Below are 72089 nucleotides of genomic sequence, written 5' to 3' on the forward strand. Positions count from 1 at the left end.
ATCAAATAATGCCTGAATGTGGTTAACAAAGATAGGCTTTTTCTGCGGTTTGTTTTGACAAGGTTGTTTGAGAAAATTAGATAGCAACTTACCTTGTAAAGATCAAGTGTAGCTACAAGCAGAATACCAAACCAAATATCTCTTGTCTGAAGGTCTCTGGTGCTTCGCACATGCGCTGATGTTTATTGATCATCTTGCTGCTTAAGAACACTTCAGTCTTCAGTTTGTGCTTTGAACAAAATATTTCTTCTGTCTTTCACGTCAGCTTTTAATTGATGCAATTCTGTTTTATCGAAGTGTCCCATAGTTTTCCTTGTCTTCCTTCATTGTCCTCCTTTTGTCGGCTTGAGCTTCCCTCTTGGATGCAGACAATGGTAGCGAAAACTGAATAAAATATTAATGACAACTTGTAAGAAAAGTGCCCACGATTTTATCTGCGTCATGGGACTTCACTGATGTCAACTAATCATCCAAAGAAATCAAATACAATTACAAGATTTCGAAAGCAATTATTGAGGACACTGTTAAAATAGTAAAGAAGACAGTATTGAAGGATAACTGATGCATGTAATAGTTATATGACCAATGTACAGGCTACCAATAACCGTGTACTACATAAGTATATATGTCAAACGGTATAGCCTTTTTAATATTCACTGAAGGCAGTGACCATTCAGCGGTCCCTGTGCAGCGTGCAAGGAAAAGTCACGTGTCATGGCGACTACTTCCCGTCTACACTGCAGGTCACGTGTGCGGCTGATGGGAAGTGGAGTGATGCACGATGTTTAAAGAGAGTTTGGAGATACCAATAGGTATATCTGAATACAGAAACCATCAGAAACGAATAACTCAAAAGGAATAAAGAATGAGAATTGCCCGCAAAGAACTAAATAAAGGGAAGGAGTAAAGAACAGTGAAGATGGCTGTTGTACATAATCAGCAAATATTTGAACTGACTGTAACTGAGGGCGAAATTTCTTTCGCTTTCCGAAGACACTTCCTATGATAGTATACTGCCGTGTGAATCCACAGTCTGTTTCCCATCTGTCTTCAGACAATGGAGCGTGTCGACCGTCAGATTTTTAAGATACCGGGAACTGTGACTGTGGGCCGGTCACTATGCATCCAAGGAAAGCCAATGGCAAACCTACTGTAAATACTTTTAATCTCGCAATTTTTTCAGTCTCCCATGTCTTTCCACCCTCTTTCTCTGTGTGTGACATCTTTTTACAGGGCTGACTGCTTTGTCGTTTCCTGACTAATCAATTCCTTCACCCTACCCACCATTCTTGCTTATTTATTCTCATTCAAAATTCATCTTTCCCCCCTCACTCATTCTCTCACGATCTCTCTCTCTCTCAGTTTTTTCACAAGTCAATGCATTTTAGTCTTAGTATATGGTTTTGATAATGTTCGATTACACTTTTAATTTTACATTTAAGGGAAAGATTCATGCGATAAGAGATAGACTGAGAGTGGGATGCAGGGAGGGAGGACGAAGGAAAGACGAAAAAAGTAACAAGAGAAAAGAAAAAAGAAACGATAACAACAACGACGACAACAACAACACTAGAAGAACAAGAAAAATAAAATGTTGCGTGGCAGACTCAGACATCGGTACACTGATATTCTATCGTCTTTTGCGTTTCTACAGGTTTGCGTTGGAAATTCGTGACAAGTCGGACAGGGTCATCCTAGTCCACACCAGCTGGAGGCTAAAGTTCGCCGAACCCACCCCTCATCTGGCACTTAACACTTTCGATGGAGTGTGGGGGTTAGAGAAGCGGGTGCGGTCACCTCCCTTGCTCCTGAAGGTCGGCCAGCCGTTTGACTTCAAACTGACAGTGAAAACGTCACGAACCGTTTATGTAAGTAAAGTTCTGCTGATTGTGTTGTTTGCATTAATTAAGGAAGCTATTTATCCCATTTCGTCTCCCAGTGTTAAACTGGGCAGGCACAACTTGTTTGGGGAAACTCGTTTTCTTTTGAGAAATCGCTCAGTATCCTTAGCTCAAGCAAGTTATGTCTCTATTATACACTCCTTGTCCTTGTCTGGGCAACGAAATTTTCATAGTACCACCAAAAAATTCATAGAAATTCATTACTTTCAATTAACTCTTTTCAAGATTATTTTTCAGTTCCATCATCCACTTGTGTTCACTCTCTCGGAAGTTCGAGAGTGAGCTCCCCTGATGCTTCTCGCGAATTATGCTTTTCTTCTTTCGTACATACTGGTACGCACTCACAGACAGGCAACTAAAACCATTCCCGACATTGTTATTGAATTATATTTTCACCGAGACAATTTGAAATGGTGGATGCTCTTACTCTTACTACCTCGTGTGTGTGTGTGAACCCTGGTGATCGCTAGAAAGTGAATCACTTCCTGATTCACCGAGTGAAAGTGAGAAAGTGGTGGTGGTAGCCGTCAACAATGAACTTACAAAGTGTTTTATTACAAGAGTTGTCACCGTGTGTTATGTTTCAGGTCTACATGGACAAGCAGTCGTACAGTGACTGGACACTGAGTGCGCCTCTCTCGTCACTTTACTACATCAGCGCCGATGAGTATGTCAACCTGACGAGAGTGGAAACCTGGCGCAGCGGCTAACAAACGCTAGATATGAAGAAATTTTTTAAATTAATTATTAAAGGAAGAGATCCATTTTAATTTAAAGCATACCACAGAAGGACAAAGCTCGTTATGAAAATGTTTGTCCATGAAAATGTGAATAGGTTTAATATTCCGACGGTGACAGATGATGTCGGAAATTTCTGCTACTTACTGTCGTACCATTGTTACCTTGCTCAGGATTTTTTTCTTCGTTGATTCCTTGTGTTTATCGTTTGACTCTAAAATTTACGAAGCGAAAAAGTCTTATTAGTTGCTGGTATTTTACAATACTGAATTTGAAAAAAATTTAAGAACATAAATGTATTATTTTGTATTTTGTATTGCTTTGAGATACTGTGTCCTCTCTTCATGTTAGAGATACCTTCTGAGTAGTTAGCATTTTACTATCATAGTACTGAACAAAATGAGATACACTCTATATTATACATTTCAATTTATGGTTACTAATCAGGCAGGAATTATTCTTAAGGATTGGATCACGATGTTAAGAAAACGTTTTCCCACTATGCTTTGCGTTGTAATATTCTGGTATGCTTGTTCAACATTCAGTAGACTGCAGATCAGACCTGGGCAAAAGGCCGGCTGCGGGCCGGATCCGGCCCGCCTCCTGTCTCTTGACCGGCCCGCCCGCTGGTCCGCCCGCCAGTATATATACTATACATACAGTATTGGGTAAAACTGAGTTAACTATATTAGTCCGGCCCTCTAAAACCATCCCAATTTCTCAAGCGGCCCCTTAAGAAAATTAATTACCCACCCCTGTGTAGATCATGGCCCTCAAAAATAAACCGATCAAACAGTCATACAAGTCTCTAAAAAGCATTCAAAACATTTTTTTGTGTTTTAGCTAATTTACGAAATGAGTTTGTCATATCAACTCTGTTGACTGCCTACATTACTTTTATTTGGGTTGCAACACACTAAATTTCTCTGCAAACGCTTTCAAGATATAAAAAGTCAGTCGAAAAGTGAAAGATAGAAAATGAAATATCTAGAACTGAATTGAAATAAAATATGTGTTGATGTGATTACCAATATAAACGATCAGTGTAGTAACGTGGGTGAAAACGTTTCCTGTCTTAAGCTAAAGAATGCCTGGTATTTTAATTAAGCATTTATTAAGTTTTTTTTAACAGAACATTAAAATTTAGTCCCAGTTTAAATTTTTTTAAATTTACTTTTTGCACACAAAAGTGGTTTACAAAAGATGCATCTTAAAATCACCGAGGACACACTTAACATTATGACAAACACGCTAAATGAATTCCAAAATTCACCATAGAAATGTTAATATTCTTTTAGCAAAAAATATTATGTTTGACACATTTTCAGTAATAGCTATAGCCATTAGAAGAAGTAATAGTTTGACTGACATTTCTTAAAAAAAATTGTTTATAAAAGAATTGTATTGGATTGCCTTTTAAGGAACTGTATTAATAAATTTTATAACGTTTTAGCTTTGGATCTTTTTTAAAACATATTATATTACTTAAATGAATGACAATAGTTTTTATGTCACTGTGCTGTGGTGCTTTTTTTTAAAGATATTCCATTAATATTAGGCGTTTGTAAGGCAATACAATAAAAAAAACTAAGAAGAGAGAAAGCTAATTGGCATAATATGAAAAATCTCTCAGTGGCTTGATTCAAAGTCCAAGGCTTAAAAGTAAACCTTAAAACGCCAACTATATGGCTAGATAGCAAAAAATATTTTTGAAATTATGTTTTGATTATTAATTCTCAGCTCATTATCACGTGCCCGCTTGTCGGAAATGCAGTTTAGATTCGTTTGCTAGCGTATGTCGTTACAAGTAAAAGGCGTGAAGTAGAAGTAAACATTAGTTAAGGGGAGCTCACTCTAGCGAAATAAAAGACGCAGACGACACTGGCTGACATGACAACAGAAGGAAGCTGACGTGTGTAGAGAGAATTCAGAAGTCAGCGAGTAAGAATTGCTTGCCTAGTCAAACTATTCGTTATTTATTTTATTCCACCCTTATGTCTTATTTTTGGATTTTTAACGATTTAATGTGCCGAGAAATCTGTGAATCGTGCGACATAGTTGACTCAGTTAACTGTGAGTAAGATTGAGGCAGTTGAGTCAAAGACAGTAAATATTTAATATCTTCGGTTGAATGTAGCGCGAACGAGAAGGAAATAGTGTGTATATAGAATTAATACATATGAATTTCTTAGGAATTATTTAGGGGGAGAAATAAGGAGCTGCTGCAACCCAGATGTGCGGGATGTTGTGTAGTAATAGCGACAAAGTAAGGTGCCACAAAACACTCACACAGATACACACACATATCCTGTTATGCGCACTCGTGTAATCAATGAAGTCACGTGTTTATATTGTAATGAACTATTTTATACTGAATGGTGATTGGTACAAGTTGCAATATCCTGCTTTATTTAAACTAGAACTGACAAACCTGTTTCTAAGTAGGAAAAGCTAACAAGCCAAAAACAGTGATACAGAAACTGATGATGAGGAGCAGGAGGAGGAAAGTACGCACTACCACTATACTACAGTAATGAACAAAATGAACAGTCAAATCTGTGCACGGTACAAAAACAGTAAAAATTGTTAGTGCTTTCTAACAATCAATCAACCATGAATTTTCGAGATGTTTCTAAAAACAATGTGCCTTATGACATATATTAATCATTCTAGTGTATTTGATGTTGACATACAACATGAACAACAATGTAACAAGTAGATACTAAAATTATCTTATTTGTGTTAGAGGGTTTGTACACGGTACTACAAACATGGATATCTGTAATTGTCTCTATAATTCAAAAAATGTAAAAATCTGAAAAAGATGTATATATATATATATACATTTGTTGGGATTAATGTATTGCAAAAAAATTAATATAATGACTATACTTTTTTGATGAGTATAATTATAAAATTTAAAAATTTTTTGACAACAGCTAAACGGACTTCATGCAAAATGATGTTGTGAAATGGATTGTTCTATATTTTCAACTGCGTACCTAACACTCAATATCAGTTCTCTCACATTACAAGAAGTCGGTGTTAGCAATTTCTTTCTCATATTTCTTTTTATAAAACACTTGGCATTGACACTGTGCTTTCCTCTTCCAAAACATGTTTTTCTGCTATTAAATGTTAGTCTTAGGCATGAACAAGCCAGTTGTTGATCTTAGATCGTGTAATGAGTGTTGGTGCGTGTGTAGCTGTGAGGGAAGGTGTGTGAAAAGAAGTGTGCATGTGTATGTGTGTGTGTGTGTGTGCATGTGTAAATGTTTGTGTTAAACAATTTGTGTAAGATTATAGAGCGTTGTAATATTACATGTATTTCTTTTTGTTGTAATATTTCACAACATAGATTCGTGAGCTTAAACTATTGTTTTTAATTTTAATCACTTCTGATTTCCTTACGCATCTTATGCAGGACACTAGTGTTTATTTTATGGGCATGGTCTTGTATCCAATACATATTCCACTTTTGTCCAGTAAGAGTTTTTATGTGTTTATAGTGTTATTGTCTGTTGCTGGGAAAGATGATATAATAGACACATGTAAGACTAAACATGTTTACAAAGTTCAAGAATAAAATTTCTTTATTAATTAAATGAATATTGTTGACAAAATGAACTACTCTAAGTGTTCAAATCTGTTGGCATTGTCTGAAGAATATGTGTAAATTCGAGACCCAATCTATACAAGACTATCTAAACATAAGAAGCAAATGTAAAACTGCTATGACCAAAGGTTACCGACCAATGCTTAAATAAAAACCAGTGTATTAAATTCATCTTAAGTTAAAAGTTAAAGGGCAAAAATAAGCCAAGAAATCTCCTTGCTGATCTGTGTAGCTTGGGGATATCACTTCCTTCGCAAAGACAGATACATTGTAAACGTGCTAGTTGATCAAATGTGAAAAGTTAAGTAAGTACAAAATAGATATAAAACTTCAAAGTACATGGCATTAAGCAACTGCCTGTAGTCCATCATTGACATAAGAGGAGATCATCGAGAGATTTTGGTAAACAATAATGGGAACTGTAGACTTGGAGAAAGTTGAAGGTGACAACCCAATGTCTGTCGGCTACACAGTAGTTCCAGCGGACAAAGGATGAAGGCTGAGAGATGACAGAGACCAATGACCCGTCACTTGTATAACCAAAACAGTAAACTTTTTGTGAATACATTTTAAACTCTCAACATTTTGAATGCTACAAACCTATTCTTTAGTTCTTGTTGCTACTCGATCCAACTCTGAAGCTTTCTGAGTAAATAGATGCCCAGCAAGAAGCAATCCAACAATGGTATGGAAACAGACATTCGACAAGGACGATGTAAATGAATCCTTAAAAGTATCAGTGGTGTTTACATGCTGGACACAAAAGTTTTGTTCATTACCCCATTAGATTTCACAAAAAGGTTTAAGTATCAAATTTTAACATGATAAAATAAGCAATAGAACCGCCTGCTTGCCCGAATTGTTCTTTGCACAGTCTGTCTAGAAGGCAGTGAGAATGGGATTCCAGTGCCCGTATGGCTTACAGATGGAAATAATGGCTCATGGTCAGCTAGAGTGGAATCACAGAAATAGTGAGAACTGCTTCAGTGACATTCTAGTCTTACAAAACATTGTAAACCTCCAGCTCTAATATATCATCACAGGAATAATGCAAGAAAGTTTATATTTTTGTCAAAAAAAAAAAACAACAAAAAAACACAACGGCTCATCGTAGGAGTGAGATAACAGAAAAAGGCTGAAAAATCACTCAGATCCTTCCTCATCTTCTAAAACCTTGACAGGGACCTGTGTGATTTGTCTTGTTACCAAAGATGAAAGAAGGTCGACAAGGCCACCTCTTTGATGATGATGATGATGGGGTCTTATAACGCGCAAAATCCGTATCATGGAGAAACGCTCTTTGACAGTAACAACTATCCACACACCTGCCAGTGAGTCTGAAAACCTCGGAGGTTGACGATTTCAATGTTACCGACGATGACAGAAATATCGGGATCGTTGAATACGTTTACAAAAAATCATATTTTGAATGTGATAATATTGAACTGAGCATTTCTTGACAAATGAAATAAAATATTTATCTTTGTTTTCCTCATACACTTCGCATGCTAGAGAGGATTCGTGCGCGCGTGCACAGACATATCTATATATTGTGCATCTCTGATATTAGCAGATAGCAGAGAAATATTTTATTTCTGAGCTTGTGTGTACACGAGCTATCAATCAAATTTTCTTCTACCTCAAAAGATCTTGACATAAAAATGTACTCTGAAATGTAAGAATGTATACAATATCACTTTTCTACACATTAAAATTTACAATTTAAAAGACGCAAAGTAATTGTGCAGATGAGTGTTTGCTGAAGCCTGAATATAATAGCATGCTATTTTTTGTGAAAAGATACTATCAACTAATCGTAGAAGAATTTCGTCTACTAAACATAGTGTACAGCTGTACACAGAGCTGTCCTCAGTCACTCTTTGCACCACGTCTCGACTTTCGTCACGTTGACGTCTCCGTAGATGTTGATGTGAGAGAACGACGAGGGAGGGAATTTCAGATAGTGTCTGTTGAAGAAGACGTTGTCCATGTAGATCTGAAAGAAAACCAAATTGTTCACAGGACAATGCTGCAGATAGATGGTAAATTCAAAGGAAGCTAATATAAAGGACAGACTATTCTGTCTGCTCGTAGCCGTTCTAACTGCAGACACTGTGGTCCTTGGACCTGGTGAGGTCGTGTAGCTGTCAACAGCTAACTTGTTTTAATATGGTTGACATAAAAAACCAATTTCTTTCAATTAGCAGCTAAATTGTTTAAAGATAATAAACTACAACACCGTTTTAAAAAAAATAATCTAAAGTGTCTCACATCAACAAATGTGGAGTTTCTCACTGTCAGCCTTAAGAAAAACGGTTTTCCGACCAGCAAGGGGAATGACGGGTTCGTCACATGCGTCTCTGGTCCCCATGAGAGTTTGACCATGTCATTGACTGCCAGAAACCCAAATCGCCAGCTTGTGTGGACTGCAAGGTTACTGTTGGAGCCGCTATAAATCTCGATTATTGTTCTGTTTAAAGGAGACAAGCCAGTCAATTTGAGATGATATTTTTCACTTCTGATTTTGGAAACAACGGCTATTTTTTTAAATACTCACCCAAACACACGAACATTTTTTTTAAATAGGAATTCAATCACGCGTTGCAAACAACGAGAAATAAACCATATGAGAAAAACATCAGTGATTCCGAGTATTTGTGTATTTCACAAAGTTTTAAAAAGGTGAGACCTATTTTACAGCTCACCTGGTGTTGTTAGTAGGAACTCCATTCACACACACAGACCACCCCTCGATCACTGTCCCAGGTATGGGAAAAATGAAAGAGTCTGGACTTAGTCGACCTGTCTGTTGAGAAATAGAACATTTTAGTATTCTGTGGTTAAAAATTTTCCATCCTTTTTTTTTTTTTTTTGCATGAAGTCTAAAGCAGAACAGTTTTCAATTGGAGACACTATGCTGTCACTGTAATGTCTGTCTGTAAGCCATAAATTCAGTCACACTTGTCAGTGTATTATGCTATTTTAAGTACATTTTGGTTTAGTTAATCACACTTATCTATGTGTTAAAGTTTTTGTATATTTCATTATATTAATTAGCAAGAACCTCTAGGTCTGCGATTCTCAACCTTTTAATTGTGACGCCCCCCTGATGAACAAAGGTACGTCCGCGCGCCCCCCTTAGCCAGCAATGTAAGCTAATTTCACTGATACCGGTATAAGAAACTTTAAAAAATGACCACCTTCACGCCCCCTTTGTAAGCTGCTCTAGGTCTTAAAATCATCGACTCTGTGGTTAAGAGAGATTCACAAAATATCTCAGCTGCTACTTTACAAAGATAGTGCAGTGCATCGTTGAACACACGCAGCACTTTGTGTATGGCTGATATATCTTTATTTACTGGGACAGTTTGTCAAAAAATTTAGTGGAATTTTCTTAGAGAGTTACTGTATAGTTTCTCAGCCACATCAATTAATAACAAATCACAGATATCAATAGGAAAATACAACAATGTCATCACATTATGACCAATGTGTATGTCTTCCCTTTGTTACGAGAGTCAGAAATTCGTTCCTTTGTATTTTTTTCATGTAAAATTGACTCTCTTACCTCGGGGTACCTCCAGACCCTCTTCACGCACTGGGCATTGATCGACGTCCAGTTTCCATCATCCAAGCACGTGAACGCTGACGTCACAGTTTGAAGGAGCAAGTAGTCGTCGTCACAGGTGACATTTCCTTCCACTGACCACACAGACCGTTGTATGGTCACTGACCCGTGACTTATGTTAAGTGAGTCGTTCGGACAACGGCGATCTGTGCAGATGATGAAAAGATAAGAAATTTGCTTGAGGACAGTAACACGCAAAAAGGTTTCAACTTTCAGATTTTACGGAGGCGAGGAACACATGAACACCAGCCAACTACACGGTCGGACATGTGAACAGTACTCACTAGCAAAGGGACACAACTCACCAGCGTCTTTGTACACCGACAGTGGGTTGTCTGTACTGATGTTAGCAGCACCTGTCGTTGCCGACATGGATGAGCGGAGTAAACACAATGAAAGCTGATGGTCGTAAGCAAACACTGTGCAGTGTGAGTATTGCCTACACTTGAAGGCGCAATGGATGACGGACTGTGTTGATAACGTCATTTTCGGTTCAGTCAACGACTGCTCGCTAGCTTTCTCGTAAGTTTTAACGACGATCATCGCGACGACTGCATGTGACGTCATGGTAGCAAACGAAAGCAAAACAAAAGCAGCAATCATGGCTGTCATGTGACTCGTGATCTGAAAACAGCAATAGAAACTCGAAACAGCAAAATTCGGTTACATCTAGGCCAGGCCAGGTTCTACCTATTAGGCGAACTAGGCGAATTGCCTAGGGCGCAGCGACCGAGGGAAGTGGGGGGCGGAAAAAAATGGCCTGCTGGTTTTTTTTTAAGATGAATAATTTTAGGGAAAAATATCATTTTCACAAAATGATATTAGCAGGACACCTTTCCTCTGCTTGTCGACTGACCACCACGCTAGTTTCTCAGTACATGTATTACAGGAAAAGCCCATTATCCCAGGGCGCACTCGGAATGACCACAGCTAACCAGCAGGGAAGTAGAGGCTGGATGGGGCGGGGAAGGGCGGTGAGAGGGGAGGCGTTGGTGTATGGGCCTGGTCAGTGCGGACCCCTACGATGGAGTGGACCACATTCCACTAATACCAAGCTCACCTTTCTTTCTTCTATCCTACTTTGGAAGAGGTTCCACACTTATGCATTCAAAACACTGCAGCTGAGATCAGGGACAACAACATTGACTTGAGTTTGCTATGCGAGTTTCTCTTTGGCTATGACAACTGTTTTATGCTCAATATTTTTTACACTTACGAACTTTCAACACGAAGGAACTTAGCTAATGTCACGAACGCGTTCTTAGTTAATAAGAGTATTAAAGTCTTTAGCAGACAAACATCAAGGTAAAGCCATTTGAAGTTTATAGCATATCTATTTTCATTGTCAAATTTCAGATCCATTTATTTAATTCACTGTCACAAACCTGTTTTCTCCTTAGTGCTGTGTACAGCGGTGACACTGATGGCCTATAGTCTTCTTCTTACTGTTGTGACTCATGGTCGTGAATATTTAACTTTCTTATTAATTATTAAGTTTCTGTTTGATTGGTGTATTACGCTTGATTTAGTTGTCAAATTGTAATGTTTATTTTTATTATCTAAGAGTGCATCTGTTTGTCTACAGTTTGAATGGCGAGCTTGTTGTTATGATCCATTGACAAAATATTTGAAATCGGTTATTAAGAGATAATGCGAACTAAGACCTACAGTCTATATACTTCTCTTGTTTTCAACAAACCCTGTGCTGGACACCACGCAGTGTTGATCTGTTGACTGTGTTTGGGGAGCTGCCCTGACACCATGATTTACAACTTTACATTGTTAGCTACTAGAAGACTCTCTCTTGACAGACCTTGCTCCTCCCGCCCACCTGTGAGGTGTGACTGTGGTGTGACTTTGGATGGGAACAAAGTAGCTGCTATCAGGGTGGTCTAAATGCTCGAAGCTGTGATAGCTTGAGTTTTAGACCACACACCAAACTAAGACCAGAGCAAGGTGCTACAAATTTCTTGTCTCCATCAGTGTGCACTCCATAAAACCTATTACAGGAGTGTTTGGAATCCCCTACTCATAAGTGTAGGTCTGATTTGGGAGGCAGGCAAGCGTCCATGTGTGTATGATGCACGCCTGCAATTGAAAACCAGACGTACTTTTTCTTGACAAAAAGTAGTTCTTACTTATAAGTTAGTCATTAATCAAGTCTGATAGCAAATTCGCGAAAAAAATTTCATTTTAATAAGCTATTCTTTGACACTTCTGGGTTCTAACGCCTCTGGTCGTATTGAGTTCTTGTAGAAAACCTCTTTTCTACTATTTTTAAGCAGCAAACGCGTTTTGATAATTATGTGCGGAAAAATGTGCTACGAAAACCATAGATAAACAACTGTTTAGAGCATGTAAAGTTTATGTTTAGAATTAGAAAGTTCCAAGAGGAGACAGAGTATACGGTAACTATTTTTTGTTTGATCGTTATGAACTGAAAGTTCATTAAAATGGTAAAAACAACAACAACAAAGACGACTATTACCTAAAACACATACCTCCTGATGTAGAAGTTCGTGGTATTTACAAACTGTCAAGGAGAAGTATTCGTTTCTGTCCTGCCAGATACTCGTATCTGTTGTGTCTATCCCTTAATGAACACTCCTCGATTTCCCACAAAATTTGTTGTTATTATTATTATTATCACTTAATATACAATAATGTTATGAGAAAAGCTGAAAGATTTTCTGAAATCTGCTTTTGCTTCGCGATTTCTTTCAGGTAATGCCGGAATGTGGTTAACAAAGATAGGCTTTTTCTGCAGTTTGTTTTGACAAGGTTGTTTGATAAAATTAGATAGCAACTTACCTTGTGGAGATCAACTGTAGCTATAAGCAGGATACCGAACCAAATATCTCTTGACTGACGGTCTCTGGTGCTTCTGCACATGCGCTGATGTTTATTGATCATCTTGCTGCTAAACAACACCGAGTCTTTAGTTTGTGCTTTGAACAACATATTTCTTCTGCTTCAATGAAGTGTCCCATAGTTTTCTTTGTCTTCACTGCAATGTCCTCCTTTTGTCGGCTTGAGCTTCCCTCTTGGCTGCAGACAATGGTAGAGAGAACTGAATAAAATATTAATGACAGCTTGTAAGAAATATGCACACGTTTTATTTGCGTCACGGGACTTCACTGATGTCAACTAATCATCAAAGAAATCAAATACAATTAAAAGTTTCGAAAGCAATTATTGAGGACACTGTTAAAGTAGTAAAGAAGAACGGGATTGACGGATAACATGCATGTAACAGTTATATGACCAATGTACAGGCTACCAATAACCGTGTACTACATAAGTATATATGTCAAACGGTATAGCCTTTTTAATAGTCACTGAAGGCAGTGACCATTTAGCGGTCCCTGTGGAGCGTGCAAGCAAAGGTCACGTGTCATGGCGACTACTTCCCGTCAACACTGCAGGTCATGTGTGCGCCTGATGGGAAGTGAAGTGATGCACGATGTTTAAAGAGGGTTTGGAGATACCCAGAGGTAAATCTGAATACAGAAACCATCAGAAACGAATGACTCAAAAGGAATAAAGAATGAGAATTGCCCGAAATGACTTAAATAAAGGGAAGGAGTAAAGTACAGTGAAGATGGCTGTTGAAGTGTTCTCTTGATTAGTTTTGCACATAATTAGCAAATATTTGAACTGACTGTAACTGAGGGCGAAATTTCTTTCGCTTTCCGAAGACACTTCCTATGATAGTATAGTGCCGTGTGAATCCACAGTCTGTTTCCCTTCAGACAATGGAGCGTGTCGACCGTCAGATTTTTAAGATACCGGGAACTGTGACTGTGGGCTGGTCACTATGCATCCAAGGAAAGCCAATGGCAAACCTATTGTAAATACTTTTAATCTCGAAATTTTTTTAGTCTCTCTAGTCTTTCCACCCTTTTTCTCTGTGTGTGACATCTTTTTACAGGGCTGACTACTTTGTCGTTTGCTGACTAATCAATTCCTTCACCCTACCCACCATTCTTGCTTATTTATTCTCATTCAAAATTCATCTTTCCCCCCTCACTCATTCTCTCACGATCTCTCTCTCAGTTTTTTCACAAGTCAATGCATTTTAGTCTTAGTATATGGTTTTAATAACGTTTGATTATACTTTTAATGTTACATTTAAAGGAAAGACACATGCGATAAGCGATAGACTGAGATGGGGAGGGAGGGAGGGAGGACGAAGGAAAGACGAAAAAAAGTAGCAAGAGAAAAGAAAAAAAAAACAACAACGACAGCAACAACAACACTAGAAGAACAAGAAAAATAAAATGTTGCGTGGCAGACTCAGACATCGGTACACTGATATTCTAACGTTGTTTGCGTTTCTACAGGTTTGCGTTGGAAATACGTGACAAGTCGGACAGGGTCATCCTAGTCCACACCAGCTGGAGGCTAAACTACATCGAACCTAACCCTTATCTGGCACTTAACACTTTCGATGAAGTGTGGGGGTTAGAGAAGCGGGTGCGGTCACCTCCCTTGCTCCTGAAGGTCGGTCAGCCGTTTGACTTCAAACTGACAGTGAAAACGTCACGAACCGTTTATGTAAGTAAAGTTCTGCTGATTGTGTTGTTTGCATTAATTAAGGAAGCTATTTATCCCATTTCGTCTCCCAGTGTTAAACTGGGCAGACACAACTTGTTTGGGGAAACTCGTTTTCTTTTGAGTCATCGCTCAATATACGCAGCTCAAGCAGGTTATGTCTCTATTACACACTCTTTGTCCTTGTCTGGGCAACAAAGTTTTCATAGTACCACCACCAAGAAATTCATAGAAATTCATTACTTTCAATTAACTCTATTCAAGATTATTTTTCACTCATTTTTCCATCATCCACTTGTGTTGACTCTTTCGAAGTTCAAGAGTGAGCTCCCCTGACAGCTTTTCGCGCTCACGCAAATTATGCTTTTCTTCTTTCGTACACACTGGTACGCACTCACAGACAGGCAACTAAAACCATTTCCGACATTTTTATTGAATTATATTTTCACCGACCAATTTGAAATGGCGGATACCCTTGCTCACTCTAGCCTACCTCGTGTGTGTGTGAACCCTGGTGATGATCGCTAGAAAGTGAGTCAAGCCATCATTCACCGAGTGAAAGTGAGAAAGTGGTGGTGGTTGCCGTCAACAATGAACTTACAAAGTGCTTTATTACAAGAGTTGTCACCGTGTGTTATGTTTCAGGCCTACATGGACAAGCAGTTGTACAGTGACTGGACACTGAGTGCGCATCTCTCATCACTTTACTACATCAGCGCCGATGAGTATGTCAACCTGACGAGAGTGGAAACCTGGTGCATCTTAAAATTCCGAGGACACACTTAACATTATGACAAACACACTAAAAAAATTCCAAACTTAATACAAATTCTAAAAAAGCATTCACCATAGAAAGGTTAATGTTATTTTTGTAAAAAGTATTCTGTTTTAGACGTTTTAAGTAATAACTATAGCAACTAGAAGAAGTAGTAGTTCGATAGACGTTTCTTACTCGCGATTAGTCTTCGAACGGTTTAATAAAATAATTCCATGATCTCCTTCTTCCAATTTATCCCTTTTATTAAAAACGAGAAATACTCATCCTCTTAACAAATCATTTAGCTTCAGGCTAAAAAAAAATATATTTCTCCCCTGAATAGCGAAAACAAAAAGCCGCTCTCAATCTATGTGTAATGATAGAAAACGAAGGTACGCGATCCTTTGTTTCATTTTTCACTTGGGATTTTTCAAGCATTTTTGATTTCCCACTATAAGGTTACAATTATATTATTTCGTTGAAAAAATATGTACAGTGGAACCTCGGTTAGAGAACGCCTCGGATAGCGAATATTTCGGTTAACGAACAAAAATTTCGTTGAAAATTTGTCTCGGATAGCGAACAAAATTTCGGATAACGAACAGCCACGTGAACCACACGTGACCGACCAGCATGTCATCATTCGCGCTTGAGACACAGTTACGATCGGTCGTTCCTTATCTGTGAGCATTCTTCTTATTTAGTGATTGTTGTGCTTTGTTTTAATAAGATAATCCTCAATCATGGCTCCAAAGAAGATTAAGAGCAATTAATAGTAGTGAGGTAATGACAAGTAAGCGGCCAACAAATGAATTGAAAAAGGAAATGATTTCAAAGTATGAAGGTGGCATGCGTCTGTCGGATATGTGATGTCTTATTACCGAAGAGTTTTACAAAAAAGGCAGAAGGAGCAGACACTGGACAAGTTTTTTACTTTAACCTCAAAGCGACAGAAAAGGGAAGTCACCCCCGATTTTATAATGACACGTGTGCTCATGGAGGGGGAATCAAAGCAGTAATTCCACCCCTTCCTCCCCACACCTCCATCCACCCACGCCGTCAAAACGACAAGTTTTCTGATGTTTAAATGCTTTCGTTAATGTTTTTATGTTTATTTAACTCCATTTATATTATATTATATAACTGTTCTCATTAAAACAAATACCTATAGAGCCTGTAACTTTCAAATATTAGCGAGTCAACAGGGGCTGGGAACCAATTAAATTTATTTCCTTTATTTCTTATGGAAAAAATTGTTTCAGATAACGAACATTTCGGAACAGCTTTCCAGAACGGATTAAGTTCGTTAACCGAGGTTTCACTGTATATACTTCTACACACAAGTGTGTAATGCACTCTCTGATACGCATGTAGCGAAGATTACTAAATGTGTGGGTTATACACCGATACATAAAAAAAATAATTAGAAAAGTATTAAATGTGTCAGTTATTAGCTCATAATGTATAAAAAGTGAGTTAGTTACAAGTAACGAACACTCGAGCAACATAAAAACAAACTAATCGTAAAGAGCTATATCTATGGCGCCATCCATGGTAAATAATAGGAATTGTGCGCAGTACAAACTTTTTTCTTTAATATTTTTTATAATTTTTTCTTTTACAGTGGTACCTCGACATGCGAGTTTAATTCGTTCGTAACCTTGCTCGTATGTCAAATTGCTCGTATCTCAAAGCAATTTTCCCCATTGAAATTAATTGAAATGCCATTAATCCGTTCCAGCTCCCAAAACACCACCTCAGTTGTTTTTGCTAAGTGTTTTTGAATAAGAAAAATGTATTTATAAGAAGAACCATTTATTTATAAATAACAAATACATATTCTGTAAAAACATAATGAAAGAAAAAGTGAAGTGCTTATGGAAGCACTTAATTTTCGTCACTGGTCTTAGCTTTTTTCTTAACGCTTTGCTCATTTTCACCTGCAGATCGTTTAATAAAATTGCCCAAGGAGCTTTGTTTCTTCCTCCCTTTCAGGATATTGCGGAAATGAGTTGGGCAAGTTTCGTTGAACAACTCTGGTGCACGACCTTTATCAACTCCTTCTGTTTAAGCACAGTTCATATCATTGATGTGCTACGCCCGTACATCCTCGCCAAGTCAATTACTCGCACATACATCTTGCTCACGTTTTTCGATGATTTCACGCTTTAATTCAATAGACATCATCTTCTTCCTTGGACCCATGGTTATACAAATAAATGTGATAATGTTTTGTAAATGTACAAAAAGCAAAAAACGCGAACTCAACTTATCAAAAAATGCTTCGAAAACGAGGGAAACAAGCACACAGACTGAGGTCTAGTCTGAGGTGGGAGAAACTGTTAGACGCTGCACACAACCCCAACATCTGCCCCGCATACTGGGGTCGTGTGCAGCGGTGTAGTGTGTGATTCCTCGTATCTCAAATCTTGCTCTCATCTCGAAGCAAAATATCGCTCGCTCAGCGGCTCGTATCTCAAAACACTCGTATGTTAGGGCACTTGTATGTCGAGGTACCACTGTATTCACAGAATTCGGTTTCTGAATCGTACAGAATGTCTTTCAAAATCTTTATCCATTTTCGATCTCACTGGCCAGGTTCTTTCATATCCACAGTTCAAACAAGAGGCAGCAATCCTATTCTTCTCATCATATTAGCGGGGGGTCTGTGTGACGCCGTGACATCAAAGAAGAAACGGCCATCATGAGACAATCACTCGTGCCTGCATACACCCAGGAACTTCCAAGCAAAACATTACCATCCTCCTACTTTTCCCGTGTCCCACTTTCGTGAAAACAAAACCAGAAAAAAACCCACTCTAAATAAACATCAGGTTTGTGAAACTCGCGTATAAACAAACCTGTTTGTAGATCAGATGATAATCATGGCTTGGTTGTTCAGCAGCCGCTGCGCCTCAGTTATTAAATTTCGTTGCAGGAAAACGATACAATTGTTAATTACATTTAAATATTCGATCAAAGATAAACAACAGATGAGTTACATTGAAATAATATCTCGGTAAACGTTGATCGTGGGATTAAACTCTTCCTGGTACTTAGAAAACATATCACGGACGCAAAAGATGACTATGTAAAGGAAAAAGATAAATTGTGATCGTGCTGAAAATTTTTTTCCAATGGAATGTGGATATTAGCAGTGCTTAGCAAAGCGTGTCTGACAGATATTACTATCAAAGAAGAATGTAGCCCATTGCTATGACCTGGTATTATCATGGACTGTGTATACACGTCAATGGTATTACCAGTAAATCACAGAAGTAACAGTTTGTACAAAGCGCTCGTTGGTCAGCCTGTACACCACGTTTCTACTTTAGTCACGTTGACATCACCATAAATATTCACGAGAGTAAATGACGAGGGAGGAAATCTGAGATTAAATCTTTTGAAGAAGACGTTGTCCATGGAGACCTGTAACAGAGAAGAATATTTATCTGCCAGTTACAGAACACGGACACGAACCCTTCAGTTTCATGTAAACAGACGACACACTAAAACAAAGATCAAATGACGAATGCATAATAAGGAAAATTCGCAGACAACTTGTTTAGAATGTCAGAAGCGATTTATTGCAACGGTTTTGTTTTTGTTTGTACTAGTCATGGATGTTCGACGCTTTTCCTTGTCATGTCTACTTGAGCGCTGTGCAGGAAAGACGCTCTGTCAAGACATTGCGAGCACTCTCTGTCTTACATGCTGCTGACTTTGGTAATTAAAATATTTTAGAGGCCCTTTTGAACAAAAATATAAAAGAAAGTTTTAAAAAATTGTCAATGTTTTAGATAACCATAATTATTGTAAAATCTTCACCAATCTTCAGATGCAAGTGTGGCCTTGTAGAAAAGTAACCATAATCTTATTGGCCTTAATTATGTTGTAATCATGTTTCAGTATTGCTTTTAACAAATATTGACCTAAATTTTGCTCACATCAACAGAGGTCGAGGTGTTCATTGTCAGTCTGTAGAAAAATGGTTTCCCGACCACCAGAGGGAAAGGGGGAGTCCAAACATCCACTTCTGCTCCCCATATGCCACTGATCATGTCATTGAGCGCCAAGCAGTTAGGAAACCGCCAGCTTGTGTGAACGGGACGGTTAGAAGATGAGCCTTGAAATATCTCCACTATTGTTCTGTTGAAAAGAGGGAAACATTGTGAAAAAATACTTTTATATTCGAAACAAAGTTCATTTGTTTTTAGACATACAGTTGTTCATTCGTTTTGCTAATTTGGTAAACAGCTAGTTCGCTTAGCATGCAACTGAGGATTGCAGAAAAATATTTTTGCTCGCTCTCAAACTTTTATTAGGGAGAGCGATTTGTAGAGATCACAGACATGTGTGAATAATTTCTGCTGTAGCTTGAAACAAAACATATATAAACAGATAACATAGATTTATTAACTGCTCACTCAGTGTTGGTGGTAGGAACCCCCTCGACACACAGTGACCAGCCTTTGATCACAGAACCAGGTATGGGAAAGGTGACGTGGCCTAAAATCATCTTTGTCTGCAAAAAAAAAATTAAAAATACGAATGTTAGACTAGGTAAGAAGCAAACACACTTGTATGAGTGAACATTAAAGGGGCACGCCTTGCATTCGTACAGGTTTATTTGTTTGTCTGTATGTGCTGTCATCAATCACGCGAGTACTGTGGTAATTATCTAAACGGTCTTCCATCTGCTATTACAATTAAAGAAGAATTATTTGATTATGAAAGACATAACAAACATGATCTGTTCTAAATAAACCTCCTACACAGTCATCAAAGATCTTGGTACATACATATTTCACCGTCTAAATGTTCCTGCGTCTCTTTTTCTAATTTTGTTCTAAAGCCCTGCAGCATTCTCATGGTAAACATAATGATTCATTCTCTCGTCGGGTGGAAATGAGAGCTACCCAAGGGTGTCACACTCACCTCGGGGTATCTCCACACTCTCTTCACACACTCAGCCTTGATCGTGGACCAGCTGCCATCAGCCAGGCACGTGACTGCTGACGTCACATCTGGAAGGAGCAAGTAGTCGTTGTCACAGGTGATGTTTCCTTCCACTGACCACAGTGACCGTTGTACCGACACTAAGCCATGGCTTACGTTAAGTGCGGTGCTTAGACAGTGACTACCTGTATAGACAGTCAACATGGTGCTCATAAAGTCCACACAACACTTATAATATCCAAACCCTAACCCTTACTTGATTTACAACCCCAAAAACACTCAGACTGCCCTCGTTACACTGGTACAGCTCACATAACACTCATACTCTTTGATTATGGAAGAATGGTGCCCACGAGACAGGTGAATCAATTCGGAATAAACCTTCTTAATAAGCCCAACATTCATACAGCGCACATCATGCTCATGCAGCCCACGGCAAGGGAGTGGTCTGACATGTCTACTTTGTGGACTACAATATCTCGATGAGCTATTTCTCAATTTAATAACATGCAACGATAGGTATAAGAATATTAAAGTCTGTATGTAGAAAGAAGCTGAACATGTTCAGATGGCTTTCCCAGAGAGAGACAACTCACTAGTGTCTGTGTAGACCGACAGTCCACTAGATGAGGTGTGGTTCGGCATCAGCTACGGTCGCCGGCATTGAAGAGAAGAGTAAACACAAGGAAGAATGATCGTCGTAGGCAAAAGCAGTGCAGTGTGGGTATTTCCTACACTTGATGGCGCAGTCGATCTGGGATAGTGCCGATAACGTCATTTCCGGTTGTTGCGACAACGACTTCTCACTAACTTTTTCATAAGTCTTGTATGCGGTGAGCGCGAGACTAGCATGTGACGTCATCAAAGCAACAGCCAAGGCAACGATCCCGATATTCATGATCTGAAAATGCACAGTTTGATGGAATGCAAAAAAAAATTATGCAATTAAATACTGTTGGGACCTGTCTACAACAAAGTAGTTAGATGTAATAGTAGTCACAATTAGTTTAAAATAATGTTTTTGCGATTTTACGAAACAGTAAATGTATCAGTGTTTTTCTTCTTCGAGCTTTGTTTTGAATTTATTTCCCATAATTTATTGTATCAATAATCCGTAACTTTCTATGTACCAGTTCCTAATCTCTTCACGCGTTTTTAACCTCCTCAGCTAAGCCTCGCACTGAAAGTCTGCACAGCATGTTAGCAGTTAGAAACGATAAGAGGTGTTAGTATCGATCACTTTATAGTTGTATTTTGCTCGCTTGTTTTCGATCTAGATGAAAGATATACACTAGCCGCGAAACACCACACGTAACCAATATTAGGGAAGAAACGGTTAAATAAAAATGAATCGTGTGAAGAATCCAACACACTCATTGTGGGCTTAGTTTGATATGCCACCCTCTATTTTCCGTTTAATATTATGCACGAAAAAACAAAGACTGAAAGCATAGACTGAGAAAACAAGTGTACCGAACAAACAAGTTAGCAGAGGGGTTATAAATGAGAGGTAAGATTAAATTTAAAAAAAATTGTTTTAAAAAATTGTATTCGATTGCCTTTTAAGAAAATGCATTAATAAATTTTATAACGTTTTAGCTTTGGATCTTTTTTTTAAAACACATTATATTATTTTATTTGGGTATATCTGCACACACTTTAAAATGACTAGAAATATTCAAAAGGGATTTGACCTATTCACCCTTTTGTACTAAATAAATGACAGTAGTTTTTATGTCACTGTGATGTGGTGCTTTTTTTAGATATTCCACTAATATTAGGAGTTTGTAAGGCCTTGAAATGAACAACTAAGAAGAGAGAAAGCTAACTGGCATAATATGAAAAATCTCTCAGTGGCTTGACTCAAAGTCTAAGTCTTAAAAGTAAACCTTTAAACGACAACTATATGGCTAGATAGCAAAAAATATTTTTGAAATTATGTTGTGATTATTAATTTTCAGCTCATTATCACGTGCTAGCTTGTCAGAAATACAGTTTAGATTCGTTTCCTAGCGTATGTCGTTAAAGTAAAAGGCGTGAAGTAGAAGTAAACATTACTTAAGGGGAGCTCACTCTAGCGAAATAAAAGACGCAGACGACACTGGCTGACATGACAACAGAAGAAAGCTGACGTGTGTAGAGAGAAGTTCAGAAGTCAGCGAGTAAGAATTGCTTGCTTAGTCAAAACTATTCGTTATTTATTTTATTCTACCCTTATGTCTTATTTTTGGCTTTGTTAACGATTTGAATGTGCAAGAAATCTGTGAATCCTGCCACATAGTTGACTCAGTTGTGAGTCTCAGCTGTGCGTGAGATCGAGGCAGTTGAGTCAAATACAGTAAATATTTAATATCTTCGGTTGAATGTAGCGTGAACGAGAAGGAAATAATATGGATATAGAATTAATACAGATGAATTTCTTAGGAATTATTTAGGGGGAGAAATAAGGAGCTGCTACAACCCAGGTGTGCGGGATGTTGTGTGGAGGAACTGAAGCCGTCTGATCTGATCAACGGGGGATCTAGACATCGTCTCGTAACATGTATATGGTAACTATTCTTTGTTTGTTATTTGGAGCTGAAAGTTCATTATATTATTATATAGTAAAAACAACAACAAAGACAACTATTACCTAAAACACATACCTCCTGATGTAGGAGTTCATGGTATTTACAAACTGTCGACACACACATTCAGATATTTTTTATATCAACAAATAAACTCATAAACCTAAACATATTTTTACCAGACAAATGTTATTTGCTTATCTTTTGCAAATCCATAAAAGGATTATGTTGAACACTCGTAGGCCTGAGCTGTACTAGAAGCCCACACTAGTGTTGAAGATCATTTTTTATTTTATGAACCGAAGCGCTGAAAGACAGTATCAACAACCAGTATTAAGTTAGGAGAGGTCATCCATCGACTTGAGGTCACATGCATGCATAATTCTCGGAAACCGTCAAGACAGCCCGAGGAGAAGTATTCGTTTCTGTCCTGCCAGGTACTCGTATGTGTTCTGTCTATCCCTTAATAAACGCTCCTCGATTTCCCACAAAATTCGTTGTTATTATTATTATTCACTTTTTACACAATAATGTTGTTATGAAAAAAGCTGAAAGATTTACTGAAATCTGCTTTTGCTTCGCTAGTTGTGGTTAACAAAGATAGGCTTTTTTTTTTTTTGACAAGGTTGTTTGAGAAGATTAGATAGCAACTTACCTTGTGGAGATCAACTGTAGCTACAAGCAGGATACCAAATATCTCTTGACTGATGGTCTCTGGTGCTTCTGCACATGCGCTGATGTTTATTGATCATCTTGCTGCTCAAGAACACTGAGTCTTCAGTTTTCTCTTTGAACAACATATTTCTTCTGCGTCTTTCGCGTCCACTTTCAATTGATCGAATTCTACTTTATCGAAGTGCCCCATATTTTTCTTTGTCTTCACTGCAATGTGCTCCTTTTGTCGGCTTGAGCTTCACTCTTGGCTGCAGACAATGGAAGAGAGAACTGAATAAAATATTAATGACATCTTGTAAGAAAAGTGCCCACGATTTTATCTGCGTCACGGGACTTCACTGATGTCAACTAATGATCAAAGAAATCAAATACAATTAAAAGTTTCGAAAGCAGTCATTGAGGACACTGTTAAAGTAGTAAAGAAGAACTGGATTGTTGTGGATATGACAGTATTCTTTATTATGGATATGCATGGAGGCAAAGAATGCTGTTCCGTTGTGTACACTGCAGAGAAATAAGGTGTTCAGTTAGAAAGACATTTAATTCCTACTAAAATAAATGTTTCCGAACCTTACACAACAGCACCTTTTTGGGTAAAAAGACGAATAACTGATGCATGTAACAGTTATATGACTATGTACAGGCTACCAATAACCGTGTACTACATAAGTATATTTTTCAAATGGTATAGCCTTTTAATATTCCCAGTGAAATAGTACATGACATCACGCATACAAATAAAATGCTTGCACACGCACACATATCACCATCACCCATTTATGTGACAATCTGTACAAACAGAATAAGGAAATGATTTCTTACGAGATAAATATTCATTTTTGCGCTCCAAGGAAAAATAGAACCTCACGTATGGATCTTTTAGTCGTCTCTCTTTTTCTTTCACAGCGATGATTAATAAAGTAAAAATCGAGCCTATGATTGATAATTTATGATTTATGTATCAGCTGCTTTGGAAGAAAAGGTTTATTTCTAAAGAGGCATGTAAACAGTTTTGGAAACAAGTTTTTGTACACCGTGGTCATTTGCCTCATACAAAGCAAAAGATATTTCTTTTTTATGAATACTTACGACTTTGTGCAAGTGTGAGTGCATATATATATATATATGGGCCACATATATGAAGCCATTAACATGGTCTTCCAACATTGAAATACACCTTTTGGTTCAATCACATACAAAATATTAAGAAACGCACAATCAAATATCAACTTTCGCTCAAGCACGAAAGAAATTCAACAATTTTAACAAAATGGAAGATAGTAATTTTCTTTTTAAAGTTTATCTATCTTATCATCAACAAATAAAGATGAAAGATAAAGATAAATGGGTGTGTGTTAAAGAGAGAGAAAGAAAGCGATACTTCGTGTGCACTCTATTCTGTATTCGCCGACCCCTTTCTCTGTCCCTTCGATACCTACCAGACATTAAGTGTATTAATAAAAGTGTCTTGAATTTTTGCCCTCATTTCTTTTATTTCCTTTACCTTTAATCCTTCTAAAGATTGCGCTTAGATAATTGCATGATGTCCATAAAGTGAAAGTGAACTTGCTACAGCCATTGAAGCAAAGCCTCTAACACATTGCCTTTGGATGGCAAACATTGGGCATGGGAGAATTAATGATCCAAACATCATGGACGTTCTGCCTGACCACGCTCATTCACCCTCGCTTTGTGGGTCGTCTATACAGCTTTGCCTTTTACTGTGCGGATTTTATCGGTTTGATAATTATATCCCATTTTCGCTTTCTGGTTTTATGACCGCTGGCTATAAACGAAATCTGCAGTTTAATACAAATAACGGTCTGGTATACCTGCCGTTACCTGCATTGAAAGGTTCTTTCAATCGCGTATGTGGTAAAGAGGCTTGCAAAGCAAATAATATTAAATGGAAACAAGAAAGAAGGGATTTTTTAAAATGACAAAATGACCACCGCACATTTGGTGAGGACAAGAATCTCCCGTCCATCCTCAGAAAGACACGACGCATGCGCCGAAGTCCCGCAAAGTGTTAGTCGAGAAACACTTCTTCGGAGTGCTGCTGCTGAATTTGAGCCGTTCTTCAGAAGGTAAGTTAAAATGTTCTGGGATTAATATGGTAGTATCACCCATAGGGTACTTTTAAAATTTTAAGTCTTTGTTCCAATATAAGCTTAGATGCTTGCCAGTTCTCCTTGTCATCATCTATCAGAATATTATCCTTCTCTTGTATTTGTAAGCAAAATATGGATTCTAATTCTTTACCGTGACTGATACCTCATGTTGTGTGTTGTGTGCAACACTTCGCAAGACAGGTAATATCGTTATTTGCTGAGTTTAGATCAAAATTATTTTTAGTTATATCTGCAAAGTACTGTCTGGAGACGATATAGCATTGTATGCCACTAATTATTGTCATCTTACACACTCGAGTTGACAAGTATGACTACAAACATCAGACATTATTGTGGATGTTGATAATAATTGCTTTTAAACCAAGAAAAATTTGTAAAGCTAAGTAAAGGGAGAAATGTATATAAGCAAACTCGGAAAGAAAAAAAGACAGTAGAACCTGGCAAACAAAATATTATGGATCTGCGATCTAGGGACGGGAGGAAGACAAAATTGAGACGCCACAAACAGCCATTTCTTAGTTGTGAACAAGAAACCAAAGGTAGAAAGTAGTGCCCTAAACTGCTTCAGATTTGTGACTAATAACTTATTTATATTGTAAACTTTTGTTCCATGTTTTTAACAAAAATCGCGACTTTTGTAAATATCGCTTCAAAGAATTATTTTATAGCACTAATCAACCTAATTTGTCAATGTCGTGCTCTCTTCGCTTTTGACTGTTTGATATCTTATTCTCATCAAATTTTTTTTTCAGATCATGTGTCGTGTGACCATTATGTGTGCTGCGATGATTCTTTCATTTCTTTGGGTGGCATCACACGCAGGCCTGGCCTTGGCAAAGTACAAGACTTTCGAGAAAGCTAGCGAGCAGTCATTGCCTGAACCGGAAATGACGTTATCGGCACGGTCAGTGATCCACTGCGCCATCAAGTGCAAGCAATACCCACACTGCACCGTGTTTGCTTACAACCATCAGCTTTCATTGTGTTTACTCCGCTCTGCCATGTCGGCAACAGCAGGTGCTACCAGCAACAACAATAACAAACAATTATCGGTGTACACTGACACAGGTGAGTTGTGCCCCTTTTACTTGTGTACTGTTTAATTATGTCAACACTTGTTAAGGTGTTTAAATGTTAGGTTAGGGTTTCAATAATTTTATATTTTTTGCCGTGTGTATCGATTGTTTATTTTACAGTATAATCTGTTAATTATTAAACTGATTCGTCTTTTAGTTGACTATAAACTCCTGTGATAAAAGCTGGTTACGAGACAAATGAGTCGATGAAGTGAGGTAAGAGCTCGCAAACAGACAAGAACAACAATGACTTGTGATCTGTCTGGTCTGGTCCTTGTGTATACAGGTTTACACTGTCCAGACACCATACTTCAGGTCAGTAACGGCTCAGTGACGATTCAGCGGTCGCTGTTGTCGGTAGAAGGAAACATCACATGTGACAACGACTACTTTCTCCTGAAAACTGTGATCACGTGTATGGATGATGGAAATTGGACGTCCATCGCTGCTCAGTGTGAGAAGAGTGTCTGGAGATACCCCGAGGTTAGCAAGTTTGTATTGTCAGTTCACGTAGCGTGGGAACACTAAGTTGACTGAAATGCCAACACAAACAACATTCCGGTATCAACTACAAACAGTCAAAACATTCAGACATAAAAATATACATAAGTGTTCATGTTAGAAGCTCTGATACACGCGGAATAAACGCTACAACCTTTTGCAATGTCATCATCATCGTCATTCTTGTTATTCTTGTTCTTCTTCTTGTTGTTCTTCTTCATGCATAAAGTTCGCTATGTTCTTCCGATAATTTATATGTTTTTCTTTAGACAAGGATGAATGCTAGCCAAGTCATCATTGCCATACCTGGGACAGTGGTGGAAGGCTGGTCAATGTGTGTGGAAGGCGTTCCAACAAACAAGTCTAAGTAAACATCAAATACATCTATTTCAATACCTGCTACATTTTGCTAAAAACTGCCCTATTTGACATCAATCACATAGACTTACTGGCTGAAAGTCACTAATATCTGACTAACTGGATGAATGAATAAATAACCTGAGAGACGGTTTACTAAAGTAAACAACAGAAGGAAGAAAGTGTTATCCGAAGGAATACACACATGAACAAAAAAGCAAAACTTAAAAAAGAAACAACGAATAAACCTGTGAGCACACGAAATAAAAAAACCCAAAAAACTAAAAAAAATCTTTACCTATATCTGTATATACATCTATTAAAAGTGGCTTGCTTGTTTTGTTTCCCCACAGAATTGATATCCAGATATATCAAGGATATAACAACAATCGCACGGTCCTAACGACTTGGCGGTTTGAAGGTTACCTGCAGGTCACTGACAGTGTCAATGGTAAAATATGGAGCATACACTAATGTGACCAACCCTCCTTTCCCTCTGGTGGTCGGAACACCATTTTTCTACAGACTGACAGTGAACTCATCAACAACCGTGCATGTGAGAAAATTCAGATAGAATATCCTTGAAAGTTCTTTAGCATTTTCCAATGTGTTTGGTGTATGAGAGGTAGAATTTCGGAAAGATCACTCATGGTAATTAAGCTCTTGACATAATGAAGTCTTATAACGATCTTGCATAAACCTGAACACTGTCTTTACAGATGTTGTGTATTTGAAAACACACACACACACAACAGCCTGCCAATTTTAAACTACAATAACGCAGTTAATAGCTATTATTAATTGATCTGCGTTATTTTATGTGTCATATCATGTGGTTTGTGTCAGTTTTCGCTAAAGTATTGTCTCTATGATTTGTATTTGTTTGTTGTTGCAGATTTATATGAACAAAGTATTCTTCTATCAACATATTCTGAGGTATCCTCTCTCCGCATTCACTCACATGAACGTTTTCGGGTCTAGCGTCAACGTGACGAAAATAGAGGCATGGTGCAGAGGTTGATTACTCCCCTCGTCCAAACAGAAAAAAAGACAGTTTAAACAGACTGTTCTTGGTGGGTTCAGTTAGTCAGTGTATCATTATGAAAAACAATATTTTCTTGTGTTTCTCATTTTCTTATATATTTTATATACATAAAAACTAAGGAATATGGTAAGTTGGATGAAATGATGTATACTAATGTTCTGAATTATGTCCCCTAAACATTTTGGGTTGCCAACCAACGCTTTACTTACAAGCGCTTCTAAAACACAGGTATGAGGCGCCATTAAATTTGGCCGCCATGTTGTGTTGTCGAATGACGTCACTGAACCGTCGTTGGTGAGAGTTGATTGTCGGCGAGATGTGATTGTCAACTTTAAACACAAGCATCGCTCAATACTTTTCTTGAGAATTGGGTCAGTTTAGTTTACAAAATAGAGTTACAGTGGAACCTCGGTTAGCGAACGCCTCGGATAGCGAATATTTCGGTTAACGAACAAAAATTTCGTTTAAAATGTGTCTCTGATAGCGAACAAAATTTCGGATAATGAACAGCCACGTGAACCACACGTGACCGACCAGCATGTCATCATTCGCGCTCGAGACACCGTTACGATCGGTCGTTCCTTATCTATGCGCATCCTTCTTATTTAGTGATTTTTGTGCTTTATTTTAATAAGATAATCCTCAATGATGGCTCCAAAGAAGATTAAGAGCAATTAGTAGTGAGGTAATGACAAGAAAGCGGCCAACAAATGAATTGAAAAAGGAAATGATTTCAAAGTATGAAGGTGGCATGCGTCTGTCGGATATGTGATGTCGTATTACCGAAGAGTTTTACAAAAGTCAGAAGGAACAGACACTGGACAAGATTTTTCCTTTAACCTCAAAGCTACAGAAAAGGGAAGTCTCCCCAGATTTTATAATGTCAGGTGTGCTCATGGAGGGAGAATCAAAGCAGTAATTCCACCCCTTCCTCCCCACACCTGTTTCCAACCACGCCGTCAAAACGGCAAGTTTTCTGATGTTTAAATGCTTTCGTTAATGTTTTTATGTTTATTTAACTCCATTTATATTGCATTCTAACTGTTCTCATTAAAACAAATACCTATATAGCCTGTAACTTTCAAATATTAACGAGTCAATAGGGGCTGGGAACCAATTAAATCTATTTCCTTGATTTCGTATGGAAAAAATTGTTTCGGATAACGAACATTTCGGATAACGAACAGTTTTCCAGAACTGATTAAGTTCGTTAACCAAGGTTCCACAGTAGTTTCTTTCTGAAGGAGTAGGAACAGTTCATAACAGCCATCAGGAATGATCCCAAACCTGTTTTGGGTGATTCAAAATCCATCATTTGTCAGTTTACTATCTTCCTTGCTTTGCATTTTAATTATTTTGTTGTTGTTGCAAGGAGCGCGTGGTAGCCATACTTTACTTATCGTACTCGAAGATCCGACATACACAAACACATGCGCACACATACTGAGGCAGATCAGTGTGTTCTTTGAATGAGTTAGAATAGCATTTTACAATTGCACTAAGCCGTTAAATGTATTAAAAAGATTATATTTATCATTTTTACATAAGTAGTCTGTGAAGGTTAGTAGATTATGGAGCTACATTTGTGGATTGCTGCCTGCCGAGACCAACACAGCCTCTCCTAAACCTGCAGGACCAGCATCTTGTTCTCATACAGGTGATGCCAGCATCAGGAGCTTCTGTTAAAAAATTACTGAAAAGACTAGCGGGGGACATAAGGCACCAACCTTCTCACAAAATCAAAGCAGGACAACAACTTAAATAATTCAAGAAAACAGATGGCATGGAGCGCTTTCAGTGTTTGAACAATGCAGAAATACAGTAAAATGGTATTTCCAACGTTGAGAGTTTCAATATGACAGTGTGGAGAGTTCCATTAGGGGAGACCATGATGTGAAGAGAGCATGTACTCACGTGCATTCTGTAGTGAAGCCCAGCTAAAGATGTCTCATGAACTTTGCATATGGACTGTGTTACTGAGAAGATATTGTGTAACAAATAATACTCACGTTTCTTGTTATGAATGTTATTGACTATATGCTGTGGTAGACTGCGCTACTTTGTCAGTATTACTAAGGATAAATTGTGTAATGTAAATATCACCGAGTAATTATTATGTTAGGTATATCGCTATCTATATATTGTGTTATGTCACTTATCATAAAATTCTACTGACACTTAAATTTGTACATGTAATAACATACATACCCGTATTAACACTGAAAGAAATGAATTCATCAAAGATAAAAATATTGCAAAAGATAAAAAATGATTGTGCACATACATCAAACATAATCACCCACGATTGCACACAAATACACAATAAATAAACATGTGATTATTATAGCTTATAATCACGTTAATGAAGGAACATGCTCTCAGCACTCAAGACAAGTAAGGCATAGACAAAAATCAAACAAGAAACAAACAAACAAACAAACAAAACTAAACAAAAACAAAACGAAAGACGGAAGGAGAAACAATTATGCACATATATAATAAAAACCAAATGTAGACAATGCATAATCAGTAGACAGGGATGGAGAGTGTCATAAACTGGCAGTAAAATATGAGCAGGTGACTAGTCAATTGACTTTAATCACGACTAGTGGTATACATACACACATACACACATAAGTCTTTATCAAAAGTGTCTGTCTGTAGATGTGTCAAACGTTTAAGGCACAACAGAATTTGTCATTTTTAGTATTAGCTAAGATAAAATATTGTAGTATGTCGTACTGATCGCCAGTGGATAAAAAGTTACAAATTAATAAACTGTTGTATCACATGATTTCATTGCTGATGTTTGTTAATGTGACGTATGCACCTTTTAGTATATGTGCATTAATACATGAGCGTGCGTGTGTCTAAAATGTCTAAAATGAGAGAGCATGAATCGGTGCCCTTGGCAATCTGTCTCTGCCTGTCTTCTACTACTACTACTGCAAAATTTGTAAAACATATACTCAAACTCCTAAGGAGCATGCTCTTAGCGCTTAAGAACTTTTTTCGCTCTCTCTCTCTTGCTTTCTCTTACTGTCGCTCTCAGGTTTGCCGAGGTAAAGTTCTTGGCAGATTTCACTTTTTTTATTCATGGGTTGTAGACTAGATAATGCCCAATCGAAATCCACTCCTGTGCAAATTATTAATCACTTTTTCATCCATAAATGCATTCAATCCGTAATTCATTCATGTTACATAAAAATTCAACCTCCCAAGTAACACAAATATTAATTACTCAAGAGAGAGAAGCTGCTTAAGTGTATGGTCGGTCAAGTTTGCATTCTCGTGGAACAGCATAGAATAGCTGTATAATACAGGGCTGTACTATATACTAGATAATATATACAACATAGTACTACCCCATGTATCTGTTTTCCTTTTCACGTGGTTACAAATTTAAAAAAAATACAATACGTAATGTTATTTGTTTTCCCTTCAGTGAACATCTCTAGGTGACCACACAAAACACATCCCATGTTGCAATGCGATAGTAAATATTGTGTATTACGTGCTTCATGGACTCAAGAAATATAAACACATTATCGAGGGGCCAAATCTTATTCAACGCTTGCTTTTTGAGCTGTGAATACAAACCTGTTTCTATATTTGTGCAGATTACCAGTTTCGATTTTGATAACGCGAGGAAAATGATGAAGACAAAGTGCATTGTACTTCCGGTTTCAGATAAAGAGCCTCGTTCTGTTATTTCTGCCATTGCCTGCAGTGAAAGGCTTGTCGGAATCTTGTCAATAATCAAAACCACAAAAGAGAAGAAATGCATTGAAGACAAAGGAATTTGGTGGGGAAAGGATGTAGCAGGAATTGATCTTTTGATGGAAACTCGGAATAAAGGTGCTGCAAGGGATAACCTTTTTTTTTATTAAAAAAATGTAATAACAACAATCATTAGTGAGCTTAGACATCGCTGTATCCAAGTCAAAGCAAGGCTCATGTTCCTTCACAATAAGCTAGTCCACCTTAAAAACTGACAACGACAAAATGTCCTGTGAAGCAGTCTGGGTAATATTTTATTCATAGGACAATTGCTTCAGAGAACTGTTCTGTTTTCTGCTGATCCCACGATCCACTTCACTTCAGCGTTTATACTCGACAAACCATGTCCAGCTGGTAACTGAGCAAGATTCTCCGAATCGTAAAGAGTTGAGATGTGCTGTTATTTGTCAAACAAGATGATGGTGACTGTTAAACTGAAACAGCGATCACATATCGTGGATCATTAGAATATCTGGAGGAACTGGTTTTGTTGGACACCAGAAACTTCTGGCAATAGTTAATGAATGGGTACAAGGTTCCCTGGCTCAGCCATGACACACACTGAGATGGTCCTTCGGGGACCGTGGGGGCTGCTTGACACCGAGGTGGACAGAGGAAAGAACTGGATCTATCAGCTAGTTCTGTCAAGAGATATATATGACTACCATTGTGCGTCAAATTAATAAATTATAAATAATTATGTACAAGATTAGCAACCGTTTTCTCAATACTTTCTGTTCAGATGAAATTACATAGACGATTATATTAAAATCATGTACAAAGAAATATATTTAATATTTGTATAGGTTTATATATGGCCGTTTAATTCATATTTATAACTTATGTTATAAAGTCACATATGTGTACTAGATATTCTATGTATTTTATATATAAATAAACAACGCTCTTTTTGTTTCGTCAGTGTAGGCTTTCTTCAAATATCATGGTGATCAGTTTGTTCATTATTGTTCTTATAATTCAATACGTGTTTTAGCTTTTCTAAGACATGAACAGGAAGGTTGCAAAAATCTTTTTTCGGCATTGTATGTATAAAGATGAGGGAAAAAGAACTTTGTTGGACACACCACATCGATGCATAGGGAGCAAAGAGGTCGTAGAAGTTCTTTCAAAGGCAGGAAGCAGAATCCTCTGCTGCAGAGTGTAAGCATTTTTAACTTTACTTAAAACTCTTAACATCAAATATGATCCTGTGCCCCATAGAAAACAAGCCGTGGGTGCACCCGCCAAGTATGTTATTAAAGAAAGAGATTTTGTTTTGAGTGCTGCAGCAAGAGTTGGTTTCCAAAACATCTTCACTCCAATTCTTCTATCAGTGGTAAAACATTCCGACACAAGTATTCCATTCACATGCTTGGCAATAAGTTCGTTTTGTTTATTGTTGCTTTCTTGCCATGATGACCGTACACAGTGAGGCGCAAACAGTCGCCTTGTTGTTTCAAGAAAAAGCCTTGTGAATGCAAATGTTTCTTGGCATTAATTTATTTATTCCTTGCTGTCTGTGAGCCTTTTGTTCTACTAGAGAGGGGCGTTTGCGTCCTGAGAGACATCTAGTTCAGGCTTTGCTGTTTCAAGACGACCATTTACTTAGTCTTTACACCAGTGTGAGATACTGATATCAACTCGCCTTCAGTTCTCTCCTGCCTTTGTGAGTATGTTTATAACTCTTTAACAAACAAAAAAAAGTATTTAAAATATACAGTGTCTCGTTTAATTACCAAGTGGTCTCAGTTATCAAATAAGCAATAATTTGTGTCAGCTAAATGTTAGCAAAACGCATACTTGTCTATTTTACATGATAACTAGGACCTGTATAGAACTGACTGTGGGCTAGCTTGCTCCCTAGGTATTGAAAGACCATGTAACCCTTTATTTCACTATTTGTCAGTTGATAGCAGTTTTACTTTTGTTCTTTAAATCTCATTCTAACAACTGTGTCCTTGTTTTTTTGTTTTTTTTTTTTTTTTGTTTTTGTTTTTTTTTTTGTTCTGTAAAGTGAGTTAATAGTTTAGGATAGAACAGAAGCCAGTTCAACTGCCAGCAGCTCAATCAATCGTTTTTCCAATATTATCGACCAAAGATCTTCCTTCCACGACGGTCTTTTGTTCTTGTTCGTGCATGGTGTGTGACTTCATGGAGTATATCTAGTCTCTACACCGGTGTAGAGCTTAATGAGGTCCTCTCTAAATTTTCTATCCTTTTGTAAGCCTGTGAGTAAATTTGATAAGAAGTCGAGAAGTATCCCAGGGTAAGGAGCATCTGGAAATATTTCTTTCATACAGATTTTAACTCATGAAGTATTTTACAATAGTGTGAAAAAGAAGGAATTTGTGGGGGCACCCAAATATTTCGTTGTAATATTGTTTTTTGTTATGAATGAAAATTGCTTCTTTCTTCGTTATATTGCTGTTCTAAAGTGTTTTAAAGTGATCTCTGAGGGTAGGTCGGATTGCTCAGTTTTTTTTTTTGTTTTTTTTGAGTGGGTTCAGACAGAATAACAAATTTACCCAATGGAGAGGTCAGTTATTAAGGGTACTTTTACGCCTTTACACCGGCTGTGACCAGGCCTATGGCAGTTTGGAGCTTTTTCTTCTACCAAGGGTTGTTGTTTTAAGTGACTTGATTACAGGTAAGTAAACACTTCAAACACTTCTAGGGAAGGCTCATTCTTTTAGTTACAAGAGTATCTTTACACAAATCAAAATTTTATGCAAGTCATTTTTTTTCACTTTACCTTTCTTGAAAAAGCTTTGTAGCAGTTAACACCAAAAAATCTTTTAACATTCTTAAATCACCAAAGAGAGGTTTCTCTTTCATCTAGTTGTTATTTATCTATGCATGAAGGTATAAGACAAAACGTATTTTACAGCTATGTTTATGTATGTTTATATATTTCTGTTTCAGTGACCAATCAGCTGTTTATTGGTTTAATTACTGTGGTTTTACAAGTTCATTTGAACTTTACCTTGTCATTACAAAAATGACCGCCCTGCGTGCGTTGATGATGTCCTGTCTATGGATGACATCACATGCTGTACTTCCGGTCTTAAAGCTCTAACGCTTTCGACGCGGCTGCAGAAGTGATGATTGGCTATGAAATGAGGGTCATGGCGAGGTCAGCAGTACACTGCGTCATCGTGTGCAAGACTTACCCACACTGCATTTCTGCTGCGTACGATGCCGAGACCTCTTGGTGTTTCCTCCATCCTCAGACAGCAACATCGGCCGGAATTTTAGTGAACTGCAGAACTCTAACAACTCACAAGTTTTGATATTTACAGACATCGGTAAGTTGTCTCCATTTTTAAATGAGTCTGTGAATGCGCTATGCACTCGTCAAAATAGTCAATGATCTTGTTTGTTTGCTTACAATTGTGTTACTTCTTTATTTTTATTTAACGTTTCTTTCCAATCTGTTGATGTGTTTATCCACTTACGCACCACAACCTCGTTCCTCCACATTCACACACACACACACACAACAAATGCAATGAAGGGCACTGAAACTGTCGTTGTTTCCTAACACAGACCCTGACTGCAGTGAGAAGTCGTTTAACGCAACCTACGAGTCAGTGACGACACGGCGGTCACTGTGGTCAGTTGAAGGCAACGTCACCTGTAACGACGACTACTACCAGCTTCTTGCCCACGTCACCTGCCTCGGTAATGGAAGTTGGACGCCGCCGAGTCCCCGATGTCAGAAGAGGTTGTGGAGATACCCTGAGGTAGAAATTATAGGATAGACGGTACTCTAAACTATTACTAACAGTATTGTTACTTTAATAATTTTGAAACACACGTAGAAGTACAATTACAATTTTCTTTGGTGTTGAAACAGTAGCACTGGTTTACCCAAAGAATTTCTGGCCCCAATAAAACAAAGTTAAATTATCAGAATACCTGTCGTTTATGTTACCGACATTTTTTCATGGTTTATTGTTTAAACATTAAACATTATTTAAACATAAATGTAAAAATGTCTTTAAAATGAAAAATACCTAAATAAAAAATTACTTGCAGACTTTATAATTAGGTCAAGAAGGTCGCATTAAACGGTGACTTAAGCGACCGTTGAATCTCTTAAAAACAGTAAAGATAGCACAGCTCTACGGGTAAATGTTTGAAAATAATACCATCCTTACTAGACCTATCTGCCATTTATATTTCCAACAGAAAATGACACATCGACTCATCGACTACGTGACATGTTGAATTTTCTAACAATTAATTTATTTGAATTTGTTGTGTTTCTGTACAGACACTGTTGATTTCTAACCAAGTAAGCTTTCCGATACCTGGGACAGTGATGGAGGGCTGGTCAATGTGTGTCGAGGGCGTTCCCACAAAGAACACCAGGTGAGAAGATTATGAATCCATTGCATGTCTCTACGTTTAAAACCTTTTTTATTAGTTTTACTATAAGACTCCTTGCGTGATGTCACCTTTGCTTGTTTTTATATTTTACATTAAAATTTCTTGAGATTTCTTATATTTCTTAAGAGCAAATACGTCACTAAGTTAAGTGTCTAATGTGCTGTATTTCAAATGGATAGCTGACCTAATGACTGACTTTGTCAAAGCTTAGCTTTTTAACTTAAAAAATAAAACAAACAGATCAAGAGATTTTAACTTTTTGCATTGGTGTAACAGAGTTGTGCTGCAGATATATAAAGGGTCCTACTACAATATTCCCGTCCACACGAGCTGGTGGTTTTATAATTACGTAGTGATTAATGACATGGTCAGCGGTTCATGGGGAACACCGCAGGATGTGTGGAATCCTCCCATTTCACTGAAGGCGGGGAAACCCTTTTTCTTCAGACTGACAGTGAACACTTCGACCACTGTTAATGTGAGTTTTTTTCTTTCTCACTTTCCTTTAGAATTTCTTGGCAGTAGATGTTTCTATGAAGGCAGGTAGTCTTTAAGGTACAACAGTTGCAATACGTTGCCTAGGACCTTACCCAAAATAAAAATGTAGAAGGATGACACACTCATCAAACGACATCGCTTGAGGCAGACAGCCACGTAATCCTCGGAGATAAACTGAGACGTAAAATAAGCATCAACATCTGGAGCTTAACCAAAACACATCTACTAGAAGGAAAATTGGAAAGAGAAGAATATCGAGGTCAGTGAGAAATAACTTCGACCCCATTGGGACCAAAAGTGAAAAGGAAGAAGCTGAATGCATTCAATTAAAGGTAATTACAAATATGTCATGAGCAAAAATATCACCTATTATTGCTTGTAGACAGGGTACTCGCCCTTGTCACAATCCAAGAACTTAGTAACGGCTTTCTCGTTACTGGTGACGTCAACAGCCAGTCACAGAAGAAGGGAGACAACACTGTAGATAAAGGTAAAGAGGTTGAAGCTGGGCAAGATGAACTTGCTATTCGGGTCAATGATCCACATCAAGAGGAAAGACAGCAGCTTTCAGTATGAGAAAAAAACACCAGTGAAGTATATGGAAATTTATCAGATGTTAGAGTGACGAGGGCAGCAATGGGCAGAAAACAAATCTCGAAGAACTCTTAAGAACTCTTATTAGGGAAATACTCGGTTGGCACGAGACTATACAGAGGAAATCAGGATTGAGTTCCGAATAATAAGCTGCTAAAAAATCATGAAATAACGAATATATGATTAAAGATATCAAAATAGAAAAAATTGATTTAGACAACTTAAATTGAGAAATCTTAAGAAACAGATAACATTAAATATATAGAGTCTACAGAACTTTGGTTATGTAGCCTTATACAAGCTGTTCAAACTGTTAGATATCCCTATCGTTATCTGGAAAGGAGACATTGTGCGACCAAACTTTAAGGAAGCAAGGATGATCCCAATCTTAAAAAGCGAAGAAAAAAAATGACAGTTAGGTCTTTCACCTCGATAGTTCTTCCTGTCGTACTTATGCCCCTTATTTTGTCAGCCTAATTGCCAAACATTCCTCAGTGTGTAATGATGCATCACCCTTCTGTAAGTTTCGCTAAAGATAATTATTTATTCGACAAAATCTTGTAATGCCTCCAACAACTGTCTGTTTTTTGTATTTGTATTTTTCCATATAACCTGTATTTGTTTTTGTTATTTGTATTTCTCTATGTTGCAGATTTACATGGACAACACGCTTTACTACACATATAATCTGAGGTTCAGTCCCTCTTCGTTCACTCTCATAAACATTCAGTATGATGTCAACCTGACGAAAGTTGAGTCGTTGGTGCAAAGTCTGAAAAAAATCTGTCTCCCCCCTCTCTGTACCCCCCCCCACACACACACACACTCACACACACACACATTGGCTTAAGGTAAACTCACAAAAATATTAATGTTTACAAAACACTGCACAAACTAGGTAACTCACTTGAGATGGCTTTTTTCCCATTCACCATCTGATTGTCGAAACTTTTCTCTTCATATTATACGTCAGCACCAGAAACATTGAATTTTAAATGAATCATAAGGCACTTTGTTTCATGAAACTTCTTAAATTCTAATCCACACGTGATTGTGACAGAGCACTAACAGTTTTCGATTCTCTTCGTACTTTGTGCAGCTTCAACTTGATGTTTATTTTGGACATGATCCTCATGTAGCATGTATACACATTTATATTTCTAACTAGATATTCTTATTACAAGGTCTCGTTTCTTCTTGTTAACCCTGTCAGCTGAAAACCATGTATGTCACTGTGAAGAAAATTCGTCTAGCTTTTTCTGCAACTTGTATCAATCACCACTTACTTCAAAATAATCCATTTAAATATTAAAGCACGTCTAAAGTTATCACATGACATTGTCATTTTGTTGATAACATGTGGGTGTGTTTGCACGGCATTTACCTCTTTGTCCCTATTACTACATGGATTACATTGACCTGGATCAGTAAAATATTTCCCTATGTGTTAGTATTCGCATAGTTTTAAAAGCTTCAGACACATTTAACAATGTCATTAAATAATAGCTCCAAAAATAATCTTCATAAGATCTTCGTGGATCTCATCTACAAAAGCGAAACATAGCTGTTAAATGACAAATACCGATGTTTGGAATACAGACTGAACAAAACATCAGGTACAAAAATGAGGATTTGCTTACAGACACAGGTCAGTGGCTATTGAAGTACGCCACCATCTTGGGTTGTTTAGTCATCTGCAACCAGGACTATAACCAAACATTACTTAATCAATCAAGTAAAAATTTAAACCCTGAGAAAGACAAAAACAACACCTGGGGCATCATGTACCACAAGTCTTCGCTCATACTTCACTATACCCTTTCCCCTCCTCGCGACGCTCATCGCCTACTCTCAATATTCCTCCAGGTCCCCGGAACCCACACTGCGAAATCGACTTTAGTTGGGAGCACTTTTCTTTCCTAAAACCATTAACATTATCAGGACCAAAAAACTGTTCATATTTCCCATCGTTAATTTGTTCAACCATAACATTATTTTGTATTTCTTTGAAGCGTGTTTTGCTGGGTGTGATGTCGAAACATCGATGTCCTTCCTTTTCAACGATTTGCTTGTGGCATCAAATGTTACCGATTGCATCTCAACGGGTTGTTCGTTGTGTCTCATTGATCAGTGCCAAGACACACAGCAAAAAAAAAAAACAAAAACAAAAACAAAGAACAAAAACAAAAAAGGAGAGCACCGGGTATTCCGTTCTTACATTTCTCGGATATGTCGTCCTGTATTTTTCTAGCAGTTCCGTTAACAAAAGAATCTTCGAGCCCGCATGTCGCCATGACGACCGGATTGAAGACTAAGCAAAGATGTTGGGACATGGCTGTAGCAGTCATTGATACTTCTTATTTGGATACTTGGATGGGTAAAGAAGTTTTCTTTTCATTTCACACTAGCGCTATATTTTTAACGGTCGAACGAATCAAAGGTGACCCCTACCCTCCCCCAAACATCACTCTCGCCTATAAACAGATGTGCGAAGTCTCCTGGCAACAGCAGTGAAGAAAACTTTCAGATGGTGTACATCTCATGGTTTTGATGTCCAACAAGTGAGTACGAACTTCTATGTTAGGGTACTTTTGTTCTTAAGCTGATAGAGGGTATAGAGAAAGATAACACTGTTAATAAACAGGTGATTTCAAAGTAAAGACAAATATGTATAATTTTCTTTTCTGTCACCAGCCAGACCCTATTCTTTTACAATTTTGCCCGCTGATAATGTCTGGTGATTGAAAGGGAGATATTTTCTAGTTGGGAAACACACTGGTTGTTGCATTAATCGCTGATTAGTCAAGATAGTTTTTTTTTTTTTACAAATGTCGCGTAGCGAACACAACATAATATAAAGTATCTTTTGTTATTTTAACGGAGACGAGAGACCTTAGTCGCAGTCTGATGTCACGGTGTATAAAAGTTTTAAGTTCTGTTTTCTGTTTTCAGATCATGAGTCACATGACAGCCATGATTGCTGCATTTGTTTTGTTTTTCTTTTCTACCATGACATCACATGCAGTCCTTGCGTTAATCGCCGTTAAAACTTACGAGAAAGCTAGCGAGAAGTCGTTGGGTGAACCGGAAATGACGTTATCAACACAGTCCGTCATCCATTGCGCTTTCAAGTGTAGGCAATACTCACACTGCACAGTGTTTGCTTACGACCATCAGCTTTCATTGTGTTTACTCCGCTCTGCCATGTCGGCCATCAAAGGTTCTGCTAACATCAGTACAGACAACCCACTGTCGGTGTACAAATACACTGGTGAGTTATGCCCCTTTTCTAGTGAGTAACACGTCCGAGCTTGCGTTTGTTTAGTGTACATGTATCCATCGCCCCCGGAAGTCCAGACGGTTTACCCGTTATTGTCGTGAGCTGTGCGAGTTCCTAATCAGGTCTTTACCTGCACAGGTCGCCATTGTCCGGACGACTCACTTAACATAAGTCACGGGTCAGTGACCATACAGCGGTCTCTGTGGTCAGTGGAAGGAAACGTCACCTGTGACGACGACTACTTGCTCCTTCAAACTGTGATCACGTGCATGGATGATGGAAATTGGACGTCCATCGCTGCTCAGTGTGAGAAGAGTGTGTGGAGATACCCCGAGGTTAGCAAGTTTCTATTGCCGGTTTACGTAGCGTGGGAACACTAACTTCGCTGAAATGTCAACACAAACAACATTCCGGTATCAACTAAAAAACAGTCAAAACATGCAGACATGAAAATATACATAAGTGTTCATGTTAGAAGCTCTGATACACGCGGAATAAATGCTACAACATTTTGAAATGTCGTCATCATCGTCATTCTTGTTTTTCTTGTTCTTGTTGTTCTTCTTCTTCGTGCATAAAGTTCGCTATGTTCTTTCGAGAATTTATATGTTTTTCTTTAGACAAGGATAAATGCTAACCAGGTCACCTTTGCCATACCTGGGTCAGTGGTCGAAGGCTGGTCGATGTGTGTGGAAGGTGTTCCAACAAGCAACAACAGGTAAACATCAAATGCATCTATTTTCAATACCTGCTACTTTTTTGCTAAAAGCTGCCCTATTTAACATCAGTCACATAGACTTACTGGCTGAAATTCACTAACTTTTGACTAACTGGATGAATGAATAAATAATCTGAGAGACGGGTTACTAAACTAAACAACAGAAGAAAGAAAGCGTTATCCGAAGGAAAACACAAATGAACAAAAAAGCAAAACTTAAAAAGAAACAAATGATAAACCTGTGAGCACACGAAAGAAAAACCAAAAAACTTTTAAAATTCTTTACCGATATATATATATACCTCTTTTTAAATTGGCTTGCCTGTTTTGTTTCCACAGAATTGATATTCAGATATATCAGCGATATATCAACAATCGCACGGTCCTAACGAGTTGGCGGTTTGAAGGTTACCTGCAGGTCACTGACAGTGTCAATGGAAACTATGGAGCATCCACTTATGTGACCTCTCCTCCCTTCGCTCTGGTGGTCGGAACACCATTTTTCTACAGACTGACAGTGAACACCTCAACAACCGTGCATGTGAGAAAATTCAGATAGAAAATCCTTAGGTCTTTAGCATTTTCAAATGTGTTTGGTGTGTGGGAGGGAGAATTTTGTTCCTTGGAAAGGTCACTCATAGTAATTAAGCTCTTGACATTGAAGTCTCATAACAATCTTGCACAAAGCCGAACACTGTCTTTACAGATGTTGTGTATTTGAACACACACACACACACACACACAAAATCAGCCTGCCCATTTTAAACTACAATATCTCAGTAAATACCTATTATTAATTGATCTGCGTTATTGTATGTGTCATATCATGTAGTTTGTGCCAGTTTTCGCTAAATTATGGTCTGTATGATTTGTGTTTGTTTGTTGTTGCAGATTTATATGAACAAAGTATTCTACTATCAACATATTCTGAGGTATCCTCTCTCCGCACTCACTCACATTATGATTTACGGGTCTAGCGTCAACGTGACGAAAGTAGACGCATGGTGCACAGGTTGATTACTCAATTGACTTTAATCACGACTAGTGGTATACATACACACATACACACATAAGTCTTTATCAAAAGTGTCTGTCTGTAGATGTGTCAAATGTGTATGTACACAGAATTTTTCATGTTTTAGTATTAGGTAAGATAAAATATTGTAGCATGTCGTACCGATAGTCAGTGGATAAAAATCTACAAATTAATAAACAGTTGTATCACATGATTTCATTGCTGATATTTGTTCATGTGCCGTATGCACCTTTTTTATGTGTGCTACTACTACTACTTATGCTGCTGCTACTACTACTATTTATGCTGCTACTACTACTACTACTACTAATGCAAAATTTGCAAAGCGCATACTCACACTCCTAAGGAGCAAGTGCTTAGCGCTTAAGAACTTTTTTCGCTCTCTCTCTCTCTTGCTTTCTCTTACTGTCGCTTTCAGGTTTGCCGAGGGAAAGGTCTTGACAGAATTAACTTTTTTTTATTCATGGGTTGTAGACCAGATAATGTCCAATTGAAATCCACTCCTGTGCAAAAATTATTAATCACTTTTTCATCCATAAATGCATTCTATCCATAATTGAATAATTTGTTCGAATAAAATAGTTTACTAAAAGGCATAGCATTATATTTAACTTTAGCAAAGACTTATCTACATAATCACTACAATTTTGTCAAAGCACACAAACGCACATCCATGCTCACAAACAATTTCTGTCCCGAAAGCAACGAGACCTACTTTTTGAATTTTATTTATTAGAAAAGTCAATATTTTTGTAAAATCAAAGTTATAACTTCTCTTGTGGACACACCATGTTATCATCACCCCTGCCAATGTTAATAGCAGTGCCTGAAATCGTGAACAATCCGGGTTTTTAGTCTTGGTCTTGGCTCTATGGATGCTGACCCTGACGTTTGGTTATCTTCCCTGGACCTTTTACGTATGAATGAAATTTAGTTTTCGCTTCCTTGCACGCTCTGAAATATCGCAAAAAGTAAAATGCTTAAACAGATCGGGAATTTTCCCCATGTTAAGAATAATAAATACAACTCTAGTGCAAACGAGCCCGCACAATGGATATTCTAAATATGATAAGTACAACTGATTTTGTTGGACACCAGAAACTTCTGGCAATAGTTGATGGGTACAAGCTTCCCTGGCTCAGCCATGGCGCCCATCACCACACTCTAGGATGGTCCTTCAGGGCACCGTGGGGGCTGCTTGACACCGAGCTGGACAGAGGAAAGAAATGGATGGAGAATATGAAGGAGGATGATCCATGCAGGACCTCCTCACAATCGCACTCACCATCGCCGAAAACCTCCTATGTCACAAGCTTTGTTCACCTGTTGACTTTAGCCATTTTCATATTTCCATTCCGGCCCCGACAACCAGTCGAAATTGGACATATTAACTGGTATATCAGCAAGTTCTGTCAAGGATATGACTACCATTGAGTGCTGAATTAATAAATTATAAATAATTATGTACAAGATTAGCAACCATTTTCTCATACACGTTCTACACAGATGAAATTACAAAGACGATTACCTTAAAATCATATACAAAGAAATATATTTAATATTTTTATCTATCTTTATACTGCCGTTTAATGCATATTTATAAATTATGTTATAAAATTATATATATATATATACACTAGATACTATATATATATATGTATTATATATATAAAGCAACGCTCTTTTTGTGTTGTCAATTTGGCCTTTTTTCAAATATGATTGTTATCAGTTTATAGTTCAATACAGTTAGCGTTTCTAAAACATGAATTGAACAAGAAGGTTGCAAAAAGAATTTTCAGCATTATATGTATAACGATTAGGGAAAAAGGATTTGTTGGACACACCACATCGAAGCATAGGGAGCAAGGAGGTCGTATAAGTTCGTTCGAAGGCAGGAGACAGAACCTCTGTTGAAGAGTGTAAACATTTTTAGCTTAAAATTATTAACAGGAACATCGAATATGATCATGTACCCCATAGAAAACAAGTCTTGCGTGGACCCGCCAAGTATTTTATTAAAAAACTGATTTTTTTTCAGAGTGCTGCTGATAGCAAGAGTTGGTCTCCAAAACATATTCACTCCAATTCTTCTATCAGTGGCAAAACATTCAGACACAAGTATTCCACTCACATGCTTGGCAATAAGTTCGTTTTGTTTATTGTTGTTTTCTTGCCATGATGACCGTACACAGTGAGGCGCAAACAGCCGCCTTTTTGCTTCAAGAAAAAAATCTTGTGAAAGCAAATGTTTCTTGGCACTAACTTATTTATTCTTTGCTGTTTGTGAGCCTTTTGTTCTACTAGAGAAGAGCGTTTGCGTCCTGAGAGACATCTAGTTCAGGCTTTGCTGTTTCAAGACGACCATTTACTTAGTCTTTACACCTGTGTGAGATACTGATATCAACTCGCCTCCAGTTCTCTCCTGTCTTTGTGAGTATGTTTATAACTCTTCAACAACAACAAAAAATTCTTTAACATATACAGTGTCTCGTTTAATTACCAAGTGGTCTCAGTTATCAAATAAGCAATAATGTGTGTCAGCTAAGTGTTAGCAAAACGCATACTTGTCTATTTTACATGTTGACTAGGACCTGTATAGAACTGACTGTGGGCTAGCTTGCTCCCTAGGTATTAAAAGACTATGTAACCCTTCATTTCACTATTGGTCAGCTGACAACAGTTTTACGTTCTGTTTTTCAAATCTCATTCTAACAACTCTGTCCGTGGTTTTTTTTAGGTTGTTCTGTAAAGTGAGTTAATAGTTTAAGATAGAACAGAAGCCAGTTGATCTTAAGTTCAACTGCCAGCAGCTCAATCAATCTTTTTTCCAATATTATCGACCAAAGATCTTCCTTTCATGGTCTTTTGTTTTTGGTCGTGCATGGTGTGTGACTTCATGGAGTATATCTAGTCTCTACCACCGGTGTAGTACTCCTCTCTAAATTTTCTATCCCTTTTGTAAGCCTGTGAGTAAATTTGATAAGAAGTCGAGAAGTATCCCTGGATAAGGAGTATCTGGATTTTATCTCATGAAGTATTTTACAATAGTGTGAAAAAGAAGGAATTTGTGGGGGCACCCATATATCTCGTTGGAAGATTGATTTGTGATGAATCGAAATTGCTTCTTTTTTCTACATATTGCACTTCATGGAGATTCTAGTGTGTTTCAAAGTAATCTCTGAGGCTAGGTCGGATTGCTCAGTGTTTTTAGTGGGTTCAGGCAGAATAACAAATTTACCCAATGGAGATGACATCGGGGTACTTTAACGCCTTTACACCGGCTGTGACCAGACCTATGGTAGGCTGGAGCTTTTTCCCCCGCCAGGGTTGTTGTTTTAAGTGACGTGATTAGACGTAAGTAAACACTTCGAACACTTCTCTCGAAGGCCTCTTCTTTTAGTTGATCCACACAGATCAAACTATGATGTAAGTCATTTTCTTCACTGTAAATTTCTTGAAAAGGCTAATAGCCGTTAACACCAAAAAATCTTAAAACACTTATATCCTTAAAGATAGGTTTCTGTTTCATGTAGTTGTTATTTTTTCTATGCATGAAGGTATGAGACAACACGTATCATACAGCTATGTTTATATATGTTTATATATTTCTGTTTCAGTGACCAGTAAGCTGCTTTAAAATCCCGTTTATTGGTTTACTTACTGAGGCTTTACTAGTTCATTTGAACTTTACATTGTCATTCAGATAATGACCGGCCTACGTGCGTTGATGACTTCCTGTTTATGGATGACATCACATGCTGTACTTCCGGTCTTAAAGCTCAACGCTTTCGACGCGGCTGCTGAAGTGATGATTGGCTATGAAATGAGGGTCATGGCGAGGTCAGCATTACACTGCGTCATCGTGTGCAAGACTTACCCACACTGCATTTCTGCTGCGTACGATGCCGAGACCTCTTCGTGTTTCCTCCATCCTCAGACAACAACATCGGCTGCAAGGTTTAGTAAACTGCAGAGTTCTAACAACTCACAAGTTTTGATATTTACAGACATCGGTAAGTTGTCTCCATTTTTAAATGAGTCTGTGGATGCGCTATGCACTCTACAAAATAGTCAATGATCTTGTTTGTTTGTTTGTTTGTTTGTTTGTTTGTTTGTTTGTTTGCTTACAATTGTGTTACTTCTTTATTTTATTTAACGTTTCTTTCCAATCTGTTGATGTGTTTATCCACTTACGCACCACAACCTCGTTCATCCACATTCACACACACACACACAAAATAAATGCAATTAAGGGAATGAAACTGTCGTTGTTTTCTAACACAGACCCTGACTGCAGTGAGAAGTCGTTTAACGTAACCTACGAGTCAGTGACGACACGGCGGTCACTGTGGTCAGTTGAAGGCAACGTCACCTGTAACGACGACTACTACCAGCTTCTTGCCCACGTCACCTGCCTCGGTAATGGAAGCTGGACTCCGCCGAGTCTCCGATGTCAGAAGAGGTTGTGGAGATACCCTGAGGTAGAAATTATAGGATAGACGGTACTCTAAACTATTACTAACATTATTTCTACTTTAATAATTTTGAAACACATGTAGAAGTACAATTACAATTTTCTTTCGTGTTAGGTCACAAAACAGTAGCACTTGTTTACCCAAAGAATTTCTGGCCCCAATAAAACAAAGTTAAATTATCAGAAAACCAGTCGTTTATGTTCCCGATATTTTTTCATGGTTTATTGTTTGAACAGAAATGTTTGAACAGAAAAGGACTCATCGACTACGTGACATGTTGAATTTTCTAACAATTTATTTATTTGAATTTGTTGTGTTTCTGTACAGACACTGTTGATTTCTGACCAAGTAAGCTTTCTGATACCTGGGACAGTGATGGAGGGCTGGTCAATGTGTGTCGAGGGCGTTCCCACAAAGAACACCAGGTGAGAAGATTATGAATCCATTGCATGTCTCTACGTTTAAAACCTTTTTTATTAGTTTTATTATAAGACTCCCTGCGTGGTGTTACCTTTGTTTGTGTTTATATTTTTACGTCAAATTTCTTCAGATTTCTTACATTTCATAACAGCAAATACGTCACTAGGTTAAGTGTCTAATGTGCTGTATTTCAAATGGAGGGCTGACCTAATGACTGACTTTGTCAAAGCTTAGCCTTTAAACTTAAAAAATTAAACAAACTGATTAAGAGTTATTAACTTTTTGCATTGGTGTAACAGAGTTCAGCTGCAGATAGATAAAGGGTCCTTCTTCAATGTTACCGTCCACACGAGCTGGTTGTTTGATTGTGGTTGCGTAGTGATTAATGACATGGTCAACGGTTCATGGGGAACACCGCAAAATGTGTGGAATCCTCCCTTTCCACTGAAGGCAGGGAAACCCTTTTTCTTCAGACTGACAGTGAACACTTCGACCACTGTTAATGTGAGTTTTTTCTTTCTCACTTTTCTTTAGAATTTCTTGGCAGTAGATGTTTCTATGAAGGCAGGTAGTCTGTAAGGTACAACAGTTGCAATACGTTGCCTAGGACCTTACCCAAAATAACAATGTAGAAGGATGACACACTCATCAAACGAATCGCTAGAGGCAGACAGCCACGTAATCCCCGGAGATAAACTGAGAAATAAAATAGCATCCACATCTGGAGCTTAACCAAAACACATCTACAGGAAGGAAAATTGGAAAGAGAAGAATATCGAGGTCAGTGCGAAATAACTTCGACCCCCATTGAGACCAAAAGTGAAAAGGAAGAAGCTGAATGCATTCAATTAAAGGTAATTACAAATATATCATGAGCAAAAATATCACCTACTATTGCCTGTAGACAGGGTACTCGCCCTTGTCACAATCCAAGAACCTAGTAACGGCTTTCTCGTTACTGGTGACGTCAACAACCAGTCACAGAGAAGGGGAGACAACACTGTAGATAAAGGTAAAGAGGTTGAAGCTGGGCAATATCAACAAGCTATTCGGATCAATGACACACATCGAGAGGAAAGACAGCAGCTTTCAGTATGAGAAAAATACACCAGTGAAGTATATGGAAATTGATAAGATCTTAGAGTGACGAGGGCAGCAATGGGCAGAAAACAACTCTCGAAGAACACTTAAGAACTATTATTAGGGAAATACTAGGTTTGCACAGGACTATACAGATGAAACCAACATTGTGTTCCGAATAATAAGCTGCTAAACAAATCACAAAATTATGAAAATACAAAAACAGTTTAACTAATATATGATTAAAGATATCAAACTAGAAAAAAATGATTAGACAACTTAAATTGAGCAATCTTAAGAAACAGATAACATTAAATATATAGAGTCTACAGAACTTTTGTTATGTAGCCTTATACAAGCTGTTTAAACTGCTAGATATCCCTAGCGTTAGCTGACACCGTGCGACCAAACTCTAAGGAAGCAAGGATGATCCCAATGCTTAAAAAGCGAAGAAAAAAAAAAAAAAACACGAAAATTAGGTCTTTTGCCTCGATAGTTCTTCCTGTCATGCTTATGCCCCTTATTTTGTACGCCTGTCTGCTTCCTCATTGCTAAACATTCCTCAGTGTGTAACGGCCATTGTGTAAGTTTCGCTAAAGATAATTATTTATTCGACAGAATGAGACCATTTATGAAAGAAAATCTTGTAGTGCCTCCAGCAACTTTCTGTTTTTTGTATTTGTATTTTTCCATATAACCTGTATTTGTTTTTGTTATTCGTATTTCTCTATGTTGCAGATTTACATGGACAACACGCTTTACTACACACATAATCTGAAGTTCAGTCTCTCTTCATTCACTCACATAAGGATTCTGTATGATGTCAACCTAACGAAAGTTGAGTCGTTGTGCAAAGTCTGAAAAAAATTCTGTCTTCCCCTCTCTGCACCCCCCTACTCTCTCTCTCACACTAACTCACTCTCACACATTGGCTTAAGGTAAACTCACAAATATCAATGTTTACAAAACACTGCACAAACTGGCTAACTCACTTGAGATGGCTTTTTCCCATTCAGCATCTGATTGTCGAAACTTTTCTCCTCATATTATACGTCAGCACCAGAAACATTGAATTTTAAATGAATCTTAAGGCACTTTGTTTCATGAAACTTCTTAAATTTGAATCCACACGTGATTGTGACAGAGCACTAACAGTTTTAGATTCTCTTCGTACTTTGTGCAGCTTCAACTTGATGTTTATATTGGACATGATCCTCATGTAGCATGTATACACATGTATATTTCTAACTAGATATTCTTATTACAAGGTCTCGTTTCTTCTTGTTAACCCTGTCAGCTGAAAACCATGTTTGTCAATGTGAAGAAAATTTTGCTAGCTTTTCTTGCAACTTGTATTAATCACCACTTACTTCAAAATAATCCATTTAAATATTAAAGCACGTCTAAAGTTATCACATGACATTGTCATTTTGTTGATAACATGTTGGTGTGTTTGCACGGCATTTTTCTCCTTGTCCCTATTACTACATGGATTGCATTGACCTGGATCAGTTGTAAACTATTTCCCTATGTGTTAGTATTCGCATAGTTTTAAAACTACTTTATTGCGTATTTAATGAAAAGGTCAAAATTATGTACATATCAAAAAGCTTCAGATACATAGAAAACATTTAACTCTCATACTTTCTTAAACCCTTTCCCCTCCTCGCCACACTCATCGCCTACTCTCCATACTCCCCCGGATCTCCAGATCCAAATCGACTTTAGTCGGGAGCACTCTTCCCTCCTAAAACTAATAACATTATCAGGACCAAAAAACTTGTCATACTTCACATCGTTAATTTGTTCAACGATAACATGTTAGTTTGTATTTCTCTGCAGCGTATTTTGCTGGGTGTGATGTTGCAACATGCATGTCCTTCCTTTTCAACGATTAGCTTGTGAAATCAAATGTTACCGTCTGCATCTCAACGGGTTGTTCGTTGTGTCTCATTGATCAGTGCCAAGACACACAGCAAAAGAATAAAAACGAAAACAAAAAAACAAAAACAAATAAAGGAGAGCACCAGGTATCCCGTTCTTGCATTTCTCGGATATGTCGTCTACCAGTGTCGGTAACAAAAGAGTCTTCAAGCCCGCATGTGGCCATAACGACCGTATTGAAGACTAAGCAAAGGTATTGGGACTTGGCTGTAGCAGTCATTGATCCTTCTTACTTTGATACTTGGATGGGCAAAGAAGTTTTCTTTTCCTTTCACACTAGCGTTATATTTTTAACGGTCGAACGAATGAAAGGCGACCAAGCCTCACTCTCGCCTATAAACAGAGGTGCGAAACTCCTGGCAACAGCAGTGAAGAGAACTTTCAGATGGTGTACATCACATGGTTTTGATCTCCAACAAGTGAGTACAAACTTCTATCTTAGGGTACTTTTGTTCTTAAGCTGATAGAGGGTATAGAGAAAGGTAACACTGTTAATAAACAGGTGATTTCAAAGTAAAGACAAATATGTATAATTTTCTTTTCTGTCAACAGCCACCAGACCCTATTCTTTTATCATTTTGCCCGCTGATAATGTCTGGTGATGGAAAGGGAGATATTTACTAGTTGGGAAACACACTGGTTGTTGCATTAATCGATGATTAGTCAAGATAGTTTTTTTTACAGATGTCGCGTAGCTAACACAGCATATTATAAAGTATCGTTTATTATTTGAACGGAGACGAGCGACCTTAGTCGCAGTCTAATGTCACGGTGTATAACAGTTTTAAGTTCTGTTGTCTGTTTTCAGATCATGAGTCACATGACAGCCATGATTGCTGCATTTGTTTTGTTTTCGTTTGCTACCATGACATCACATGCAGTCTTTGCGTTAATCACCGTTAAAACTTACGAGAAAGCTAGCGAGCAGTCGTTGGCTGAACCGGAAATGACGTTATCAACACAGTCTGTCATCCATTGCGCCTTCAAGTGTAGGCAATACTCACACTGCACAGTGTTTGCTTACGACCATCAGCTTTCATTGTGTTTACTCCGCTCATCCATGTCGGCGACCAAAGGTTTTGCTAACATCAGTACAGACAACCCACTGTCGGTGTACAAATACACTGGTGAGTTATGCCCCTTTTCTAGTGAGTAACACGTCCGAGCTTGCGTTTGTTTAGTGTACATGTATCCATCGCCCCCGGAAGTCCAGACAGGCACGTCAGCAGAGAGTGGACTCCGGCAAACTAAAAAATCCAGCCACCGAAAGGGCCTTTGCTATGGAAGTAAAGAACAGGTTCCAGGCACTAGGAGACCAACAAGAGATGACCTTAGACGACTTCAATCGAGTCTTACAGGAATCAGGAGAGAAAATACTGGGCTTCCAACGGAAAAAGAAAGAACAGTGGATCAGAGAAGAGACATGGAAGAAGATAGAAGAGAGAAAGTCAGCCAAACAAAGAATCAACAGCACCAGATCTGAACGCATGAAGGGAACAACACAGACAAAGATATGCAAAACTGAACAAAGAGGTAAAGAGGATGACAAGAACCGACAAAAAGATATCACATAGAGAAACTGGCAGATGAAGCAGAAAATGCAGCAAGTAAAAATGACCTGAAGACACTGTACAAGATAAACAAACAGCTAAACAACGGGTTTAAGAACAGTGATGTGCCAGTGAAAGACGTGAACGGTAATGTCGTCGAGGGAGAGGCAGGAAAACTACAGCGCTGGAGGGAGCATTTTGAGTCAGTTCTGAACAGACCAGATCCCCCTCAGCTTGCAGACATCCAGCCAGCAGCTATAGACCTTGACATCTGCACAGACCCACCAAGCCTGGAAGAAGTGACAGCAGCAGTCAAGACAATGAAGAGCGGCAAAGCACCAGGGGCAGATGGAATAACAGCAGAGATGTTGAAAGCAGACGTGAATGTGACAGCTCCCAAGCTGACTGAAATCTTCAGGCAAATTTGGGAATCAGGGCAGGTCCCTGTTGCGTGGAAGACAGGGCTCATCTTCAAGTTACCCAAGAAAGGAGATCTTGGAGACTGCAATAATTGGAGGGGCATAACACTTCTTTCCCTCACCAGCAAGGTCTTCAGCAAGATTGTTTTGTCAAGACTGACGGGCAACTCTTGAGAAAGACCTCCGACCACAGCAAGCAGGATTTCGCCCTGGGCGATCCTGCTCTGAACACATCTTCATTCTGCGACAGATTCTGGAGCAGAGCAACGAATGGAACACACCGCTGTACATCAATTTCATCGACCTGGAGAAGGCTTTTGACAGCATCCACCGCGAGTCTTATGGAAGATCCTGAGGCATTACGGAGTCCCTGCAAAACTTGTTCAGGTCATTGCAATGCTGTACAGCGATTTCAAATCCCAGGTTGTCTGTGACACGGAGCTCACAGACCCCTTCAACGTCAGTACCGGGGTGAAGCAGGGCTGCATTCTGTCGCCGTTCCTCTTCATCCTGGCCATGGACTGGATCATGAAGACTTCCACCGACAGCGAGAGGAGAGGGCTCAGATGGACCATGACTATGACAGCAACAACAGCACTGGAAGACTTGGACTTTGCTGATGACATTGCCCTGCTGTCACACCGCCACCAAGACATGCAGGAAAAAACAAAGGCCTTCTCAGAAACAGCTGGAAACCTTGGCTTGAAGGTCAGCACAAAAAAGACTAACAGTATGAGAGTGAACGCCAGAGTCCAAGACAGCATCAAACTAAATGGAGAAGAGATTGAGGAAGTTGACAGTTTCACCTATCTTGGGTCCAAAATGTCAAACACTGGGGATGCGGAGGTGGAGATTCGAGCCCGACTGGCGAAAGCCAGTCAGGCCTTTGCCTCACTCAGGAGCACATGGAAGGCAAAAAACATCAGCCAGAAGATCAAGCTGAGAATCTTCAAGTCAAATGTGATCAGCACCCTCCTTTACGGATCAGAATCTTGGAAGATGACCAAAACCATCAGTAACAAGCTTGACGTCTTCCAAAACAGATGCCTCAGGCGCATACTTAACATCTTTTGGCCAAACACCATCACCAACGAAGAACTCCACCGAAGAAGTGAAACCGAGTCCATCACCACGCAGGTTCAACGAAGGCGTTGGCGATGGATTGGACATGTGCTCCGCCAGCAGACAGCAGACCTTTCCAGAGTCGCCCTACGATGGACTCCAGACGGCCGAAGAAAACGAGGCCGCCCAAAGGAAACTTGGAGAAGAACAGTGGAAAGGGAGATGAAAGGAAAGGGCTGGACATGGGGTCACCTAGAACGTGTTTCAGCCTATCGACATCGGTGGCGGACTCTGGTTGAGGCCTTATGTGCAACCTGATGCACAAAGAGGAATAGATAGATAGATAGTACAGACAACCCACTGTCGGTGTACAAAGACACTGGTGAGTTATGTCCCTTTACTAGTGAGTAACACGTCCGAGCTTGCGTTTGTTTCGTGTACATGTATCCATCGCCCCCGAAAGTCCAGACGGTTTACCCGTTATTGTCCTCAGCTGTGCGAGTTCCTAATGAGGTCGTTACCTGCACAGGTCGCCATTGTCCGGACGACTCACTTAACATAAGTCACGGGTCAGTGACCATACAGCGGTCTCTGTGGTCAGTGGAAGGAAACGTCACCTGTGACGACGACTACTTTCTCCTTCAAACTGTGATCACGTGCATGGATGATGGAAATTGGACGTCCATCACTGCTCAGTGTGAGAAGAGTGTCTGGAGATACCCCGAGGTTAGCAAGTTTCTATTGCCGGTTTACGTAGCGTGGGAACACTAAGTTTACTGAAATGTCAACACAAACAACATTCCGGTATCAACTAAAAACAGTTAAAACATTCAGATGTAAAAATATACATAAGTGTTCATGTTAGAAGCTCTTGTACACGCGGAATAAATGCTACAACATTTTGCGATGTCGTCATCATCGTCATTCTTGTTATTCTTGTTCTTGTTGTTCTTCTTCATGCATGAAGTTCGCTATGTTCTTCCGAGAATTTATATGTTTTTCTTTAGACAAAGATAAATGCTAGCCAAGTCACTCTTGCCATACCTGGGACAGTGGTCGAAGGCTGGTCGATGTGTGTGGAAGGCGTTCCAACAAGCAACAACAGGTAAACATCAAATGCATCTATTTTCAATACCTGCTACGTTTTTGTTAAAAGCTGCCCTATTTAACATCAATCACATAGACTTACTGGCTGAAAGTCACTAACTTCTGACTAACTGGATGAATGAATAAATAATCTGAGAGAGGGGTTACTAAACTAAACAACAGAAGGAAGAAAGCGTTATCCGAAGGAATACACAAATGAACAAAAAAACAAAACTTAAAAAAGAAACAAATGATAAACCTGTGAGCACACGAAAGAAAAACCAAAAACTAAAAAAATCTGTACCGATATATGTATACCTCTTTTTAAAGTGGCTTGCCTGTTTTGTTTCCACAGAATTGATATTCAGATATTTCAAGGCTATAACATCAATCGCACGGTCCTAACGAGTTGGAGGTTTGAAGGTTACCTGCAGGTCACTGACAGTGTCAGTGGAAAATATGGAGCATCCACTAATGTGACCAACCCTCCCTTCCCTCTGGTGGTCGGAACACCATTTTTCTACAGACTGACAGTGAACACCTCAACAACCGTGCATGTGAGAAAATTCAGATAGAAAATCCTTGAAAGTTCTTTTGCTTTTTCGTGTGTTTGTTGTATGGGAAGTAGAATTTTGTTCATTGAAAAGATCACTGATGGTAATTAAACTGTTGACATAATGAAGTCTCATAACGATCTTGCACAAAGCCGAAAACTGTCTTTACGGATGTTGTGTATTTGAACACACACACCCACACACAACAGCCTGCCAATTTTAAACTACAATAATGCAGTTAATAGCTATTATTAATTGATCTGCGTTATTGTATGTGTCATATCATGTAGTTTGTGCCAGTTGTCGCTAAAATATTGTCTCTATGATTTGTATTTGTTTGTTGTTGCATATTTGTAAATAAATAAATAAGCCTGTCATGTTTAAACTACATAAACGCAGTGAATAACTATTATTAATTGATCTGAGCTATTTTGTATCCTGTTATTCTTTTGTTTGTCATATCGTAGGGTTGTGCCATTTTTCGCGAAAGTATGGTCTGTATGATTTGTGTTTGTTTGTTGTTGCAGATTTACATGAACAACGTCTTCTTCTATCAACATGTTCTGAGGTATCCTCTCTCCTCATTCTCTCACATGAACGTTTTCGGGTCTAGCGTCAACGTGACGAAAGTAGAGGCATGGTGCAGAGGTTGATTACTCCCCCTGTCCTAACAGAAGAAAGACAGTTTAAACAGTCTGTTCTTGGTGGGTTCAGTTAGTGTTTATGGAAAACAATATTTTCTTGTGTTTCTCATTTTCTTATATATATTTTCTTATATATTTTATGTATTAAAAGCAAAGAATATGGTAAGTTGGGTGAAATGATATATACTGATGTTCTGAATCATGTCCCTTCAACATTTCGCGTTAACAACCAACGCTTTACTTACAAGCGCGTCTAAAACACAGGTATGAGGCGCCATTAAGTTTGGCCGCCATGTTGTGCTGTCGAATGATGTCACCGAACCGTGTTGGTTGTCGGCGAGAGGTGATTGTCAACTTTAAACACAAGCATCGCTCGACACTTTTCTTGAGAATTGGGTCAGTTTAGTTTACAAAATAGAGTTAGTTTCTTTCTGAAGGAGTAGGAACAGTTCATAACAGCCATCAGGAATGATCCCAAACCTGTTTTGGGTGATTCAAAATCCATCATTTGTCAGTTTACCATCTTCCTTGCTTTGCATTTTAATTATTTTGTCGTTGTTGCAGGGAGCGCGTGGTAGCCAAACTTTACTTATCGTACTCGAAGATCCGCACATACACAAACACATGCGCACACATACTGAGGCAGATCAGTGTGTTCTTTGAATGAGTTAGAATAGCATTTTGCAATTGCACTTAGCTGTTCAAGCCTGATCTCAAAGGAATTTTAAAGCGCTGAATGTATTAAAAAGATTATATTTATCATTTTTATATAAGTAGTCTGTGAAGGTTAGTAGATTATGGAGCTACATTTGTGGATTGCTGGCTGCCGAGACCAACTCAGCCTCTCGGAAACCTGCAGTACCAGCATCTTGTTATCAACAGGTGATGCTAGCATCAGGATCTTCTGTTAAACAATTACTGAAAAGACTAGCGTGGGACATAAGGCACCAACCTTCTCACAAAATCAAAGCAGGACAACAACTTAAATAATAAAAGAAAACAGATGGCATGGAGCACTTTCAGTGTTTGAACAATGCAGAAATACAGTAAAATGGTATTTCCAACGTTGAGAGTTTCAATATGACAGTGTGGAGAGTTCCATTAGGGGAGACCATGGTGTGAATAGAACATGTACTCACGTGCATTCTGTGGTGAAGTCCAGCTAAAGATGTCTCATGAACTTTGCATATAGACTGTGTTACTGAGAAGATATTGTGTAACAAATAATTCACGTTTCTTGTTATGAATGTTATTGAGTAAGTGCTGTGGTAGACTGTTACTTTGTCAGTATTACTAAGGATAAATTGTGTAATGTAAATATCACCGAGTAATTATTATGTTAGGTATATCTCTATCTATATATTGTGTTATGTAAACATCACTTATCATAAAATTCTACTGACACTTAAATTTGTACATGTAACAACATACATACCCGTATTAACACTGAAAGAAATGAATTCATCAAAGATAAAAATATTGCAAAAGATAAAAAAATGATTGTGCACATACATCAAACATAACCACCCATGATTGCACACAAATATACAATAAATAAACATGTGATTATTATAGCTTATAATCACGCTCACGAAGGAGCATGCTCTCAGCACTCAAGACAAGTAAGGCATAGACAAAAAACAAACAAAACTAAACAAAAACAAAACGAAAGACGGAAGGAGAAACAATTATGCACATATATAATAAAACACAAATGTAGACAATGCATAATCAGTATCTAGGGATGGAGAGTGTCATAAACTGGCAGAAAAATATTAGCAGGTGACTAGTCAATTGACTTTAATCACGACTAGTGGTATACATACACACATACACACATAAGTCTTTATCAAAAGTGTCTGTCTGTAGATGTGTCAAATGTGTCTGTACACAGAATTTTTCATGTTTTAGTATTAGCTAACATAAAATATTGTAGTATGTCGTACCGATAGTCAGTGGATAAAAAATCTACAAATTAATAAACTTTTGTATCACATGATTTCCTTGCTGATATTTGTTCATGTGACGTATGCACATTTTTTATGTGTGCTGCTACAACTACTACTACTACTACTTATGCTGCTGCTACTACTATTATTATTATTACTACTACTACTACTACTAATGCAAAATTTTTAAAGCGTATACTCACACTCCTAAGGAGCATGCGCTTAGCGCTTAAGAACTTATTTCGCTCTCTCTCTCTTGCTTTCTCTTACTGTCGCTTTCAGGTTTACCGAGGGAAAGGTCTTGACAGAATTAACTTTTTTTTATTCATGGGTTGTAGACCAGATAATGGCCAATCGAAATCCACTCCTGTGCAAATTATTAATCACTTTTTAATCCATAATTGCATTCAATCCATAATTGAATAATTTGTTCGAATAAAATAGGTTACTAAAAGGCATAGCATTATATTTAACTTTAGCAAAGACTTATCTACATAATCACTACAATTTTGTCAAAGCACACAAACGCACATCCACGCTCACAAACAAGTTCCGTCCCGAAAGCAACGAGACCTACTTTTTGAATTTTTTGTAAACTCAAAGTTATAACTTCTCTTGTGGACACACCATGTTATCATCACCCCTGCCAATGTTAATAGCAGTGCCTGAAATCGTGAACAATCCGGGTTTTTAGTCTTGGTCTTGGCTCTATGGATGCTGACCCTGACGTTTGGTTATCTTCCCTGGACCTTTTACTTATGAATGAAATTTCGTTCTCGCTTCCTTGCACTCTCTGAAATATCGCAAAAAGTAAAATGCTTAAACAGATCGGGAATTTTTCCCCATGTTAAGAATAATAAATACAACTCTAGTGCAAACGAGAACGCACAATGGATATTCTAAATATGAAAAGTACAACTGATTTTGTTGGACACCAGAAACTTCTGGCAATAGTTGATGGGTACAAGCTTCCCTGGCTCAGCCATGGCGCCCATCACCACACTCTAGGATGGTCCTTCAGGGCACCGTGGGGGCTGCTTGACACCGAGCTGGACAGAGGAAAGAAATGGATGGAGAATGTGAAGGAGGATGATCCATGCAGGACCTCCTCACAATCGCACTCACCATCGCCGAAAACCTCCTATGTCACAAGCTTTGTTCACCTGTTGCCTTTAGCCATTTTCATATTTCCATTCCGGCCCCGACAACCAGTCGAAATTGGACATATTAACTGGTATATCAGCTAGTTCTGTCAAGGATATGACTACCATTGTGTGTTGAATTCATAAATTATAAATAATTATGTACAAGATTAGCAACCGTTTTCTGATACAGGTTCTACACAGATGAAATTACAAAGACGATTACCTTAAAATCATATACAAAGAAATATATTTAATATTTTTATCTATCTTTATACTGCCGTGTAATGCATATTTATAAATTATGTTATAAAATTATATATATATACACTAGATACTATATATATATATGTATTTTATATATATATATATAAAGCAACGCTCTTTTTGTGTTGTCAATTTGGCCTTTTTTCAAATATAATTGTTATCAGTTTATAGTTCAATACATTTAGCGTTTCCAAAACATGAATTGAACAAGAAGGTTGCAAAAAGAATTTTCAGCATTATATGTATAACGATTAGGGAAAAGAGATTTGTTGGAAACACCACATCGAAGCATAGGGAGCAAGGAGGTCGTATAAGTTCGTTCGAAGGCAGGAGACAGAACCTCTGTTGAAGAGTGTAAACATTTTTAACTTAAAATTATTAACAGGAACATCGAATATGATCCTTACCCCATAGAAAACAAGTCTTGCGTGGACCCGATAAGTATTTTATTAAAAAACTGATTTTGTTCAGAGTGCTGCTGATAGCAAGAGTTGATCTCCAAAACATATTCACTGAAATTTTTCTGTCAGTGGAAAAACATTCAGACACAAGTATTCCACTCACATGCTTGGCAATAAGTTCGTTTTGTTTATTGTTGCTTTCTTGCCATGATGACCATACACAGTGAGGCGACAACAGCCGCCTTTTTGCTTCAAGAAAAAATCTTGTGAAAGCAAATGTTTCTTGGCACTTATTTATTTATTCCTTGCTGTTTGTGAGCCTTTTGTTCTACTAGAGAAGAGCGTTTGCGTCCTGAGAGACATCTAGTTCAGGCTTTGCTGTTTCAAGACGACCATTTACTTAGTCTTTACACCTGTGTGGGATACTGATATCAACTCGTCTCCAGTTCTCTCCTGCCTTTGTGAGTATGTTTATAACTCTTCAACAACAACAACAAAAATTCTTTAACATATACAGTGTCTCGTTTAATTACCGAAAGGTTTCAGTTATCAAATAAGCAATAATTTGTGTCAGCTAAGTGTTAGTAAAACGCATACTTGTCTATTTTACATGATAACTAGGACCTGTATAGAACTGACTGTGGGCTAGCTTGCTCCCTAGGTATTAAAAGACTATGTAACCCTTCATTTCACTATTTGTCAGCTGACAACAGTTTTACGTTCTGTTTTTCAAATCTCATTCTAACAACTCTGTCCGTGTTTTTTTTTTTTTTTTAGGTTGTTGTTCTGTAAAGTGAGTTAATAGTTTAAGATAGAACAGAAGCCAGTTGATGTTCAGTTCAACTCCCACCAGCTCAATCAATCGTTTTTCCAATATTATCGAACAAAGATCTTCCTTCAGCGACGGTCTTTTGTTCTTGGTCGTGCATGGTGTGTGTCTTCATGGAGTATATCTATTCTCTACCACCGGTGTAGTGTTTAGTGAGGTCCTCTCTAAATTTTCTATCCCTTTTCAACGCCTTGGAGTAAATTTGATAAGAAGTCGAGAAGTATCCCTGGATAACGAGTATATGGATTTTATCTCATGAACTATTTTACAATAGTTTGCAGAAAGAATTAATTTATCGGGGCACCCATATATTTCGTTGGAAGATTGTTTTGTGATGAATCGAAATTGCTTCGTTTTTCTACATATTGCACATCATGGAGATTCTAGTGTGTTTCAAAGTAATCTCTGAGGGTAGGTCGGATTGCTCAGTGTTTTTGAGTTTGTTCAGGCAGAATAACAAATTTACACAATGGAGATGCCATTGGGGTACTTAAACGCCTTTACTCCACCTATGGTAGGCTGGAGCTTTTTCCCCCACCAGGGTTGTTGTTTTAAGTGACGTGATTAGAGGTAAGTAAACACTTCGAACACTTCTCGGGAAGGCTTCCTCTTTTAGTTCTAAGAGTTGATCCACACAGATTATGTAAGTCGTTTTTTTCACTGTATTTTTTTTTGTTTTTGTTTGAAAAAGCTAAGAGCCTTTAACACCAAAAAATCTTAAAACACTTATATCACTAAAGAGAGGTTTCTGTTTCATGTAGTTGTTATTTACCTATGCATGAAGGTATGAGACAAAACGTATCTTACAGCTATGTTTATATACGTTTATATATTTCTGTTTCAGTGACCAGTCAGCTGCTTTAAAATCCCGTTTATTGGTTTACCTTTTCATTCAGATAATGACCGCCCTGCGTGCGTTGATGACTTCCTGCCTATGGATGACATCACAGGCTGTACTTCCGGTCTTAAAGCTCAACGCTTTCGACGCGGCTGCTGAAGTCATGATTGGCTATGAAATGAGGGTCATGGCGAGGTCAGCATTACACTGCGTCATCGTGTGCAAGACTTACCCACACTGCATTTCTGCTGCGTACGATGCCGAGACCTCTTGGTGTTTCCTCCATCCTCAGACAACAACATCGGCTGCAAAGTTTAGTGAACTGCAGAACTCTAACAACTCACAAATCTTGATATTTACAGACATCGGTAAGTTGTCTCCATTTTTAAATGAGTCTGTGAATGCGCTATGCACTCTACAAAATAGTCAATGATCTTGTTTGTTTGTTTGTTTGCTTGCTTGCTTACAATTGTGTTACTCCTTTATTTTTATTTAACGTTTCTTTGCAATCTGTTGATGTGTTTATCCACTTACGCACCACAACCTCGTTCATCCACATTCACACACACACACACGACAAATGCAATTAAGGGCACTGAAACTGTCGTTGTTTTCTAACACAGACCCTGACTGCAGTGAGAAGTCGTTTAACGTAACCTACGAGTCAGTGACGACACGGCGGTCACTGTGGTCAGTTGAAGGCAACGTCACCTGTAACGACGACTACTACCAGCTTCTTGCCCACGTCACCTGCCTCGGTAATGGAAGCTGGACGCCGCCGAGTCCCCGATGTCAAAAGAGGTTGTGGAGATACCCTGAGGTAGAAATTATAGGATAGACGGTACTTTAAACTATTACTAACGGTATTGTTACTTTAATAATTTTGAAACACATGTAGAAGTACAATTACAATTTTCTTTCGTGTTAGGTCACAAAACAGTAGCACTAGTTTACCCAAAGAATTTCTGGCCCTAATAAAACAAAGTTAAATTATCAGAAAACCAGTCGTTTATGTTCCCGATATTTTTTCATGGTTTATTGTTTGAACAGAAATGTTTGAACAGAAAAGGACTCATCGACTCATCGACTACGTGAGATGTTGAATTTTCTAACAATTAATTTATTTGAATTTGTTGTGTTTCTGTACAGACACTGTTGATTTCTGACCAAGTAAGCTTTCCGATACCTGGGACAGTGATGGAGGGCTGGTCTATGTGTGTCGAGGGCGTTCCCACAAAAAGCAGCAAGTGAGAAGATTATGAATCCATTGCATGTCTCTACGTTTAAAACCTTTTTTATTAGTTTTACTATAAGACTCCCTGCGTGGTGTTACCTTTGTTTGTGTTTATATTTTTACGTTAAATTTTCTTCAGATTTCTTATATTTCATAACAGCAAATACGTCACTAAGTTAAATGTCTAAAGTGCTGTATTTCAAATGGATAGCTGACCTACTGACTGACTTTGTCAAAGCTTAGCTTTTAAACTTAAAAAAAATAAACAAACTGATTAAGAATTATTAACTTTTTGCATTGGTGTAACAGAGTTCAGCTGCAGATAGATAAAGGGTCCTTCTACAATGTTACCGTCCACACGAGCTGGTTGTTTGATTGTGGTTGCGTAGTGATTAATGACAAGGTCAACGGTTCATGGGGAACACCGCAGAATGTGTGGAATCCTCCCTTTCCACTGAAGGCGGGGAAACCCTTTTTCTTCAGACTGACAGTGAACACTTCGACCACTGTTAATGTGAGTTTTTTCTTTCTCACTTTCCTTTAGAATTTCTTGGCAGTAGATGTTTCTATGAAGGCAGGTAGTCTTTAAGGTACGACAGTTGCAATACGTTGCCTAGGACCTGACTTCCAGAATAAAAATGTAGCAGGATGACACACTCATCAAACGAATCGCTAGAGGCAGACAGCCACGTCATCCCCGGAGATTAACTGAGAAATAAAATAGCATCCACATCTGGAGCTTAACCAAAACACATCTACAGGAAGGAAAATTGGAAAGAGAAGAATATCGAGGTCAGTGAGAAATAACTTCGACCCCAGTGGGACCAAAAGTGAAAAGGAAGAAGCTGAATACAGTCAGTTAAAGGTAATTACAAATATGTCATGAGCAAAAATATCACCTACTATTGCCTTTAGACAGGGTACTCACCCTTGTCACAATTCAAGAACCTAGAAACGGCTTTCTCGTTACTGGTGACGTCAACAGCCATTCACAGTGAAGGGGAGACAACACTGTAGATAAAGGTAAAGAGGTTGAAGCTGGGCAAGATAAACAAGCTATTCGGGTCAATGACCCACATCAAGAGGAAAGACAGCAGCTTTCAGTATGAGAAAAAAACACCAGTGAAGTATATGGAAATTTATCAGATGTTAGAGTGACGAGGGCAGCAATGGGCAGAGAATAACTCTCGAACACTTAAGAACTCTTATTAGGGAAATACTCGGTTTGCACAAAACTATACAGATGAAAGCAGGATTGTGGTCCGAATAATAAGCTGCTAAAAAATCACGAAATAATGAAAATACAAAAACAGTTTAAGTTAACGAATATATGATTAAAGATATCAAAATAGAAAAAAATTGATTCAGACAACTTAAATTGAGAAATCTTAAGAAACAGATAACATTAAATATATAGTCTACAGGACTTTGGTTATGTAGCCTTATACAAGCTGTTCAAACTGTTAAATATCCCTATCTTTAGCTGGAAAGGGGACATTGTGCGACCAAACTTTAAGGAAGCAAGGATGATCCCAATCCTTAAAAAGCGAAGAATAAATAACGACAGTTAGGTCTTTCGCCTCGATAGTTCTCCCTGTCGTACTTATGCCCCTTATTTTGTCAACCTCATTGCCAAACATTCCTCAGTGTGTGAGGATGTATCACCCTTGTGTAAGTTTCGCTTAAGATAATTATTTATTCGACAGAATGAGACCATTTATGAAAGAAAATCTTGTAATGCCTCCAGCAACTTTCTGTTTTTTGCATTTGTATTTTTCCATATAACCTGTATTTGTTTTTGTTATTTGTATTTCTCTATGTTGCAGATTTACATGGACAACACGCTTTACTACACACATAATCTGAAGTTCAGTCTCTCTTCATTCACTCGCATGTTCATTCAGTTTGATGTCAATCTGACGAAAGTTGAGTCGTGGTGCAAAGTCTGAAAAAAATTCTGTCTCCCTCTCTCTGTAGCCCCCACCCACCCACACTCTCTCACTCACACACACATTAGCTAAAGGTAAACTCACAAAAATATTAATGCTTACAAAACACTCTGCACAAACTGGCTTACTCACTTGAGATGGCTTTTTCCCATTCACCATCTGATTGTCGAAACTTTTCTCCTCATATTATACGTCAGCACCAGAAACATTGAATCATAAGGCACTTTGTTTCATGAAACTTCTTAAATTTTAATCCACACGTGATTGTGACAAGGCACTAACAGTTTTAGATTCTCTTCGTACTTTGTGCAGGTTCAACTTGATGTTTATATTGGACATGATCCTCATGTAGCATGTATACACATGTATATTTCTAACTAGATATTCTTATTACAAGGTCTCGTTTCTTCTTGTTAACCCTGTCAGCTGAAAACCATATATGTCAATAAGAAAATTCTTCTAGCTTTTTCTGCAACTTGTATCAGTCACCACTTACTTCAAAATAAGTCATTTACATATTAAAGTTATCACATGATATTGTCATTTTCTTGATAACATGTGGGTGTGTTTGCACGGCATTTTCCTCTTTGTCCCTATTACTACATGGATTGCATTGACCTGGATCAGTAAAATATTTCCCTATGTGGTGGCATTTGCATAGTTTTAAAACTGCTTTATTGCGTGTTTAATGAAAAGGTCAAAATTATTTACGCATCAAAAAGCTTCAGACACAGAACACATTTAAGATAAGAGATAAGATAAGATAAGAGAATACTTTATTGATCCCTAGAGGGCAATTCAGTTGCAGCTCGATTATATATATTAAACCCACAGGCATTCGTGTTGCAGTCATTCATACCAGCTCGATTAGAGTCATACATGATGGCAGGCACATCACATTCATCAGCTCATTCAAAAGTCTGACGGCTGAAGCAACAAAAGACAGCCGCAGTCGGTTTGTCCTGCATGCAGGCATACTATATCGGCGACCTGATGGGAGCTGGACAAGTTCACCCGACAGAGCATGCCTGTCATCACGAAGGATGACAGACACTTTCAGAAGAGTCCTCCTGTTATACAGATCCTGAAGAGATCCAACAGATCCAACGACTTTGGAGCAGGTGGATACCACACGATGTAGGCTGCTCTTGTCCTTCACCGATAAACTATTATAGAAACAGATAAACGAGAAGGACAGTACGCTCTCTATATGTGATCTGTAAAAAAGCTGTAGAAATTGGGGGTAGACAGAGAAAGACCTCAGCTTCCGTAGGAGGAAGAGGCGTTGTTGACCCTTCTTCACGACAGATTGAGTGTTGACATCCCAGCAAAGTCGCCTATCGAAGATGGTGCCCAGGTATTTAAAAGCAGAAACAATTTCCACCTCCTTGTCATGGATGACACAGACGGGACACGGTGGAGAATTCCGACGGAAATCAAAGACAATCTCCTTCGTCTTACTCACATTAAGTTCTAGAAAGTTGACATCGCACCAGACAATGAATTCTTCCAAAGCAACACCGTGAGTGTGCACCGGCCCGCTAAGGAGAGACAGCAGTGCAGTGTCATCAGAGAATTTGACAAGATAGTGACCCTCATGACTACTGCGACAACTGTTGGTATACAGGATAAACAGAAGCGGGGATAGAACACATCCCTGAGGTGAGCCGGTGCATGTGGTGGTTAAGTCGGAAAAAGTGCCATTGACAAGAACTCGTTGCTGCCTGTCGACCAAAAAGTGAATTATCCATGACACTAGCTGATGATCAAGGGAAAACTCGTCGAGGAGTCTTCGAGCTAGGATATGTTGCTGGATAGTGTTAAAGGCCGAAGAGAAATCAGCGAATAATAGTCGAGCATGGGCTTGAGGATTCTCCAGGTGTTTGATTAAAGTGTGGAGGATGAACAGTTTAGCATCATCAACACCTCGCTTGGACTGGTATGCAAATTGCAAGGGATCAAGACGATCTTTAGCGGCTGTAAGAATCAATGCTTTGATGATTGTCTCAAATACTTTCATGACCAACGATGTTAAGGCCACCGGTCTAAAGTCATTGAGATGCCGAGCTGAAACTATCTTTGGAACTGGAACAATGGTAGATAATTTCCAAGCAGCTGGGACGGAGAGTGAATCCATAGAGCGCTGAAAAAGATGTTGAAAAATGCCTCCAAGTTGGTGCGCACAGAAACGTAATGTCCTGCCACAAATACCATCCGGACCCGAGGCCTTGCGAATATTCACTCCCTGAAACAGCTCCACAACTTGTTCGCGACAAATCTCAACCTTCTGCACAGGGTGAAGAGAACGAAGCACATCTTGAACTTCCACTGAGAAGTCATGAGCCTCGAACCGAGCAAAGAAAGCATTAAGAGCATTAGGAAGGGCCGCACTGTCAACGCCTGAGATCGAGATATTGGCTTTCGACCCCTTACTCTTATCGACAGTACTGGCCATGTTCTTCAGTCCCTACCAAGCCTCTCGGATGTTGCCTGTAGCAAACTGAGACTCGATTTTCGACTTATATTGCACCTTGGCTCGACGGATAGCATCACGGACCTCTCGATTTACTGTCGTGTGCAGAACCTGTGAAGAACACTTTTTTTTTTATTAAGCACAGCTTTCAGGCTCTTGGTCACTCTCATACTTTCTTAAACCCTTTCCCCTCCTCGCCACACTCATCGCCTACTCTCCATATTCCCCCGGATCCCCAGATCCCACAGCGCGAAATCGACTTTAGTTGGGAGCACTTTTCCCTCCTAAAACCAATAACATTATCAGGACCAAAAACTTTTCATACTTCACATCGTTAATTTGTTCAACCATAACATTATTTTGTATTTCTCTGCAGCGTATTTTGCTGGGTGTGATGTCGCAACATGCATGCCCTTCCTTTTCAACGATTAGCTTGTGAAATCAAATGTTACCGTTTGCATCTCAACGGGTTGTTCGTTGTGTGTCATTGATCAGTGCCAAGACATACAGCAAAAGAACAAAAACGAAAACAAAAAACAAAAGCCAAAAAAAAAAAAAAAAAAAAAAAAGGAGACCACCAGGTATCCCGTTCTTGCATTTCTCGGATATGTCGTCCTGTATTTTTCTACCAGTTCCGGTAACAAAAGAGTCTTCGAGCCCGCATGTCGCCATAACGACCGGATTGAAGACGAAGCAAAAATGTTGGGACTTGGCTGTAGCAGTCATTGATCTTTCTTACTTGGATACTTGGATGGGTAAAGAAGGTTTCTTTTCGTTTCACACTAGCGCTATATTTTTAACGGTCGAACGAATCAAAGGTTACCCCTACCCTCCCCCAAACCTCACTCGCCTATAAACAGATGTTTGAAGTCTCCTCACAACAGCAGTGAAGAAAACTTTCAGATGGTGTACATCACATGGTTTTGATCTCCAACAAGTGAGTACGAACTTCTATGTTAGGGTACTTTTGTTCTTAAGCTGATAGAGGGTATAGAGAAAGGTAACACTCTGTTAATAAACAGGTGGTTTCAAAGTAAAGATAAATATTTATGATTCTCTTTTCTGTCACCAGCCACCAGTCCCTATTCTTTTACAATTTTGCCCGCTGATAATGTCTGGTGATGGAAAGGGAGATATTTCCTACTTGGGAAACACACTGGTTGTTGCATTAATTGCTGATTAGTCAAGATAAAGTTTTGACATGTGTCGCATAGCTAACACAACATATTATACAGTATCGTTTATTATTTTAACGGAGACGAGAGACATTAGTCGTAGTCTGATGTCACTGTGTATAACAGTTTTAAGTTCTGTTGTCTGTTTTCAGATCATGAGTCACATGAAAGCCATTATTGCTGCTTCTGTCTTGCTTTCCTTTGCTACCATGACATCACATGCAGTCCTTGCGTTAATCACCGTTAAAACTTACGAGAAAGCTAGCGAGCAGTCGTTGGGTGAACCGGAAATGACGTTATCAACACAGTCCGTCATCCATTGCGCCTTCACCTGTAGGCAATACCCACACTGCACAGTGTTTGCTTACGACCATCAGCTTTCATTGTGTTTACTCCGCTCTGCCATGTCGGCGACCAAAGGTTCTGGTAACATCAGTACAGACAACCCACTGTCGGTGTACAAAGACACTGGTGAGTTATGTCCCTCTACCAGTGAGTAACACGTCCGAGCTTGCGTTTGTTTAGTGTACATGTATCCATCACCTCCGAAAATCCAAACGGTTTACCTGTTATTGTCCTCAGCTGTGCGATTTCCTGATCAGGTCGTTATCTACACAGGTCGCCATTGTCCGGACGACTCACTTAACATAAGTCACGGGTCAGTGACCATACAACGGTCTCTGAGGTCAGTGGAAGGAAACGTCACCTGTGACGACGACTACTTGTTCCTTCAAACTGCAACGTCAGCGGTCACGTGTTTGAATGATGGAAGATGGACGTCGATCAACGCTCAGTGCGTGAAGAGGGTCTGGAGGTACCCCGAGGTAAGAACACAGATCAAGGTAGTAGGTCTCTTGTAGCCGAGGACAATTCACAGTTGAAAACAACAAGCAAAGATAAATAGAGATAGCAAGCACACACACACACATACAGTATTGGTGCTTACATCGTTATGTAATGGTTTTTCCTCTGACGCATGTGATTCATTATTAATTTATGTTGCTGAGAAAGACAACAAAGAAAAATTCACTGCTGCATCTTAACCAGTGTCAAGAATAGTATTGGTCAGAAATTAAACTGTTTAGTCTCTGACATTTCGCTTTCTACTCTGTAAAATTATCAACAGTTGTAAAATGTTCTTGCACCTTATGAACCATTTGTTAATATTTAATTAGGTATGCAGTAATCTTTTGCATAATGAATTCGTACAGAAATAAATTACAAATCGCTTAAGGTCGTCATAAAACTGCTGAAAAGTCAGTTCTTCCACTTGCCCGGTCACGGACGGCGGCATCGGAATGATCCCCGTAAGACAAAGGAGAAAGAAAGTGGAGACAGTCAATCATCAGTTGTAGTCAAGGTGGGCAATGGAGGAGTTGGATCTTCAGCTGTAGCAACGGAAATGTAAGGTAAAGTCGGTTGATGTTGGACAGCGGTTAGAAAGGTGGACATCAGGAGCACGTACGACGTCGTACGTGAAGACAACGTGAATTTAGCTCGTCCAGCTGAAGCAGAATGCTATTCTGGGTTTTTCTTTGCAGCACAACACAAACATAACTGCTTCGCAATGACTAGTGAAACGAAGCTTACGAAAATTTTCTATTTCTTGACAGACAAAGAAGATTTACAACACCATCACTTTTCCCATACCTGGGACAGTGGGCGAGAGCTGGTCTCTGTGTGTGGAAGGTGTTCCTACTAACAACACAACGTAAGCAGTAAAGCAATCTTGCCTGTCTTCAACTCTGTTAAATACATAAAAATCAGAAATCATTTCTCTTTATATCGTAGAGATTATTTATAACTTCTTGCAACTCGTGCATGAGTTCCTTTCTCTATAATTTCCCTCAATCATGTCTCAGCTTAACGAGATCATACACAGATATAGAAGTTAGTGAATGATAAATAAGTAAACGACAAACAGACTGCGCATTAAAAATATCCTTTCTTTCAAAATCAGAAGTTAAAAAAAAAAAACACCTTAAAATATCTCATTGGCTCATTTCAACAGAACGGCAGTTGATATTTATAATGGATCCGACATCAACCGTCCAGTCCACACAAGCTGGCGATTTGCGGGTTACCTGGTCGTCAATGATATGGTCAACGGCTCATGGGGAACAGAGGAGGATGTGAGAAGCCCCCCATTCCCCTTGCTGGTCGGAAAACCGTTTTTCTTAAGGCTTTCAATGAGCAATTCAACTACTGTTGGGGTGAGCAGCTCCAGGTTATTGTTTTCTGGAAAGTGGTTGCAGATTATTATTTCAAGAAATCTTAGTGACCTATTGAAGGAGGTACGTTGTTACTGTTTATACGAATTTAGTCAAACATTTAAGCAAATAATCATTGACGGCTGTTGACAAACCGTAAGACTGATAATTTTTTCTTAAACACCACAGTGTCTCCCGTAGTCTCGTCTGTTAGTGGTTTTAATATTCTTTTGTCTTTTAATCTGTGTCGTCTGCTGTTAGCAGTATTTTACTTTGCTGCAGATCTACATGGACAACGTCTTCTTCAACAGACACCGTCTGAAATTCCCTCCCTCGTCTTTCTCTCACATCAGCATCTACGGTGGCGTAAACGTGACAAAAGTAGAAACGTGGTGCAAGCAATGACAAAGAAGAACAACTTGTCGGACAATATTATTTGTAGATAAAACATTCATGCGATTGTTTATTAACCTCTTTCAATAAAGTAATTCCACTCTAGAAAATACTCGTAATTGGTCTCTGCCATCTTTGCCAGCCTCCATCTTGTATTCACCGGAACTGACGTGCAGCCAACAGACGTTACGGATAAGGGAGTAAACTCTTACAAAAAATCCGGTCCGCAAGTGACATCAGTTCGGCAAAGTGTAACAAATCATTCACGAGATAGAACTTTACCGATGAGATAATATTACAAGACTGGAAAAAGTCGAATGGTCAGGATATGGGAGGAGAAAACAAGTGACGAAGGTGACAATGAGGTGGTACAATAGGGAGGACGCTCAGCACGAGCACACCGTGGGCTTCTTTGTGTTTAGGACAATTGTCGAATCAGTCTTCACCTGTACATCCATGTCCATCTGGCTGATCTGCATACATGTCTTAAAAATGGAATCGTCACTATATTAAGTATACGCGCCGACTTCCACACATGTAGACAACAAAATTGAGGAGTTTTACAAGCAACTAAACGAGGTTCCCGTTAGAACCAATACCTGTATGTTTAAAATATTGCTATCTTACCTTGTCCGACTATCAGTCAAGCGTGTTATGCATCTCAGTCTATTGCACTGCATATCAAACAAAATTAAATGAAAACTTTTTACTCCTTTCGATACATCAATTGCTTTAATGGTCTCTTTATGTTTATTATTGTCGATGTTGTCGATGTACCTATGTCGAGCTCAACAACGTATTCAGACATACCCCTCTACTTGGCGATATGTTCGTTCTGAGCCGTTGTTATTACTCTGTTTGGAGTTGTTGTATTACTCTTTTCCACTTTTATTAGCGCTAAAAAGTGTTTTCAATGTCATGATGAATGGATGCAGTGATCCGTAAAGAGCAGCTTTTCCTTCCTTTTCAATGGAAAGGTAATGGATGACAACATTTCCAGGGTTGTCCATGGGACATATTTTTCTATCCCATCCCATGGCAATTTATGCCTGTCCCATCCCATCCCATCCCATCCCACTGGATTTCCATTATATAATATTAATATGGAATACAGTTCAAATAAAATCATTAAATTTATGAAAGTTTAGGTATAGTGTCTACTAAATAGGACTACAACTGCAAATTTCAGCT

The 72089-nt window shown here is 38.5% G+C and overlaps 3 protein-coding genes across 3 annotated transcripts; all 3 read left to right on the forward strand.

Annotated features, from left to right (window-relative positions):
• The first annotated feature begins 22980 nt into the window (after window positions 1-22980).
• On the forward strand, window positions 22981-28495 carry LOC112573913. The gene is made up of 6 exons (XM_025254614.1): window positions 22981-23157; window positions 23346-26595; window positions 26890-27086; window positions 27374-27471; window positions 27815-28017; window positions 28357-28495. The coding sequence occupies exons 2-5, from the start codon at window positions 26283-26285 to the stop codon at window positions 27933-27935; spliced, it is 729 nt and encodes a 242-aa protein (XP_025110399.1). The 5' UTR covers window positions 22981-23157; window positions 23346-26282; the 3' UTR covers window positions 27936-28017; window positions 28357-28495.
• A 23225-nt stretch (window positions 28496-51720) lies between these two features.
• LOC112573658 lies at window positions 51721-56047 on the forward strand. The gene is made up of 5 exons (XM_025254220.1): window positions 51721-51850; window positions 54284-54480; window positions 54762-54859; window positions 55196-55397; window positions 55922-56047. Exons 1-5 carry the CDS (start codon window positions 51784-51786, stop codon window positions 56045-56047), a joined length of 690 nt encoding a protein of 229 aa, XP_025110005.1. The 5' UTR covers window positions 51721-51783.
• A 5819-nt stretch (window positions 56048-61866) lies between these two features.
• LOC112573662 lies at window positions 61867-64647 on the forward strand. Its single transcript, XM_025254231.1, has 4 exons — window positions 61867-62284; window positions 62614-62711; window positions 63008-63212; window positions 64525-64647. The coding sequence occupies exons 1-4, from the start codon at window positions 62045-62047 to the stop codon at window positions 64645-64647; spliced, it is 666 nt and encodes a 221-aa protein (XP_025110016.1). The 5' UTR covers window positions 61867-62044.
• The last annotated feature ends 7442 nt before the right edge of the window (window positions 64648-72089 follow it).

This window comes from Pomacea canaliculata, linkage group LG10 (assembly GCF_003073045.1).
Source record: "Pomacea canaliculata isolate SZHN2017 linkage group LG10, ASM307304v1, whole genome shotgun sequence".
NCBI classification, from domain to species: Eukaryota; Metazoa; Mollusca; class Gastropoda; order Architaenioglossa; family Ampullariidae; genus Pomacea; species Pomacea canaliculata.

Bases quoted from the DNA above. Each gene is read 5' to 3' on its own strand.
- LOC112573913 (XM_025254614.1), top strand. From the start codon at position 26,283: ATGTGTCGTGTGACCATTATGTGTGCTGCGATGATTCTTTCATTTCTT. The intron at 26,596-26,889 runs GTGAGTTGTGCC...TTGTGTATACAG, and splicing joins ATCGGTGTACACTGACACAG to GTTTACACTGTCCAGACACC. The intron at 27,472-27,814 runs GTAAACATCAAA...GTTTCCCCACAG, and splicing joins GTTCCAACAAACAAGTCTAA to AATTGATATCCAGATATATC.
- LOC112573658 (XM_025254220.1), top strand. From the start codon at position 51,784: ATGTCGGCGACCAAAGGTTTTGCTAACATCAGTACAGACAACCCACTG. The intron at 54,860-55,195 runs GTAAACATCAAA...TTGTTTCCACAG, and splicing joins GTTCCAACAAGCAACAACAG to AATTGATATTCAGATATTTC. The intron at 55,398-55,921 runs GTGAGAAAATTC...TTGTTGTTGCAG, and splicing joins ACACCTCAACAACCGTGCAT to ATTTACATGAACAACGTCTT.
- LOC112573662 (XM_025254231.1), top strand. From the start codon at position 62,045: ATGCAATTAAGGGCACTGAAACTGTCGTTGTTTTCTAACACAGACCCT. The intron at 62,285-62,613 runs GTAGAAATTATA...GTTTCTGTACAG, and splicing joins GGTTGTGGAGATACCCTGAG to ACACTGTTGATTTCTGACCA. The intron at 62,712-63,007 runs GTGAGAAGATTA...TTGGTGTAACAG, and splicing joins GTTCCCACAAAAAGCAGCAA to AGTTCAGCTGCAGATAGATA.